The sequence below is a fragment of the Chionomys nivalis genome, chromosome 2 (assembly GCF_950005125.1).
Source record: "Chionomys nivalis chromosome 2, mChiNiv1.1, whole genome shotgun sequence".
Lineage (NCBI taxonomy): Eukaryota > Metazoa > Chordata > Mammalia > Rodentia > Cricetidae > Chionomys > Chionomys nivalis.
The window spans coordinates 137025683-137097771 of record NC_080087.1 but is presented as its reverse complement, the minus strand read 5'-3'; positions in this window follow the sequence as shown (position 1 = coordinate 137097771).

The following is a 72089-nucleotide window of genomic DNA, read 5'->3' as shown; positions in this document are numbered from 1 at the left end:
AACACGGATCTCACTTCTAACAAGCCTTTGACATGTCACAAAGAACTGCTTTGCTTTACAGAAAAAGACATGTGCGTTTCTTACTAAAGCATTTCAAGAAATGAATACACTTTCAAAAGAATGTGATTATCTTTCAAATAAAGCTTCTACAGAGAAAAGGAATACTGATCTCACTTCAAACAATACTTTGACATGTCGCAAACAATTGCTTCTCTTTAACAAGATACACGTGGGTTTCTTAGTAAAGCTTTTCAAGAAATGAATGAATACACTTTCAAAAGAACGTGATTATATTTCAAAGCATAGCTTCTACAGAGAAAAGGAACACTGATCTCACTTCTAACAGTAATTTGACATGTCGCAAACAACTTTTCTTTACACAGAAAGACGTGTGTTTCTTACTAAAGCTATTTATAAAATGAATACACTTTCCAAAGAATGTGACTTTCTTTCAAAGTAAAGCTTCTACGGAGAAAAGGAACATTGATATCACTTCTAACAATAATTTGACACGTCGCAAACAACGGCTTCTCTTTACAGGGAAACACATGTGTGTTTCTTCCTAAAGCTTTTCATGAAATGAATACACTTTGAAATAAATGTGATTATCTTTCAAAGTAAAGCTTCTACAGAGAAAGGAACACTTATCTCTCTTCCAAAAATACTTTGACATGTCGCAAAAAATGGCTTTTCTTTACAGAGAAACAGTTGTGCGTTTCTTACTAAAGCTATTTTTGAAATGAATACACTTTCAAAACAATGAGATTATCTTTCAAAGTAAAGCTTGTAGAGAGAAAAGAAAACTGTTCTCATGTTTAACAGTAATTTGACATGTCACAAACAACTGCTTTTCTTTAGAGAGAAATACATGTATGTTTCTTACTAAAGATTTTCAAGAAATGTATACACTTTCAAAAGAACGTGATTATCTTTCAAATTAAAGCTTGTACAGAGAAAAGGAATATTGATCTCACTTCAAACAATATTTTGACATGTCCCAAACAACTGCTTCTCCTAACCAAGTAACACATGTGCTTTGCTTACTAAAGTTTTAAAGAAATGAATACACTTTTAAAAGAACATGATTATATTTCAAAGCAGAGTTTCTACAGAGAATGGAACACTGATCTCACTTCTAACAATACTTTGACATGTCGCAAACAACTGCTTCTCTTTACAGAGAAACACTTGTGCGTTTCTTACTAAAGCTATTAATGAAATGAATACACTTTCAGAAGAATATGATTATCTTTCAAAGTAAAGTTGTACAGAGAAAGGTAAACTGATCTCACTTCTAACAATACTTTGACATGTCGCAAACAACTGCTTCTCTTTACCAAGAAACACATGTGTTTCTAACTAAAGCTGTTCAAGAAATGTATACACTTTCAAAAGAATGTGATTATCCTTCAAAGTAAAGCTTGTACAAAGAAAAGGAACACTGATATCACTTCTAACAAGACGTTGACATGTCGCAAGAAACTGCTTCTCTTTATCAAGAAACACATGTGTGTTAGTTACTAAAGCTTTTCAGGAAATGAATACACTTTCAAAAGAATGTGATTATCTTTCAAAGTAAATCTTGTACCTAGAAAAGGAATATTGACCTCACTTCAAACAACACTTTGACATGTCGCAAACAACTGCTTCTCCTTACCAAGTAACACAAGTGCGTTTTAACTAAAGCTTTTCAGGAAAGAATACAGTTTCAAAATAGCGTGATTATCTTTCAATGTAAAGCTTGTACAGAGAAAAGGAACACTGATCTCACTAATAACAATACTTTGACATGTCGCAAAAAATGGCCTCTCTTTACAGAGAAACACATGTGCCTTTCTTACTAAAGCTATTTATGAAATAAATACACTTTCAAAGAATGTGGTTATCTTTCAAATTAAAGCTTCTACAGAGAAAAGCAACACTGATCTCAGGTCTAATAGGACGTTGACATGTCGCAAACAACTGCTTCTCATTACCAAGAAACACATGTGCGTTTCTTACTAAAGTTTTTAAAGAAATGAATACACTTTTTAAAGAACCAATTGTATTGCAAAGCAAAGCTTCTACAGAGAATGGAACACTGATCTCCCTTCTAACAATACTTTGACATGTTGCAAACAACAGCTTCTCTCTACAGAGAAACACTTGTGCGTTTCTTACTAAAGCTATTAATGAAATGAATACACTTTCAAAGAATGTGATTATCTTTCAAAGTAAAGCTTCTACAGAGAAATGAATACTGATCACACTTCTAACAAGACTTTGACATGTCAGAAACAACTGCTTCTCTTTACCAAGACACACATGAGCATTATTACTAAAGCATTTCTAGAAATGAATACACTTTCAAAAGAACGTGAACATATTTCAAAATAAAGCTTCCACAGAGAAAATGAACACTGATCTCACTTCTAACAGTAATTTGACACGTCGAAAAGAAGTGCTTTTCTTTACAGAGAAACACATGTACGTTTCTTACTAAAGCTTATCATGAAATGAATACACTTTCAAAAGAATATGATTATACTTCAAAGCAAAGCTTCTACAGAGAAAAGGAACACTGATCTCACTTCTAAAAATACTTGACATGTCGGAAAAAACTGCTTCTCTTTACAGAGAAACACATATGCGTTTCTTCCTAATGCTTTTCATGAAATGAATACACTTTGAAAAGAATGTGATTATCTTTCAAAGTAAAGCTTTTACAGAGAAAGGAACACTGATCTCTCTTCTAAAAATACTTTGACATGATGCATAATACGGCCTTTCTTTACAGAGAAACAACTGTGCGTTTCTTACTAAAGTTATATATGAAACTAATACACTTTCAAAAAACGTGATTATCTTTCAAAATAAAGCTTTGACAGAGAAAAGGAAAACTGATCTCACTTCTAATAGATATTTGACAGTTGCAAACATCTGCTTCTTTACAGAGAAACTCATGTGTGTTTCATACTAAAACTTTTTAAGAAATGAATACACATTCAAAAGAACGTGATTATCATTCAAAGCAAAGCTTCTACAGAGGATGGAACACTGATCTCACTTCTAACAAGACTTTGACATTTAGGAAACAATTGAATCTCTTTACCAAGTAACACGTGTGTTTCTTACTAAAGCTAATCCTGAAATGAATACACTTTCAAAGGAATGTGATTATCTTTCAAAGTAAAGCTTCTACACAGAAAGGAACACTGATCTCTCTTCTAACAATACTTTGACATGTCGCAAAAAATGGCCTCTCTTTAGAGAAACACATGTGCGTTTCTTACTAAAGCTGTTTATGAAATGAACACCCTTTCAAAAGAATGTGATTTTCTTTCAAAGTAAACCTGCTACAGAGAAAAGGAATACTGATTTCACTTCAAACAATACTTTGAATGTCGTAAACAACTGCTTCTCCTTACCAAGATACACATGTGTGTTTCATGCTAAAGCTTTTCAAGAAATGAATACACTTTCAAAAGAATGTGAATATCTTTCAAAGTAAAGCTTGTACAGAGAAAAGGAATGCGGATCTCACTTCTACCAATACTTTAACATGTTCCAAAGAACTGCTTCTCTTTACAGAAAAACACATGTGCTTTTCTTACAAAAGCATTTCATGAAATAAATACACATTCAAAAGAACGTTATTATCTTTCAAAGTAAAACTTCTGCAGAGAAAAGGAAAACTAATCTCACTTCTAACAGTAATTTGACATGTCGCAAACATCTGCTTCTCTTTACAGAGAAACACATGTGCGTTTCTTACTAAAGCTTTTCAAGATATGAATACACTTTCAAAAGAACATGTTTATATTTCAAAACAAAGATTCTACAGAGAAAAGGAACACTGATCTCACTTCTACCAATACTTTGACATGTCGTAAACAATGGCTTCTCTTTACAAGGAACAGTTGTGCGTTTCTTACTTAAGTTATTTATGAAATGAATACACTTTCAAAGAATGTGATTATCTTTCAAAGTAAAGTTTCTAAAGAGAAATGAACACTGATCTCACTTCTAACAAGGCTTTGACATGTCAGAAACAACTGCCTTTCCTTACCAAGAAACACATGTGTGTTATTACTAAAGCATTTAAAGAAATAAATACACTTTCAAAAGAACGTGATTATATTTCAAATTAAAGCTTGCACACAGAAAATGACTAATGATCTCACTTCTAACAATACTTTGACATGTCGAAAACAACTGCTTCTCCTTACAGAGAAACACATGTGTGTTTCTTACAAAAGTATTTCATGAAATAAATGCACTTTCAAAAAAACGTGATTATCTTCCAAAGTAAAGCTTCTATAGAGAAAAGGGACACTGATCTCACTTCTCAAAAGACTTTGACATGTAGCAAAAACTGCTTCTCTTTACCAAGAAACACATGTGTTTCTTAATAAAGCTTTTCAAGAGATGAATACACTTTCAAAAGAACATGATTATATTTCAAAGCAAAGCTTCTACAGAGAAAAGTAACACTGATCTCACTTCTAACAGTAATTTGCCATGTTGCAAACAACTGCTTTTCTTTACAAAGAAACACTTTTGCGTTTCTTACTAAAGCTATTTTTGAAATGAACTCTTTCAAAACAATGTGATTATCTTCCAAAGTAAAGCTTCTACAGAGAAAAGGAAAACTGATCTCACTTCAAACAGTAATAGATATGTCGGAAAAATCTGCTTCTCTATAAGGAGAAGCACATGTGCATTTCTTAATAAAGCTTTTCCTAAAATGAATACACTTTAAAAAGAACGTGATTATATTTAAAAGCAAAGATTCTACAGAGAAAAGGAACACGGATCTCACTTCTAACAAGCCTTTGACATGTCACAAAGAACTGCTTTGCTTTACAGAAAAAGACATGTGCGTTTCTTACTAAAGCATTTCAAGAAATGAATACACTTTCAAAAGAATGTGATTATCTTTCAAATAAAGCTTCTACAGAGAAAAGGAATACTGATCTCACTTCAAACAATACTTTGACATGTCGCAAACAATTGCTTCTCTTTAACAAGATACACGTGGGTTTCTTAGTAAAGCTTTTCAAGAAATGAATGAATACACTTTCAAAAGAACGTGATTATATTTCAAAGCATAGCTTCTACAGAGAAAAGGAACACTGATCTCACTTCTAACAGTAATTTGACATGTCGCAAACAACTTTTCTTTACACAGAAAGACGTGTGTTTCTTACTAAAGCTATTTATAAAATGAATACACTTTCCAAAGAATGTGACTTTCTTTCAAAGTAAAGCTTCTACGGAGAAAAGGAACATTGATATCACTTCTAACAATAATTTGACACGTCGCAAACAACTGCTTCTCTTTACAGGGAAACACATGTGTGTTTCTTCCTAAAGCTTTTCATGAAATGAATACACTTTGAAATAAATGTGATTATCTTTCAAAGTAAAGCTTCTACAGAGAAAGGAACACTTATCTCTCTTCCAAAAATACTTTGACATGTCGCAAAAAATGGCTTTTCTTTACAGAGAAACAGTTGTGCGTTTCTTACTAAAGCTATTTTTGAAATGAATACACTTTCAAAACAATGAGATTATCTTTCAAAGTAAAGCTTGTAGAGAGAAAAGAAAACTGTTCTCATTTTTAACAGTAATTTGACATGTCACAAACAACTGCTTTTCTTTAGAGAGAAATACATGTATGTTTCTTACTAAAGATTTTCAAGAAATGTATACACTTTCAAAAGAACGTGATTATCTTTCAAATTAAAGCTTGTACAGAGAAAAGGAATATTGATCTCACTTCAAACAATATTTTGACATGTCCCAAACAACTGCTTCTCCTAACCAAGTAACACATGTGCTTTGCTTACTAAAGTTTTAAAGAAATGAATACACTTTTAAAAGAACATGATTATATTTCAAAGCAGAGTTTCTACAGAGAATGGAACACTGATCTCACTTCTAACAATACTTTGACATGTCGCAAACAACTGCTTCTCTTTACAGAGAAACACTTGTGCGTTTCTTACTAAAGCTATTAATGAAATGAATACACTTTCAGAAGAATATGATTATCTTTCAAAGTAAAGTTGTACAGAGAAAGGTAAACTGATCTCACTTCTAACAATACTTTGACATGTCGCAAACAACTGCTTCTCTTTACCAAGAAACACATGTGTTTCTAACTAAAGCTGTTCAAGAAATGTATACACTTTCAAAAGAATGTGATTATCCTTCAAAGTAAAGCTTGTACAAAGAAAAGGAACACTGATATCACTTCTAACAAGACGTTGACATGTCGCAAAAAACTGCTTCTCTTTATCAAGAAACACATGTGTGTTAGTTACTAAAGCTTTTCAGGAAATGAATACACTTTCAAAAGAATGTGATTATCTTTCAAAGTAAATCTTGTACCTAGAAAAGGAACATTGACCTCACTTCAAACAACACTTTGACATGTCGCAAACAACTGCTTCTCCTTACCAAGTAACACAAGTGCGTTTTAACTAAAGCTTTTCAGGAAAGAATACAGTTTCAAAATAGCGTGATTATCTTTCAATGTAAAGCTTGTACAGAGAAAAGGAACACTGATCTCACTAATAACAATACTTTGACATGTCGCAAAAAATGGCCTCTCTTTACAGAGAAACACATGTGCGTTTCTTACTAAAGCTATTTATGAAATAAATACACTTTCAAAGAATGTGGTTATCTTTCAAATTAAAGCTTCTACAGAGAAAAGCAACACTGATCTCAGGTCTAATAGGACGTTGACATGTCGCAAACAACTGCTTCTCATTACCAAGAAACACATGTGCGTTTCTTACTAAAGTTTTTAAAGAAATGAATACACTTTTTAAAGAACCAATTGTATTGCAAAGCAAAGCTTCTACAGAGAATGGAACACTGATCTCCCTTCTAACAATACTTTGACATGTCGCAAACAACGGCTTCTCTTTACAGAGAAACACTTGTGCGTTTCTTACTAAAGCTATTAATGAAATGAATACACTTTCAAAGAATGTGATTATCTTTCAAAGTAAAGCTTCTACAGAGAAATGAATACTGATCACACTTCTAACAAGACTTTGACATGTCAGAAACAACTGCTTCTCTTTACCAAGACACACATGAGCATTATTACTAAAGCATTTCTAGAAATGAATACACTTTCAAAAGAACGTGACTATATTTCAAAATAAAGCTTCCACAGAGAAAATGAACACTGATCTCACTTCTAACAGTAATTTGACATGTCGAAAAGAAGTGCTTTTCTTTACAGAGAAACACATGTACGTTTCTTACTAAAGCTTATCATGAAATGAATACACTTTCAAAAGAATATGATTATACTTCAAAGCAAAGCTTCTACAGAGAAAAGGAACACTGATCTCACTTCTAAAAATACTTGACATGTCGGAAAAAACTGCTTCTCTTTACAGAGAAACACATATGCGTTTCTTCCTAATGCTTTTCATGAAATGAATACACTTTGAAAAGAATGTGATTATCTTTCAAAGTAAAGCTTTTACAGAGAAAGGAACACTGATCTCTCTTCTAAAAATACTTTGACATGATGCATAATACGGCCTTTCTTTACAGAGAAACAACTGTGCGTTTCTTACTAAAGTTATATATGAAACTAATACACTTTCAAAAAACGTGATTATCTTTCAAAATAAAGCTTTGACAGAGAAAAGGAAAACTGATCTCACTTCTAATAGATATTTGACAGTTGCAAACATCTGCTTCTTTACAGAGAAACTCATGTGTGTTTCATACTAAAACTTTTTAAGAAATGAATACACATTCAAAAGAACGTGATTATCATTCAAAGCAAAGCTTCTACAGAGGATGGAACACTGATCTCACTTCTAACAAGACTTTGACATTTAGGAAACAATTGAATCTCTTTACCAAGTAACACGTGTGTTTCTTACTAAAGCTAATCCTGAAATGAATACACTTTCAAAGGAATGTGATTATCTTTCAAAGTAAAGCTTCTACACAGAAAGGAACACTGATCTCTCTTCTAACAATACTTTGACATGTCGCAAAAAATGGCCTCTCTTTAGAGAAACACATGTGCGTTTCTTACTAAAGCTATTTATGAAATGAACACCCTTTCAAAAGAATGTGATTTTCTTTCAAAGTAAACCTGCTACAGAGAAAAGGAATACTGATTTCACTTCAAACAATACTTTGAATGTCGTAAACAACTGCTTCTCCTTACCAAGATACACATGTGTGTTTCATGCTAAAGCTTTTCAAGAAATGAATACACTTTCAAAAGAATGTGAATATCTTTCAAAGTAAAGCTTGTACAGAGAAAAGGAATGCGGATCTCACTTCTACCAATACTTTAACATGTTCCAAAGAACTGCTTCTCTTTACAGAAAAACACATGTGCTTTTCTTACAAAAGCATTTCATGAAATAAATACACATTCAAAAGAAAGTTATTATCTTTCAAAGTAAAACTTCTGCAGAGAAAAGGAAAACTAATCTCACTTCTAACAGTAATTTGACATGTCGCAAACATCTGCTTCTCTTTACAGAGAAACACATGTGCGTTTCTTACTAAAGCTTTTCAAGATATGAATACACTTTCAAAAGAACATGTTTATATTTCAAAACAAAGATTCTACAGAGAAAAGGAACACTGATCTCACGTCTACCAATACTTTGACATGTCGTAAACAATGGCTTCTCTTTACAAGGAACAGTTGTGCGTTTCTTACTTAAGTTATTTATGAAATGAATACACTTTCAAAGAATGTGATTATCTTTCAAAGTAAAGTTTCTAAAGAGAAATGAACACTGATCTCACTTCTAACAAGGCTTTGACATGTCAGAAACAACTGCCTTTCCTTACCAAGAAACACATGTGTGTTATTACTAAAGCATTTAAAGAAATAAATACACTTTCAAAAGAACGTGATTATATTTCAAATTAAAGCTTGCACACAGAAAATGACTACTGATCTCACTTCTAACAATACTTTGACATGTCGAAAACAACTGCTTCTCCTTACAGAGAAACACATGTGTGTTTCTTACAAAAGTATTTCATGAAATAAATGCACTTTCAAAAAAACGTGATTATCTTCCAAAGTAAAGCTTCTATAGAGAAAAGGAACACTGATCTCACTTCTCAAAAGACTTTGACATGCAGCAAAAACTGCTTCTCTTTACCAAGAAACACATGTGTTTCTTAATAAAGCTTTTCAAGAGATGAATACACTTTCAAAAGAACATGATTATATTTCAAAGCAAAGCTTCTACAGAGAAAAGTAACACTGATCTCACTTCTAACAGTAATTTGCCATGTTGCAAACAACTGCTTTTCTTTACAAAGAAACACTTTTGCGTTTCTTACTAAAGCTATTTTTGAAATGAACTCTTTCAAAACAATGTGATTATCTTCCAAAGTAAAGCTTCTACAGAGAAAAGGAAAACTGATCTCACTTCAAACAGTAATAGATATGTCGGAAAAATCTGCTTCTCTATAAGGAGAAGCACATGTGCATTTCTTAATAAAGCTTTTCCTAAAATGAATACACTTTAAAAAGAACGTGATTATATTTAAAAGCAAAGATTCTACAGAGAAAAGGAACACGGATCTCACTTCTAACAAGCCTTTGACATGTCACAAAGAACTGCTTTGCTTTACAGAAAAAGACATGTGCGTTTCTTACTAAAGCATTTCAAGAAATGAATACACTTTCAAAAGAATGTGATTATCTTTCAAATAAAGCTTCTACAGAGAAAAGGAATACTGATCTCACTTCAAACAATACTTTGACATGTCGCAAACAATTGCTTCTCTTTAACAAGATACACGTGGGTTTCTTAGTAAAGCTTTTCAAGAAATGAATGAATACACTTTCAAAAGAACGTGATTATATTTCAAAGCATAGCTTCTACAGAGAAAAGGAACACTGATCTCACTTCTAACAGTAATTTGACATGTCGCAAACAACTTTTCTTTACACAGAAAGACGTGTGTTTCTTACTAAAGCTATTTATAAAATGAATACACTTTCCAAAGAATGTGACTTTCTTTCAAAGTAAAGCTTCTACGGAGAAAAGGAACATTGATATCACTTCTAACAATAATTTGACACGTCGCAAACAACTGCTTCTCTTTACAGGGAAACACATGTGTGTTTCTTCCTAAAGCTTTTCATGAAATGAATACACTTTGAAATAAATGTGATTATCTTTCAAAGTAAAGCTTCTACAGAGAAAGGAACACTTATCTCTCTTCCAAAAATACTTTGACATGTCGCAAAAAATGGCTTTTCTTTACAGAGAAACAGTTGTGCGTTTCTTACTAAAGCTATTTTTGAAATGAATACACTTTCAAAACAATGAGATTATCTTTCAAAGTAAAGCTTGTAGAGAGAAAAGAAAACTGTTCTCATTTTTAACAGTAATTTGACATGTCACAAACAACTGCTTTTCTTTAGAGAGAAATACATGTATGTTTCTTACTAAAGATTTTCAAGAAATGTATACACTTTCAAAAGAACGTGATTATCTTTCAAATTAAAGCTTGTACAGAGAAAAGGAATATTGATCTCACTTCAAACAATATTTTGACATGTCCCAAACAACTGCTTCTCCTAACCGAGTAACACATGTGCTTTGCTTACTAAAGTTTTAAAGAAATGAATACACTTTTAAAAGAACATGATTATATTTCAAAGCAGAGTTTCTACAGAGAATGGAACACTGATCTCACTTCTAACAATACTTTGACATGTCGCAAACAACTGCTTCTCTTTACAGAGAAACACTTGTGCGTTTCTTACTAAAGCTATTAATGAAATGAATACACTTTCAGAAGAATATGATTATCTTTCAAAGTAAAGTTGTACAGAGAAAGGTAAACTGATCTCACTTCTAACAATACTTTGACATGTCGCAAACAACTGCTTCTCTTTACCAAGAAACACATGTGTTTCTAACTAAAGCTGTTCAAGAAATGTATACACTTTCAAAAGAATGTGATTATCCTTCAAAGTAAAGCTTGTACAAAGAAAAGGAACACTGATATCACTTCTAACAAGACGTTGACATGTCGCAAAAAACTGCTTCTCTTTATCAAGAAACACATGTGTGTTAGTTACTAAAGCTTTTCAGGAAATGAATACACTTTCAAAAGAATGTGATTATCTTTCAAAGTAAATCTTGTACCTAGAAAAGGAACATTGACCTCACTTCGAACAACACTTTGACATGTCGCAAACAACTGCTTCTCCTTACCAAGTAACACAAGTGCGTTTTAACTAAAGCTTTTCAGGAAAGAATACAGTTTCAAAATAGCGTGATTATCTTTCAATGTAAAGCTTGTACAGAGAAAAGGAACACTGATCTCACTAATAACAATACTTTGACATGTCGCAAAAAATGGCCTCTCTTTACAGAGAAACACATGTGCGTTTCTTACTAAAGCTATTTATGAAATAAATACACTTTCAAAGAATGTGGTTATCTTTCAAATTAAAGCTTCTACAGAGAAAAGCAACACTGATCTCAGGTCTAATAGGACGTTGACATGTCGCAAACAACTGCTTCTCATTACCAAGAAACACATGTGCGTTTCTTACTAAAGTTTTTAAAGAAATGAATACACTTTTTAAAGAACCAATTGTATTGCAAAGCAAAGCTTCTACAGAGAATGGAACACTGATCTCCCTTCTAACAATACTTTGACATGTCGCAAACAACGGCTTCTCTTTACAGAGAAACACTTGTGCGTTTCTTACTAAAGCTATTAATGAAATGAATACACTTTCAAAGAATGTGATTATCTTTCAAAGTAAAGCTTCTACAGAGAAATGAATACTGATCACACTTCTAACAAGACTTTGACATGTCAGAAACAACTGCTTCTCTTTACCAAGACACACATGAGCATTATTACTAAAGCATTTCTAGAAATGAATACACTTTCAAAAGAACGTGACTATTTTTCAAAATAAAGCTTCCACAGAGAAAATGAACACTGATCTCACTTCTAACAGTAATTTGACATGTCGAAAAGAAGTGCTTTTCTTTACAGAGAAACACATGTACGTTTCTTACTAAAGCTTATCATGAAATGAATACACTTTCAAAAGAATATGATTATACTTCAAAGCAAAGCTTCTACAGAGAAAAGGAACACTGATCTCACTTCTAAAAATACTTGACATGTCGGAAAAAACTGCTTCTCTTTACAGAGAAACACATATGCGTTTCTTCCTAATGCTTTTCATGAAATGAATACACTTTGAAAAGAATGTGATTATCTTTCAAAGTAAAGCTTTTACAGAGAAAGGAACACTGATCTCTCTTCTAAAAATACTTTGACATGATGCATAATACGGCCTTTCTTTACAGAGAAACAACTGTGCGTTTCTTACTAAAGTTATATATGAAACTAATACACTTTCAAAAAACGTGATTATCTTTCAAAATAAAGCTTTGACAGAGAAAAGGAAAACTGATCTCACTTCTAATAGATATTTGACAGTTGCAAACATCTGCTTCTTTACAGAGAAACTCATGTGTGTTTCATACTAAAACTTTTTAAGAAATGAATACACATTCAAAAGAACGTGATTATCATTCAAAGCAAAGCTTCTACAGAGGATGGAACACTGATCTCACTTCTAACAAGACTTTGACATTTAGGAAACAATTGAATCTCTTTACCAAGTAACACGTGTGTTTCTTACTAAAGCTAATCCTGAAATGAATACACTTTCAAAGGAATGTGATTATCTTTCAAAGTAAAGCTTCTACACAGAAAGGAACACTGATCTCTCTTCTAACAATACTTTGACATGTCGCAAAAAATGGCCTCTCTTTAGAGAAACACATGTGCGTTTCTTACTAAAGCTATTTATGAAATGAACACCCTTTCAAAAGAATGTGATTTTCTTTCAAAGTAAACCTGCTACAGAGAAAAGGAATACTGATTTCACTTCAAACAATACTTTGAATGTCGTAAACAACTGCTTCTCCTTACCAAGATACACATGTGTGTTTCATGCTAAAGCTTTTCAAGAAATGAATACACTTTCAAAAGAATGTGAATATCTTTCAAAGTAAAGCTTGTACAGAGAAAAGGAATGCGGATCTCACTTCTACCAATACTTTAACATGTTCCAAAGAACTGCTTCTCTTTACAGAAAAACACATGTGCTTTTCTTACAAAAGCATTTCATGAAATAAATACACATTCAAAAGAACGTTATTATCTTTCAAAGTAAAACTTCTGCAGAGAAAAGGAAAACTAATCTCACTTCTAACAGTAATTTGACATGTCGCAAACATCTGCTTCTCTTTACAGAGAAACACATGTGCGTTTCTTACTAAAGCTTTTCAAGATATGAATACACTTTCAAAAGAACATGTTTATATTTCAAAACAAAGATTCTACAGAGAAAAGGAACACTGATCTCACTTCTACCAATACTTTGACATGTCGTAAACAATGGCTTCTCTTTACAAGGAACAGTTGTGCGTTTCTTACTTAAGTTATTTATGAAATGAATACACTTTCAAAGAATGTGATTATCTTTCAAAGTAAAGTTTCTAAAGAGAAATGAACACTGATCTCACTTCTAACAAGGCTTTGACATGTCAGAAACAACTGCCTTTCCTTACCAAGAAACACATGTGTGTTATTACTAAAGCATTTAAAGAAATAAATACACTTTCAAAAGAACGTGATTATATTTCAAATTAAAGCTTGCACACAGAAAATGACTACTGATCTCACTTCTAACAATACTTTGACATGTCGAAAACAACTGCTTCTCCTTACAGAGAAACACATGTGTGTTTCTTACAAAAGTATTTCATGAAATAAATGCACTTTCAAAAAAACGTGATTATCTTCCAAAGTAAAGCTTCTATAGAGAAAAGGGACACTGATCTCACTTCTCAAAAGACTTTGACATGTAGCAAAAACTGCTTCTCTTTACCAAGAAACACATGTGTTTCTTAATAAAGCTTTTCAAGAGATGAATACACTTTCAAAAGAACATGATTATATTTCAAAGCAAAGCTTCTACAGAGAAAAGTAACACTGATCTCACTTCTAACAGTAATTTGCCATGTTGCAAACAACTGCTTTTCTTTACAAAGAAACACTTTTGCGTTTCTTACTAAAGCTATTTTTGAAATGAACTCTTTCAAAACAATGTGATTATCTTCCAAAGTAAAGCTTCTACAGAGAAAAGGAAAACTGATCTCACTTCAAACAGTAATAGATATGTCGGAAAAATCTGCTTCTCTATAAGGAGAAGCACATGTGCATTTCTTAATAAAGCTTTTCCTAAAATGAATACACTTTAAAAAGAACGTGATTATATTTAAAAGCAAAGATTCTACAGAGAAAAGGAACACGGATCTCACTTCTAACAAGCCTTTGACATGTCACAAAGAACTGCTTTGCTTTACAGAAAAAGACATGTGCGTTTCTTACTAAAGCATTTCAAGAAATGAATACACTTTCAAAAGAATGTGATTATCTTTCAAATAAAGCTTCTACAGAGAAAAGGAATACTGATCTCACTTCAAACAATACTTTGACATGTCGCAAACAATTGCTTCTCTTTAACAAGATACACGTGGGTTTCTTAGTAAAGCTTTTCAAGAAATGAATGAATACACTTTCAAAAGAACGTGATTATATTTCAAAGCATAGCTTCTACAGAGAAAAGGAACACTGATCTCACTTCTAACAGTAATTTGACATGTCGCAAACAACTTTTCTTTACACAGAAAGACGTGTGTTTCTTACTAAAGCTATTTATAAAATGAATACACTTTCCAAAGAATGTGACTTTCTTTCAAAGTAAAGCTTCTACGGAGAAAAGGAACATTGATATCACTTCTAACAATAATTTGACACGTCGCAAACAACTGCTTCTCTTTACAGGGAAACACATGTGTGTTTCTTCCTAAAGCTTTTCATGAAATGAATACACTTTGAAATAAATGTGATTATCTTTCAAAGTAAAGCTTCTACAGAGAAAGGAACACTTATCTCTCTTCCAAAAATACTTTGACATGTCGCAAAAAATGGCTTTTCTTTACAGAGAAACAGTTGTGCGTTTCTTACTAAAGCTATTTTTGAAATGAATACACTTTCAAAACAATGAGATTATCTTTCAAAGTAAAGCTTGTAGAGAGAAAAGAAAACTGTTCTCATTTTTAACAGTAATTTGACATGTCACAAACAACTGCTTTTCTTTAGAGAGAAATACATGTATGTTTCTTACTAAAGATTTTCAAGAAATGTATACACTTTCAAAAGAACGTGATTATCTTTCAAATTAAAGCTTGTACAGAGAAAAGGAATATTGATCTCACTTCAAACAATATTTTGACATGTCCCAAACAACTGCTTCTCCTAACCAAGTAACACATGTGCTTTGCTTACTAAAGTTTTAAAGAAATGAATACACTTTTAAAAGAACATGATTATATTTCAAAGCAGAGTTTCTACAGAGAATGGAACACTGATCTCACTTCTAACAATACTTTGACATGTCGCAAACAACTGCTTCTCTTTACAGAGAAACACTTGTGCGTTTCTTACTAAAGCTATTAATGAAATGAATACACTTTCAGAAGAATATGATTATCTTTCAAAGTAAAGTTGTACAGAGAAAGGTAAACTGATCTCACTTCTAACAATACTTTGACATGTCGCAAACAACTGCTTCTCTTTACCAAGAAACACATGTGTTTCTAACTAAAGCTGTTCAAGAAATGTATACACTTTCAAAAGAATGTGATTATCCTTCAAAGTAAAGCTTGTACAAAGAAAAGGAACACTGATATCACTTCTAACAAGACGTTGACATGTCGCAAAAAACTGCTTCTCTTTATCAAGAAACACATGTGTGTTAGTTACTAAAGCTTTTCAGGAAATGAATACACTTTCAAAAGAATGTGATTATCTTTCAAAGTAAATCTTGTACCTAGAAAAGGAACATTGACCTCACTTCAAACAACACTTTGACATGTCGCAAACAACTGCTTCTCCTTACCAAGTAACACAAGTGCGTTTTAACTAAAGCTTTTCAGGAAAGAATACAGTTTCAAAATAGCGTGATTATCTTTCAATGTAAAGCTTGTACAGAGAAAAGGAACACTGATCTCACTAATAACAATACTTTGACATGTCGCAAAAAATGGCCTCTCTTTACAGAGAAACACATGTGCGTTTCTTACTAAAGCTATTTATGAAATAAATACACTTTCAAAGAATGTGGTTATCTTTCAAATTAAAGCTTCTACAGAGAAAAGCAACACTGATCTCAGGTCTAATAGGACGTTGACATGTCGCAAACAACTGCTTCTCATTACCAAGAAACACATGTGCGTTTCTTACTAAAGTTTTTAAAGAAATGAATACACTTTTTAAAGAACCAATTGTATTGCAAAGCAAAGCTTCTACAGAGAATGGAACACTGATCTCCCTTCTAACAATACTTTGACATGTCGCAAACAACGGCTTCTCTTTACAGAGAAACACTTGTGCGTTTCTTACTAAAGCTATTAATGAAATGAATACACTTTCAAAGAATGTGATTATCTTTCAAAGTAAAGCTTCTACAGAGAAATGAATACTGATCACACTTCTAACAAGACTTTGACATGTCAGAAACAACTGCTTCTCTTTACCAAGACACACATGAGCATTATTACTAAAGCATTTCTAGAAATGAATACACTTTCAAAAGAACGTGACTATATTTCAAAATAAAGCTTCCACAGAGAAAATGAACACTGATCTCACTTCTAACAGTAATTTGACACGTCGAAAAGAAGTGCTTTTCTTTACAGAGAAACACATGTACGTTTCTTACTAAAGCTTATCATGAAATGAATACACTTTCAAAAGAATATGATTATACTTCAAAGCAAAGCTTCTACAGAGAAAAGGAACACTGATCTCACTTCTAAAAATACTTGACATGTCGGAAAAAACTGCTTCTCTTTACAGAGAAACACATATGCGTTTCTTCCTAATGCTTTTCATGAAATGAATACACTTTGAAAAGAATGTGATTATCTTTCAAAGTAAAGCTTTTACAGAGAAAGGAACACTGATCTCTCTTCTAAAAATACTTTGACATGATGCATAATACGGCCTTTCTTTACAGAGAAACAACTGTGCGTTTCTTACTAAAGTTATATATGAAACTAATACACTTTCAAAAAACGTGATTATCTTTCAAAATAAAGCTTTGACAGAGAAAAGGAAAACTGATCTCACTTCTAATAGATATTTGACAGTTGCAAACATCTGCTTCTTTACAGAGAAACTCATGTGTGTTTCATACTAAAACTTTTTAAGAAATGAATACACATTCAAAAGAACGTGATTATCATTCAAAGCAAAGCTTCTACAGAGGATGGAACACTGATCTCACTTCTAACAAGACTTTGACATTTAGGAAACAATTGAATCTCTTTACCAAGTAACACGTGTGTTTCTTACTAAAGCTAATCCTGAAATGAATACACTTTCAAAGGAATGTGATTATCTTTCAAAGTAAAGCTTCTACACAGAAAGGAACACTGATCTCTCTTCTAACAATACTTTGACATGTCGCAAAAAATGGCCTCTCTTTAGAGAAACACATGTGCGTTTCTTACTAAAGCTATTTATGAAATGAACACCCTTTCAAAAGAATGTGATTTTCTTTCAAAGTAAACCTGCTACAGAGAAAAGGAATACTGATTTCACTTCAAACAATACTTTGAATGTCGTAAACAACTGCTTCTCCTTACCAAGATACACATGTGTGTTTCATGCTAAAGCTTTTCAAGAAATGAATACACTTTCAAAAGAATGTGAATATCTTTCAAAGTAAAGCTTGTACAGAGAAAAGGAATGCGGATCTCACTTCTACCAATACTTTAACATGTTCCAAAGAACTGCTTCTCTTTACAGAAAAACACATGTGCTTTTCTTACAAAAGCATTTCATGAAATAAATACACATTCAAAAGAAAGTTATTATCTTTCAAAGTAAAACTTCTGCAGAGAAAAGGAAAACTAATCTCACTTCTAACAGTAATTTGACATGTCGCAAACATCTGCTTCTCTTTACAGAGAAACACATGTGCGTTTCTTACTAAAGCTTTTCAAGATATGAATACACTTTCAAAAGAACATGTTTATATTTCAAAACAAAGATTCTACAGAGAAAAGGAACACTGATCTCACGTCTACCAATACTTTGACATGTCGTAAACAATGGCTTCTCTTTACAAGGAACAGTTGTGCGTTTCTTACTTAAGTTATTTATGAAATGAATACACTTTCAAAGAATGTGATTATCTTTCAAAGTAAAGTTTCTAAAGAGAAATGAACACTGATCTCACTTCTAACAAGGCTTTGACATGTCAGAAACAACTGCCTTTCCTTACCAAGAAACACATGTGTGTTATTACTAAAGCATTTAAAGAAATAAATACACTTTCAAAAGAACGTGATTATATTTCAAATTAAAGCTTGCACACAGAAAATGACTACTGATCTCACTTCTAACAATACTTTGACATGTCGAAAACAACTGCTTCTCCTTACAGAGAAACACATGTGTGTTTCTTACAAAAGTATTTCATGAAATAAATGCACTTTCAAAAAAACGTGATTATCTTCCAAAGTAAAGCTTCTATAGAGAAAAGGAACACTGATCTCACTTCTCAAAAGACTTTGACATGTAGCAAAAACTGCTTCTCTTTACCAAGAAACACATGTGTTTCTTAATAAAGCTTTTCAAGAGATGAATACACTTTCAAAAGAACATGATTATATTTCAAAGCAAAGCTTCTACAGAGAAAAGTAACACTGATCTCACTTCTAACAGTAATTTGCCATGTTGCAAACAACTGCTTTTCTTTACAAAGAAACACTTTTGCGTTTCTTACTAAAGCTATTTTTGAAATGAACTCTTTCAAAACAATGTGATTATCTTCCAAAGTAAAGCTTCTACAGAGAAAAGGAAAACTGATCTCACTTCAAACAGTAATAGATATGTCGGAAAAATCTGCTTCTCTATAAGGAGAAGCACATGTGCATTTCTTAATAAAGCTTTTCCTAAAATGAATACACTTTAAAAAGAACGTGATTATATTTAAAAGCAAAGATTCTACAGAGAAAAGGAACACGGATCTCACTTCTAACAAGCCTTTGACATGTCACAAAGAACTGCTTTGCTTTACAGAAAAAGACATGTGCGTTTCTTACTAAAGCATTTCAAGAAATGAATACACTTTCAAAAGAATGTGATTATCTTTCAAATAAAGCTTCTACAGAGAAAAGGAATACTGATCTCACTTCAAACAATACTTTGACATGTCGCAAACAATTGCTTCTCTTTAACAAGATACACGTGGGTTTCTTAGTAAAGCTTTTCAAGAAATGAATGAATACACTTTCAAAAGAACGTGATTATATTTCAAAGCATAGCTTCTACAGAGAAAAGGAACACTGATCTCACTTCTAACAGTAATTTGACATGTCGCAAACAACTTTTCTTTACACAGAAAGACGTGTGTTTCTTACTAAAGCTATTTATAAAATGAATACACTTTCCAAAGAATGTGACTTTCTTTCAAAGTAAAGCTTCTACGGAGAAAAGGAACATTGATATCACTTCTAACAATAATTTGACACGTCGCAAACAACTGCTTCTCTTTACAGGGAAACACATGTGTGTTTCTTCCTAAAGCTTTTCATGAAATGAATACACTTTGAAATAAATGTGATTATCTTTCAAAGTAAAGCTTCTACAGAGAAAGGAACACTTATCTCTCTTCCAAAAATACTTTGACATGTCGCAAAAAATGGCTTTTCTTTACAGAGAAACAGTTGTGCGTTTCTTACTAAAGCTATTTTTGAAATGAATACACTTTCAAAACAATGAGATTATCTTTCAAAGTAAAGCTTGTAGAGAGAAAAGAAAACTGTTCTCATTTTTAACAGTAATTTGACATGTCACAAACAACTGCTTTTCTTTAGAGAGAAATACATGTATGTTTCTTACTAAAGATTTTCAAGAAATGTATACACTTTCAAAAGAACGTGATTATCTTTCAAATTAAAGCTTGTACAGAGAAAAGGAATATTGATCTCACTTCAAACAATATTTTGACATGTCCCAAACAACTGCTTCTCCTAACCAAGTAACACATGTGCTTTGCTTACTAAAGTTTTAAAGAAATGAATACACTTTTAAAAGAACATGATTATATTTCAAAGCAGAGTTTCTACAGAGAATGGAACACTGATCTCACTTCTAACAATACTTTGACATGTCGCAAACAACTGCTTCTCTTTACAGAGAAACACTTGTGCGTTTCTTACTAAAGCTATTAATGAAATGAATACACTTTCAGAAGAATATGATTATCTTTCAAAGTAAAGTTGTACAGAGAAAGGTAAACTGATCTCACTTCTAACAATACTTTGACATGTCGCAAACAACTGCTTCTCTTTACCAAGAAACACATGTGTTTCTAACTAAAGCTGTTCAAGAAATGTATACACTTTCAAAAGAATGTGATTATCCTTCAAAGTAAAGCTTGTACAAAGAAAAGGAACACTGATATCACTTCTAACAAGACGTTGACATGTCGCAAAAAACTGCTTCTCTTTATCAAGAAACACATGTGTGTTAGTTACTAAAGCTTTTCAGGAAATGAATACACTTTCAAAAGAATGTGATTATCTTTCAAAGTAAATCTTGTACCTAGAAAAGGAACATTGACCTCACTTCAAACAACACTTTGACATGTCGCAAACAACTGCTTCTCCTTACCAAGTAACACAAGTGCGTTTTAACTAAAGCTTTTCAGGAAAGAATACAGTTTCAAAATAGCGTGATTATCTTTCAATGTAAAGCTTGTACAGAGAAAAGGAACACTGATCTCACTAATAACAATACTTTGACATGTCGCAAAAAATGGCCTCTCTTTACAGAGAAACACATGTGCGTTTCTTACTAAAGCTATTTATGAAATAAATACACTTTCAAAGAATGTGGTTATCTTTCAAATTAAAGCTTCTACAGAGAAAAGCAACACTGATCTCAGGTCTAATAGGACGTTGACATGTCGCAAACAACTGCTTCTCATTACCAAGAAACACATGTGCGTTTCTTACTAAAGTTTTTAAAGAAATGAATACACTTTTTAAAGAACCAATTGTATTGCAAAGCAAAGCTTCTACAGAGAATGGAACACTGATCTCCCTTCTAACAATACTTTGACATGTCGCAAACAACGGCTTCTCTTTACAGAGAAACACTTGTGCGTTTCTTACTAAAGCTATTAATGAAATGAATACACTTTCAAAGAATGTGATTATCTTTCAAAGTAAAGCTTCTACAGAGAAATGAATACTGATCACACTTCTAACAAGACTTTGACATGTCAGAAACAACTGCTTCTCTTTACCAAGACACACATGAGCATTATTACTAAAGCATTTCTAGAAATGAATACACTTTCAAAAGAACGTGACTATATTTCAAAATAAAGCTTCCACAGAGAAAATGAACACTGATCTCACTTCTAACAGTAATTTGACACGTCGAAAAGAAGTGCTTTTCTTTACAGAGAAACACATGTACGTTTCTTACTAAAGCTTATCATGAAATGAATACACTTTCAAAAGAATATGATTATACTTCAAAGCAAAGCTTCTACAGAGAAAAGGAACACTGATCTCACTTCTAAAAATACTTGACATGTCGGAAAAAACTGCTTCTCTTTACAGAGAAACACATATGCGTTTCTTCCTAATGCTTTTCATGAAATGAATACACTTTGAAAAGAATGTGATTATCTTTCAAAGTAAAGCTTTTACAGAGAAAGGAACACTGATCTCTCTTCTAAAAATACTTTGACATGATGCATAATACGGCCTTTCTTTACAGAGAAACAACTGTGCGTTTCTTACTAAAGTTATATATGAAACTAATACACTTTCAAAAAACGTGATTATCTTTCAAAATAAAGCTTTGACAGAGAAAAGGAAAACTGATCTCACTTCTAATAGATATTTGACAGTTGCAAACATCTGCTTCTTTACAGAGAAACTCATGTGTGTTTCATACTAAAACTTTTTAAGAAATGAATACACATTCAAAAGAACGTGATTATCATTCAAAGCAAAGCTTCTACAGAGGATGGAACACTGATCTCACTTCTAACAAGACTTTGACATTTAGGAAACAATTGAATCTCTTTACCAAGTAACACGTGTGTTTCTTACTAAAGCTAATCCTGAAATGAATACACTTTCAAAGGAATGTGATTATCTTTCAAAGTAAAGCTTCTACACAGAAAGGAACACTGATCTCTCTTCTAACAATACTTTGACATGTCGCAAAAAATGGCCTCTCTTTAGAGAAACACATGTGCGTTTCTTACTAAAGCTATTTATGAAATGAACACCCTTTCAAAAGAATGTGATTTTCTTTCAAAGTAAACCTGCTACAGAGAAAAGGAATACTGATTTCACTTCAAACAATACTTTGAATGTCGTAAACAACTGCTTCTCCTTACCAAGATACACATGTGTGTTTCATGCTAAAGCTTTTCAAGAAATGAATACACTTTCAAAAGAATGTGAATATCTTTCAAAGTAAAGCTTGTACAGAGAAAAGGAATGCGGATCTCACTTCTACCAATACTTTAACATGTTCCAAAGAACTGCTTCTCTTTACAGAAAAACACATGTGCTTTTCTTACAAAAGCATTTCATGAAATAAATACACATTCAAAAGAACGTTATTATCTTTCAAAGTAAAACTTCTGCAGAGAAAAGGAAAACTAATCTCACTTCTAACAGTAATTTGACATGTCGCAAACATCTGCTTCTCTTTACAGAGAAACACATGTGCGTTTCTTACTAAAGCTTTTCAAGATATGAATACACTTTCAAAAGAACATGTTTATATTTCAAAACAAAGATTCTACAGAGAAAAGGAACACTGATCTCACTTCTACCAATACTTTGACATGTCGTAAACAATGGCTTCTCTTTACAAGGAACAGTTGTGCGTTTCTTACTTAAGTTATTTATGAAATGAATACACTTTCAAAGAATGTGATTATCTTTCAAAGTAAAGTTTCTAAAGAGAAATGAACACTGATCTCACTTCTAACAAGGCTTTGACATGTCAGAAACAACTGCCTTTCCTTACCAAGAAACACATGTGTGTTATTACTAAAGCATTTAAAGAAATAAATACACTTTCAAAAGAACGTGATTATATTTCAAATTAAAGCTTGCACACAGAAAATGACTACTGATCTCACTTCTAACAATACTTTGACATGTCGAAAACAACTGCTTCTCCTTACAGAGAAACACATGTGTGTTTCTTACAAAAGTATTTCATGAAATAAATGCACTTTCAAAAAAACGTGATTATCTTCCAAAGTAAAGCTTCTATAGAGAAAAGGGACACTGATCTCACTTCTCAAAAGACTTTGACATGTAGCAAAAACTGCTTCTCTTTACCAAGAAACACATGTGTTTCTTAATAAAGCTTTTCAAGAGATGAATACACTTTCAAAAGAACATGATTATATTTCAAAGCAAAGCTTCTACAGAGAAAAGTAACACTGATCTCACTTCTAACAGTAATTTGCCATGTTGCAAACAACTGCTTTTCTTTACAAAGAAACACTTTTGCGTTTCTTACTAAAGCTATTTTTGAAATGAACTCTTTCAAAACAATGTGATTATCTTCCAAAGTAAAGCTTCTACAGAGAAAAGGAAAACTGATCTCACTTCAAACAGTAATAGATATGTCGGAAAAATCTGCTTCTCTATAAGGAGAAGCACATGTGCATTTCTTAATAAAGCTTTTCCTAAAATGAATACACTTTAAAAAGAACGTGATTATATTTAAAAGCAAAGATTCTACAGAGAAAAGGAACACGGATCTCACTTCTAACAAGCCTTTGACATGTCACAAAGAACTGCTTTGCTTTACAGAAAAAGACATGTGCGTTTCTTACTAAAGCATTTCAAGAAATGAATACACTTTCAAAAGAATGTGATTATCTTTCAAATAAAGCTTCTACAGAGAAAAGGAATACTGATCTCACTTCAAACAATACTTTGACATGTCGCAAACAATTGCTTCTCTTTAACAAGATACACGTGGGTTTCTTAGTAAAGCTTTTCAAGAAATGAATGAATACACTTTCAAAAGAACGTGATTATATTTCAAAGCATAGCTTCTACAGAGAAAAGGAACACTGATCTCACTTCTAACAGTAATTTGACATGTCGCAAACAACTTTTCTTTACACAGAAAGACGTGTGTTTCTTACTAAAGCTATTTATAAAATGAATACACTTTCCAAAGAATGTGACTTTCTTTCAAAGTAAAGCTTCTATGGAGAAAAGGAACATTGATATCACTTCTAACAATAATTTGACACGTCGCAAACAACTGCTTCTCTTTACAGGGAAACACATGTGTGTTTCTTCCTAAAGCTTTTCATGAAATGAATACACTTTGAAATAAATGTGATTATCTTTCAAAGTAAAGCTTCTACAGAGAAAGGAACACTTATCTCTCTTCCAAAAATACTTTGACATGTCGCAAAAAATGGCTTTTCTTTACAGAGAAACAGTTGTGCGTTTCTTACTAAAGCTATTTTTGAAATGAATACACTTTCAAAACAATGAGATTATCTTTCAAAGTAAAGCTTGTAGAGAGAAAAGAAAACTGTTCTCATTTTTAACAGTAATTTGACATGTCACAAACAACTGCTTTTCTTTAGAGAGAAATACATGTATGTTTCTTACTAAAGATTTTCAAGAAATGTATACACTTTCAAAAGAACGTGATTATCTTTCAAATTAAAGCTTGTACAGAGAAAAGGAATATTGATCTCACTTCAAACAATATTTTGACATGTCCCAAACAACTGCTTCTCCTAACCAAGTAACACATGTGCTTTGCTTACTAAAGTTTTAAAGAAATGAATACACTTTTAAAAGAACATGATTATATTTCAAAGCAGAGTTTCTACAGAGAATGGAACACTGATCTCACTTCTAACAATACTTTGACATGTCGCAAACAACTGCTTCTCTTTACAGAGAAACACTTGTGCGTTTCTTACTAAAGCTATTAATGAAATGAATACACTTTCAGAAGAATATGATTATCTTTCAAAGTAAAGTTGTACAGAGAAAGGTAAACTGATCTCACTTCTAACAATACTTTGACATGTCGCAAACAACTGCTTCTCTTTACCAAGAAACACATGTGTTTCTAACTAAAGCTGTTCAAGAAATGTATACACTTTCAAAAGAATGTGATTATCCTTCAAAGTAAAGCTTGTACAAAGAAAAGGAACACTGATATCACTTCTAACAAGACGTTGACATGTCGCAAAAAACTGCTTCTCTTTATCAAGAAACACATGTGTGTTAGTTACTAAAGCTTTTCAGGAAATGAATACACTTTCAAAAGAATGTGATTATCTTTCAAAGTAAATCTTGTACCTAGAAAAGGAATATTGACCTCACTTCAAACAACACTTTGACATGTCGCAAACAACTGCTTCTCCTTACCAAGTAACACAAGTGCGTTTTAACTAAAGCTTTTCAGGAAAGAATACAGTTTCAAAATAGCGTGATTATCTTTCAATGTAAAGCTTGTACAGAGAAAAGGAACACTGATCTCACTAATAACAATACTTTGACATGTCGCAAAAAATGGCCTCTCTTTACAGAGAAACACATGTGCGTTTCTTACTAAAGCTATTTATGAAATAAATACACTTTCAAAGAATGTGGTTATCTTTCAAATTAAAGCTTCTACAGAGAAAAGCAACACTGATCTCAGGTCTAATAGGACGTTGACATGTCGCAAACAACTGCTTCTCATTACCAAGAAACACATGTGCGTTTCTTACTAAAGTTTTTAAAGAAATGAATACACTTTTTAAAGAACCAATTGTATTGCAAAGCAAAGCTTCTACAGAGAATGGAACACTGATCTCCCTTCTAACAATACTTTGACATGTCGCAAACAACAGCTTCTCTTTACAGAGAAACACTTGTGCGTTTCTTACTAAAGCTATTAATGAAATGAATACACTTTCAAAGAATGTGATTATCTTTCAAAGTAAAGCTTCTACAGAGAAATGAATACTGATCACACTTCTAACAAGACTTTGACATGTCAGAAACAACTGCTTCTCTTTACCAAGACACACATGAGCATTATTACTAAAGCATTTCTAGAAATGAATACACTTTCAAAAGAACGTGACTATATTTCAAAATAAAGCTTCCACAGAGAAAATGAACACTGATCTCACTTCTAACAGTAATTTGACACGTCGAAAAGAAGTGCTTTTCTTTACAGAGAAACACATGTACGTTTCTTACTAAAGCTTATCATGAAATGAATACACTTTCAAAAGAATATGATTATACTTCAAAGCAAAGCTTCTACAGAGAAAAGGAACACTGATCTCACTTCTAAAAATACTTGACATGTCGGAAAAAACTGCTTCTCTTTACAGAGAAACACATATGCGTTTCTTCCTAATGCTTTTCATGAAATGAATACACTTTGAAAAGAATGTGATTATCTTTCAAAGTAAAGCTTTTACAGAGAAAGGAACAGTGATCTCTCTTCTAAAAATACTTTGACATGATGCATAATACGGCCTTTCTTTACAGAGAAACAACTGTGCGTTTCTTACTAAAGTTATATATGAAACTAATACACTTTCAAAAAACGTGATTATCTTTCAAAATAAAGCTTTGACAGAGAAAAGGAAAACTGATCTCACTTCTAATAGATATTTGACAGTTGCAAACATCTGCTTCTTTACAGAGAAACTCATGTGTGTTTCATACTAAAACTTTTTAAGAAATGAATACACATTCAAAAGAACGTGATTATCATTCAAAGCAAAGCTTCTACAGAGGATGGAACACTGATCTCACTTCTAACAAGACTTTGACATTTAGGAAACAATTGAATCTCTTTACCAAGTAACACGTGTGTTTCTTACTAAAGCTAATCCTGAAATGAATACACTTTCAAAGGAATGTGATTATCTTTCAAAGTAAAGCTTCTACACAGAAAGGAACACTGATCTCTCTTCTAACAATACTTTGACATGTCGCAAAAAATGGCCTCTCTTTAGAGAAACACATGTGCGTTTCTTACTAAAGCTATTTATGAAATGAACACCCTTTCAAAAGAATGTGATTTTCTTTCAAAGTAAACCTGCTACAGAGAAAAGGAATACTGATTTCACTTCAAACAATACTTTGAATGTCGTAAACAACTGCTTCTCCTTACCAAGATACACATGTGTGTTTCATGCTAAAGCTTTTCAAGAAATGAATACACTTTCAAAAGAATGTGAATATCTTTCAAAGTAAAGCTTGTACAGAGAAAAGGAATGCGGATCTCACTTCTACCAATACTTTAACATGTTCCAAAGAACTGCTTCTCTTTACAGAAAAACACATGTGCTTTTCTTACAAAAGCATTTCATGAAATAAATACACATTCAAAAGAACGTTATTATCTTTCAAAGTAAAACTTCTGCAGAGAAAAGGAAAACTAATCTCACTTCTAACAGTAATTTGACATGTCGCAAACATCTGCTTCTCTTTACAGAGAAACACATGTGCGTTTCTTACTAAAGCTTTTCAAGATATGAATACACTTTCAAAAGAACATGTTTATATTTCAAAACAAAGATTCTACAGAGAAAAGGAACACTGATCTCACTTCTACCAATACTTTGACATGTCGTAAACAATGGCTTCTCTTTACAAGGAACAGTTGTGCGTTTCTTACTTAAGTTATTTATGAAATGAATACACTTTCAAAGAATGTGATTATCTTTCAAAGTAAAGTTTCTAAAGAGAAATGAACACTGATCTCACTTCTAACAAGGCTTTGACATGTCAGAAACAACTGCCTTTCCTTACCAAGAAACACATGTGTGTTATTACTAAAGCATTTAAAGAAATAAATACACTTTCAAAAGAACGTGATTATATTTCAAATTAAAGCTTGCACACAGAAAATGACTACTGATCTCACTTCTAACAATACTTTGACATGTCGAAAACAACTGCTTCTCCTTACAGAGAAACACATGTGTGTTTCTTACAAAAGTATTTCATGAAATAAATGCACTTTCAAAAAAACGTGATTATCTTCCAAAGTAAAGCTTCTATAGAGAAAAGGGACACTGATCTCACTTCTCAAAAGACTTTGACATGTAGCAAAAACTGCTTCTCTTTACCAAGAAACACATGTGTTTCTTAATAAAGCTTTTCAAGAGATGAATACACTTTCAAAAGAACATGATTATATTTCAAAGCAAAGCTTCTACAGAGAAAAGTAACACTGATCTCACTTCTAACAGTAATTTGCCATGTTGCAAACAACTGCTTTTCTTTACAAAGAAACACTTTTGCGTTTCTTACTAAAGCTATTTTTGAAATGAACTCTTTCAAAACAATGTGATTATCTTCCAAAGTAAAGCTTCTACAGAGAAAAGGAAAACTGATCTCACTTCAAACAGTAATAGATATGTCGGAAAAATCTGCTTCTCTATAAGGAGAAGCACATGTGCATTTCTTAATAAAGCTTTTCCTAAAATGAATACACTTTAAAAAGAACGTGATTATATTTAAAAGCAAAGATTCTACAGAGAAAAGGAACACGGATCTCACTTCTAACAAGCCTTTGACATGTCACAAAGAACTGCTTTGCTTTACAGAAAAAGACATGTGCGTTTCTTACTAAAGCATTTCAAGAAATGAATACACTTTCAAAAGAATGTGATTATCTTTCAAATAAAGCTTCTACAGAGAAAAGGAATACTGATCTCACTTCAAACAATACTTTGACATGTCGCAAACAATTGCTTCTCTTTAACAAGATACACGTGGGTTTCTTAGTAAAGCTTTTCAAGAAATGAATGAATACACTTTCAAAAGAACGTGATTATATTTCAAAGCATAGCTTCTACAGAGAAAAGGAACACTGATCTCACTTCTAACAGTAATTTGACATGTCGCAAACAACTTTTCTTTACACAGAAAGACGTGTGTTTCTTACTAAAGCTATTTATAAAATGAATACACTTTCCAAAGAATGTGACTTTCTTTCAAAGTAAAGCTTCTACGGAGAAAAGGAACATTGATATCACTTCTAACAATAATTTGACACGTCGCAAACAACTGCTTCTCTTTACAGGGAAACACATGTGTGTTTCTTCCTAAAGCTTTTCATGAAATGAATACACTTTGAAATAAATGTGATTATCTTTCAAAGTAAAGCTTCTACAGAGAAAGGAACACTTATCTCTCTTCCAAAAATACTTTGACATGTCGCAAAAAATGGCTTTTCTTTACAGAGAAACAGTTGTGCGTTTCTTACTAAAGCTATTTTTGAAATGAATACACTTTCAAAACAATGAGATTATCTTTCAAAGTAAAGCTTGTAGAGAGAAAAGAAAACTGTTCTCATTTTTAACAGTAATTTGACATGTCACAAACAACTGCTTTTCTTTAGAGAGAAATACATGTATGTTTCTTACTAAAGATTTTCAAGAAATGTATACACTTTCAAAAGAACGTGATTATCTTTCAAATTAAAGCTTGTACAGAGAAAAGGAATATTGATCTCACTTCAAACAATATTTTGACATGTCCCAAACAACTGCTTCTCCTAACCAAGTAACACATGTGCTTTGCTTACTAAAGTTTTAAAGAAATGAATACACTTTTAAAAGAACATGATTATATTTCAAAGCAGAGTTTCTACAGAGAATGGAACACTGATCTCACTTCTAACAATACTTTGACATGTCGCAAACAACTGCTTCTCTTTACAGAGAAACACTTGTGCGTTTCTTACTAAAGCTATTAATGAAATGAATACACTTTCAGAAGAATATGATTATCTTTCAAAGTAAAGTTGTACAGAGAAAGGTAAACTGATCTCACTTCTAACAATACTTTGACATGTCGCAAACAACTGCTTCTCTTTACCAAGAAACACATGTGTTTCTAACTAAAGCTGTTCAAGAAATGTATACACTTTCAAAAGAATGTGATTATCCTTCAAAGTAAAGCTTGTACAAAGAAAAGGAACACTGATATCACTTCTAACAAGACGTTGACATGTCGCAAAAAACTGCTTCTCTTTATCAAGAAACACATGTGTGTTAGTTACTAAAGCTTTTCAGGAAATGAATACACTTTCAAAAGAATGTGATTATCTTTCAAAGTAAATCTTGTACCTAGAAAAGGAATATTGACCTCACTTCAAACAACACTTTGACATGTCGCAAACAACTGCTTCTCCTTACCAAGTAACACAAGTGCGTTTTAACTAAAGCTTTTCAGGAAAGAATACAGTTTCAAAATAGCGTGATTATCTTTCAATGTAAAGCTTGTACAGAGAAAAGGAACACTGATCTCACTAATAACAATACTTTGACATGTCGCAAAAAATGGCCTCTCTTTACAGAGAAACACATGTGCGTTTCTTACTAAAGCTATTTATGAAATAAATACACTTTCAAAGAATGTGGTTATCTTTCAAATTAAAGCTTCTACAGAGAAAAGCAACACTGATCTCAGGTCTAATAGGACGTTGACATGTCGCAAACAACTGCTTCTCATTACCAAGAAACACATGTGCGTTTCTTACTAAAGTTTTTAAAGAAATGAATACACTTTTTAAAGAACCAATTGTATTGCAAAGCAAAGCTTCTACAGAGAATGGAACACTGATCTCCCTTCTAACAATACTTTGACATGTCGCAAACAACAGCTTCTCTTTACAGAGAAACACTTGTGCGTTTCTTACTAAAGCTATTAATGAAATGAATACACTTTCAAAGAATGTGATTATCTTTCAAAGTAAAGCTTCTACAGAGAAATGAATACTGATCACACTTCTAACAAGACTTTGACATGTCAGAAACAACTGCTTCTCTTTACCAAGACACACATGAGCATTATTACTAAAGCATTTCTAGAAATGAATACACTTTCAAAAGAACGTGACTATATTTCAAAATAAAGCTTCCACAGAGAAAATGAACACTGATCTCACTTCTAACAGTAATTTGACACGTCGAAAAGAAGTGCTTTTCTTTACAGAGAAACACATGTACGTTTCTTACTAAAGCTTATCATGAAATGAATACACTTTCAAAAGAATATGATTATACTTCAAAGCAAAGCTTCTACAGAGAAAAGGAACACTGATCTCACTTCTAAAAATACTTGACATGTCGGAAAAAACTGCTTCTCTTTACAGAGAAACACATATGCGTTTCTTCCTAATGCTTTTCATGAAATGAATACACTTTGAAAAGAATGTGATTATCTTTCAAAGTAAAGCTTTTACAGAGAAAGGAACACTGATCTCTCTTCTAAAAATACTTTGACATGATGCATAATACGGCCTTTCTTTACAGAGAAACAACTGTGCGTTTCTTACTAAAGTTATATATGAAACTAATACACTTTCAAAAAACGTGATTATCTTTCAAAATAAAGCTTTGACAGAGAAAAGGAAAACTGATCTCACTTCTAATAGATATTTGACAGTTGCAAACATCTGCTTCTTTACAGAGAAACTCATGTGTGTTTCATACTAAAACTTTTTAAGAAATGAATACACATTCAAAAGAACGTGATTATCATTCAAAGCAAAGCTTCTACAGAGGATGGAACACTGATCTCACTTCTAACAAGACTTTGACATTTAGGAAACAATTGAATCTCTTTACCAAGTAACACGTGTGTTTCTTACTAAAGCTAATCCTGAAATGAATACACTTTCAAAGGAATGTGATTATCTTTCAAAGTAAAGCTTCTACACAGAAAGGAACACTGATCTCTCTTCTAACAATACTTTGACATGTCGCAAAAAATGGCCTCTCTTTAGAGAAACACATGTGCGTTTCTTACTAAAGCTATTTATGAAATGAACACCCTTTCAAAAGAATGTGATTTTCTTTCAAAGTAAACCTGCTACAGAGAAAAGGAATACTGATTTCACTTCAAACAATACTTTGAATGTCGTAAACAACTGCTTCTCCTTACCAAGATACACATGTGTGTTTCATGCTAAAGCTTTTCAAGAAATGAATACACTTTCAAAAGAATGTGAATATCTTTCAAAGTAAAGCTTGTACAGAGAAAAGGAATGCGGATCTCACTTCTACCAATACTTTAACATGTTCCAAAGAACTGCTTCTCTTTACAGAAAAACACATGTGCTTTTCTTACAAAAGCATTTCATGAAATAAATACACATTCAAAAGAACGTTATTATCTTTCAAAGTAAAACTTCTGCAGAGAAAAGGAAAACTAATCTCACTTCTAACAGTAATTTGACATGTCGCAAACATCTGCTTCTCTTTACAGAGAAACACATGTGCGTTTCTTACTAAAGCTTTTCAAGATATGAATACACTTTCAAAAGAACATGTTTATATTTCAAAACAAAGATTCTACAGAGAAAAGGAACACTGATCTCACTTCTACCAATACTTTGACATGTCGTAAACAATGGCTTCTCTTTACAAGGAACAGTTGTGCGTTTCTTACTTAAGTTATTTATGAAATGAATACACTTTCAAAGAATGTGATTATCTTTCAAAGTAAAGTTTCTAAAGAGAAATGAACACTGATCTCACTTCTAACAAGGCTTTGACATGTCAGAAACAACTGCCTTTCCTTACCAAGAAACACATGTGTGTTATTACTAAAGCATTTAAAGAAATAAATACACTTTCAAAAGAACGTGATTATATTTCAAATTAAAGCTTGCACACAGAAAATGACTACTGATCTCACTTCTAACAATACTTTGACATGTCGAAAACAACTGCTTCTCCTTACAGAGAAACACATGTGTGTTTCTTACAAAAGTATTTCATGAAATAAATGCACTTTCAAAAAAACGTGATTATCTTCCAAAGTAAAGCTTCTATAGAGAAAAGGGACACTGATCTCACTTCTCAAAAGACTTTGACATGTAGCAAAAACTGCTTCTCTTTACCAAGAAACACATGTGTTTCTTAATAAAGCTTTTCAAGAGATGAATACACTTTCAAAAGAACATGATTATATTTCAAAGCAAAGCTTCTACAGAGAAAAGTAACACTGATCTCACTTCTAACAGTAATTTGCCATGTTGCAAACAACTGCTTTTCTTTACAAAGAAACACTTTTGCGTTTCTTACTAAAGCTATTTTTGAAATGAACTCTTTCAAAACAATGTGATTATCTTCCAAAGTAAAGCTTCTACAGAGAAAAGGAAAACTGATCTCACTTCAAACAGTAATAGATATGTCGGAAAAATCTGCTTCTCTATAAGGAGAAGCACATGTGCATTTCTTAATAAAGCTTTTCCTAAAATGAATACACTTTAAAAAGAACGTGATTATATTTAAAAGCAAAGATTCTACAGAGAAAAGGAACACGGATCTCACTTCTAACAAGCCTTTGACATGTCACAAAGAACTGCTTTGCTTTACAGAAAAAGACATGTGCGTTTCTTACTAAAGCATTTCAAGAAATGAATACACTTTCAAAAGAATGTGATTATCTTTCAAATAAAGCTTCTACAGAGAAAAGGAATACTGATCTCACTTCAAACAATACTTTGACATGTCGCAAACAATTGCTTCTCTTTAACAAGATACACGTGGGTTTCTTAGTAAAGCTTTTCAAGAAATGAATGAATACACTTTCAAAAGAACGTGATTATATTTCAAAGCATAGCTTCTACAGAGAAAAGGAACACTGATCTCACTTCTAACAGTAATTTGACATGTCGCAAACAACTTTTCTTTACACAGAAAGACGTGTGTTTCTTACTAAAGCTATTTATAAAATGAATACACTTTCCAAAGAATGTGACTTTCTTTCAAAGTAAAGCTTCTACGGAGAAAAGGAACATTGATATCACTTCTAACAATAATTTGACACGTCGCAAACAACTGCTTCTCTTTACAGGGAAACACATGTGTGTTTCTTCCTAAAGCTTTTCATGAAATGAATACACTTTGAAATAAATGTGATTATCTTTCAAAGTAAAGCTTCTACAGAGAAAGGAACACTTATCTCTCTTCCAAAAATACTTTGACATGTCGCAAAAAATGGCCTCTCTTTAGAGAAACACATGTGCGTTTCTTACTAAAGCTATTTATGAAATGAACACCCTTTCAAAAGAATGTGATTTTCTTTCAAAGTAAACCTGCTACAGAGAAAAGGAATACTGATTTCACTTCAAACAATACTTTGAATGTCGTAAACAACTGCTTCTCCTTACCAAGATACACATGTGTGTTTCATGCTAAAGCTTTTCAAGAAATGAATACACTTTCAAAAGAATGTGAATATCTTTCAAAGTAAAGCTTGTACAGAGAAAAGGAATGCGGATCTCACTTCTACCAATACTTTAACATGTTCCAAAGAACTGCTTCTCTTTACAGAAAAACACATGTGCTTTTCTTACAAAAGCATTTCATGAAATAAATACACATTCAAAAGAACGTTATTATCTTTCAAAGTAAAACTTCTGCAGAGAAAAGGAAAACTAATCTCACTTCTAACAGTAATTTGACATGTCGCAAACATCTGCTTCTCTTTACAGAGAAACACATATGCGTTTCTTACTAAAGCTTTTCAAGATATGAATACACTTTCAAAAGAACATGTTTATATTTCAAAACAAAGATTCTACAGAGAAAAGGAACACTGATCTCACTTCTACCAATACTTTGACATGTCGTAAACAATGGCTTCTCTTTACAAGGAACAGTTGTGCGTTTCTTACTTAAGTTATTTATGAAATGAATACACTTTCAAAGAATGTGATTATCTTTCAAAGTAAAGTTTCTAAAGAGAAATGAACACTGATCTCACTTCTAACAAGGCTTTGACATGTCAGAAACAACTGCCTTTCCTTACCAAGAAACACATGTGTGTTATTACTAAAGCATTTAAAGAAATAAATACACTTTCAAAAGAACGTGATTATATTTCAAATTAAAGCTTGCACACAGAAAATGACTACTGATCTCACTTCTAACAATACTTTGACATGTCGAAAACAACTGCTTCTCCTTACAGAGAAACACATGTGTGTTTCTTACAAAAGTATTTCATGAAATAAATGCACTTTCAAAAAAACGTGATTATCTTCCAAAGTAAAGCTTCTATAGAGAAAAGGAACACTGATCTCACTTCTCAAAAGACTTTGACATGTAGCAAAAACTGCTTCTCTTTACCAAGAAACACATGTGTTTCTTAATAAAGCTTTTCAAGAGATGAATACACTTTCAAAAGAACATGATTATATTTCAAAGCAAAGCTTCTACAGAGAAAAGTAACACTGATCTCACTTCTAACAGTAATTTGCCATGTTGCAAACAACTGCTTTTCTTTACAAAGAAACACTTTTGCGTTTCTTACTAAAGCTATTTTTGAAATGAACTCTTTCAAAACAATGTGATTATCTTCCAAAGTAAAGCTTCTACAGAGAAAAGGAAAACTGATCTCACTTCAAACAGTAATAGATATGTCGGAAAAATCTGCTTCTCTATAAGGAGAAGCACATGTGCATTTCTTAATAAAGCTTTTCCTAAAATGAATACACTTTAAAAAGAACGTGATTATATTTAAAAGCAAAGATTCTACAGAGAAAAGGAACACGGATCTCACTTCTAACAAGCCTTTGACATGTCACAAAGAACTGCTTTGCTTTACAGAAAAAGACATGTGCGTTTCTTACTAAAGCATTTCAAGAAATGAATACACTTTCAAAAGAATGTGATTATCTTTCAAATAAAGCTTCTACAGAGAAAAGGAATACTGATCTCACTTCAAACAATACTTTGACATGTCGCAAACAATTGCTTCTCTTTAACAAGATACACGTGGGTTTCTTAGTAAAGCTTTTCAAGAAATGAATGAATACACTTTCAAAAGAACGTGATTATATTTCAAAGCATAGCTTCTACAGAGAAAAGGAACACTGATCTCACTTCTAACAGTAATTTGACATGTCGCAAACAACTTTTCTTTACACAGAAAGACGTGTGTTTCTTACTAAAGCTATTTATAAAATGAATACACTTTCCAAAGAATGTGACTTTCTTTCAAAGTAAAGCTTCTATGGAGAAAAGGAACATTGATATCACTTCTAACAATAATTTGACACGTCGCAAACAACTGCTTCTCTTTACAGGGAAACACATGTGTGTTTCTTCCTAAAGCTTTTCATGAAATGAATACACTTTGAAATAAATGTGATTATCTTTCAAAGTAAAGCTTCTACAGAGAAAGGAACACTTATCTCTCTTCCAAAAATACTTTGACATGTCGCAAAAAATGGCTTTTCTTTACAGAGAAACAGTTGTGCGTTTCTTACTAAAGCTATTTTTGAAATGAATACACTTTCAAAACAATGAGATTATCTTTCAAAGTAAAGCTTGTAGAGAGAAAAGAAAACTGTTCTCATTTTTAACAGTAATTTGACATGTCACAAACAACTGCTTTTCTTTAGAGAGAAATACATGTATGTTTCTTACTAAAGATTTTCAAGAAATGTATACACTTTCAAAAGAACGTGATTATCTTTCAAATTAAAGCTTGTACAGAGAAAAGGAATATTGATCTCACTTCAAACAATATTTTGACATGTCCCAAACAACTGCTTCTCCTAACCAAGTAACACATGTGCTTTGCTTACTAAAGTTTTAAAGAAATGAATACACTTTTAAAAGAACATGATTATATTTCAAAGCAGAGTTTCTACAGAGAATGGAACACTGATCTCACTTCTAACAATACTTTGACATGTCGCAAACAACTGCTTCTCTTTACAGAGAAACACTTGTGCGTTTCTTACTAAAGCTATTAATGAAATGAATACACTTTCAGAAGAATATGATTATCTTTCAAAGTAAAGTTGTACAGAGAAAGGTAAACTGATCTCACTTCTAACAATACTTTGACATGTCGCAAACAACTGCTTCTCTTTACCAAGAAACACATGTGTTTCTAACTAAAGCTGTTCAAGAAATGTATACACTTTCAAAAGAATGTGATTATCCTTCAAAGTAAAGCTTGTACAAAGAAAAGGAACACTGATATCACTTCTAACAAGACGTTGACATGTCGCAAAAAACTGCTTCTCTTTATCAAGAAACACATGTGTGTTAGTTACTAAAGCTTTTCAGGAAATGAATACACTTTCAAAAGAATGTGATTATCTTTCAAAGTAAATCTTGTACCTAGAAAAGGAATATTGACCTCACTTCAAACAACACTTTGACATGTTGCAAACAACTGCTTCTCCTTACCAAGTAACACAAGTGCGTTTTAACTAAAGCTTTTCAGGAAAGAATACAGTTTCAAAATAGCGTGATTATCTTTCAATGTAAAGCTTGTACAGAGAAAAGGAACACTGATCTCACTAATAACAATACTTTGACATGTCGCAAAAAATGGCCTCTCTTTACAGAGAAACACATGTGCGTTTCTTACTAAAGCTATTTATGAAATAAATACACTTTCAAAGAATGTGGTTATCTTTCAAATTAAAGCTTCTACAGAGAAAAGCAACACTGATCTCAGGTCTAATAGGACGTTGACATGTCGCAAACAACTGCTTCTCATTGCCAAGAAACACATGTGCGTTTCTTACTAAAGTTTTTAAAGAAATGAATACACTTCTTAAAGAACCAATTGTATTTCAAAGCAAAGCTTCTACAGAGAATGGAACACTGATCTCCCTTCTAACAATACTTTGACATGTCGCAAACAACAGCTTCTCTTTACAGAGAAACACTTGTGCGTTTCTTACTAAAGCTATTAATGAAATGAATACACTTTCAAAGAATGTGATTATCTTTCAAAGTAAAGCTTCTACAGAGAAATGAATACTGATCACACTTCTAACAAGACTTTGACATGTCAGAAACAACTGCTTCTCTTTACCAAGACACACATGAGCATTATTACTAAAGCATTTCTAGAAATGAATACACTTTCAAAAGAATGTGACTATATTTCAAAATAAAGCTTCCACAGAGAAAATGAACACTGATCTCACTTCTAACAGTAATTTGACACGTCGAAAAGAAGTGCTTTTCTTTACAGAGAAACACATGTACGTTTCTTACTAAAGCTTATCATGAAATGAATACACTTTCAAAAGAATATGATTATACTTCAAAGCAAAGCTTCTACAGAGAAAAGGAACACTGATCTCACTTCTAAAAATACTTGACATGTCGGAAAAAACTGCTTCTCTTTACAGAGAAACACATATGCGTTTCTTCCTAATGCTTTTCATGAAATGAATACACTTTGAAAAGAATGTGATTATCTTTCAAAGTAAAGCTTTTACAGAGAAAGGAACACTGATCTCTCTTCTAAAAATACTTTGACATGATGCATAATACGGCCTTTCTTTACAGAGAAACAACTGTGCGTTTCTTACTAAAGTTATATATGAAACTAATACACTTTCAAAAAACGTGATTATCTTTCAAAATAAAGCTTTGACAGAGAAAAGGAAAACTGATCTCACTTCTAATAGATATTTGACAGTTGCAAACATCTGCTTCTTTACAGAGAAACTCATGTGTGTTTCATACTAAAACTTTTTAAGAAATGAATACACATTCAAAAGAACGTGATTATCATTCAAAGCAAAGCTTCTACAGAGGATGGAACACTGTTCTCACTTCTAACAAGACTTTGACATTTAGGAAACAATTGAATCTCTTTACCAAGTAACACGTGTGTTTCTTACTAAAGCTAATCCTGAAATGAATACACTTTCAAAGGAATGTGATTATCTTTCAAAGTAAAGCTTCTACACAGAAAGGAACACTGATCTCTCTTCTAACAATACTTTGACATGTCGCAAAAAATGGCCTCTCTTTAGAGAAACACATGTGCGTTTCTTACTAAAGCTATTTATGAAATGAACACCCTTTCAAAAGAATGTGATTTTCTTTCAAAGTAAACCTGCTACAGAGAAAAGGAATACTGATTTCACTTCAAACAATACTTTGAATGTCGTAAACAACTGCTTCTCCTTACCAAGATACACATGTGTGTTTCATGCTAAAGCTTTTCAAGAAATGAATACACTTTCAAAAGAATGTGAATATCTTTCAAAGTAAAGCTTGTACAGAGAAAAGGAATGCGGATCTCACTTCTACCAATACTTTAACATGTTCCAAAGAACTGCTTCTCTTTACAGAAAAACACATGTGCTTTTCTTACAAAAGCATTTCATGAAATAAATACACATTCAAAAGAACGTTATTATCTTTCAAAGTAAAACTTCTGCAGAGAAAAGGAAAACTAATCTCACTTCTAACAGTAATTTGACATGTCGCAAACATCTGCTTCTCTTTACAGAGAAACACATGTGCGTTTCTTACTAAAGCTTTTCAAGATATGAATACACTTTCAAAAGAACATGTTTATATTTCAAAACAAAGATTCTACAGAGAAAAGGAACACTGATCTCACTTCTACCAATACTTTGACATGTTGTAAACAATGGCTTCTCTTTACAAGGAACAGTTGTGCGTTTCTTACTTAAGTTATTTATGAAATGAATACACTTTCAAAGAATGTGATTATCTTTCAAAGTAAAGTTTCTAAAGAGAAATGAACACTGATCTCACTTCTAACAAGGCTTTGACATGTCAGAAACAACTGCCTTTCCTTACCAAGAAACACATGTGTGTTATTACTAAAGCATTTAAAGAAATAAATACACTTTCAAAAGAACGTGATTATATTTCAAATTAAAGCTTGCACACAGAAAATGACTACTGATCTCACTTCTAACAATACTTTGACATGTCGAAAACAACTGCTTCTCCTTACAGAGAAACACATGTGTGTTTCTTACAAAAGTATTTCATGAAATAAATGCACTTTCAAAAAAACGTGATTATCTTCCAAAGTAAAGCTTCTATAGAGAAAAGGAACACTGATCTCACTTCTCAAAAGACTTTGACATGTAGCAAAAACTGCTTCTCTTTACCAAGAAACACATGTGTTTCTTAATAAAGCTTTTCAAGAGATGAATACACTTTCAAAAGAACATGATTATATTTCAAAGCAAAGCTTCTACAGAGAAAAGTAACACTGATCTCACTTCTAACAGTAATTTGCCATGTTGCAAACAACTGCTTTTCTTTACAAAGAAACACTTTTGCGTTTCTTACTAAAGCTATTTTTGAAATGAACTCTTTCAAAACAATGTGATTATCTTCCAAAGTAAAGCTTCTACAGAGAAAAGGAAAACTGATCTCACTTCAAACAGTAATAGATATGTCGGAAAAATCTGCTTCTCTATAAGGAGAAGCACATGTGCATTTCTTAATAAAGCTTTTCCTAAAATGAATACACTTTAAAAAGAACGTGATTATATTTAAAAGCAAAGATTCTACAGAGAAAAGGAACACGGATCTCACTTCTAACAAGCCTTTGACATGTCACAAAGAACTGCTTTGCTTTACAGAAAAAGACATGTGCGTTTCTTACTAAAGCATTTCAAGAAATGAATACACTTTCAAAAGAATGTGATTATCTTTCAAATAAAGCTTCTACAGAGAAAAGGAATACTGATCTCACTTCAAACAATACTTTGACATGTCGCAAACAATTGCTTCTCTTTAACAAGATACACGTGGGTTTCTTAGTAAAGCTTTTCAAGAAATGAATGAATACACTTTCAAAAGAACGTGATTATATTTCAAAGCATAGCTTCTACAGAGAAAAGGAACACTGATCTCACTTCTAACAGTAATTTGACATGTCGCAAACAACTTTTCTTTACACAGAAAGACGTGTGTTTCTTACTAAAGCTATTTATAAAATGAATACACTTTCCAAAGAATGTGACTTTCTTTCAAAGTAAAGCTTCTACGGAGAAAAGGAACATTGATATCACTTCTAACAATAATTTGACACGTCGCAAACAACTGCTTCTCTTTACAGGGAAACACATGTGTGTTTCTTCCTAAAGCTTTTCATGAAATGAATACACTTTGAAATAAATGTGATTATCTTTCAAAGTAAAGCTTCTACAGAGAAAGGAACACTTATCTCTCTTCCAAAAATACTTTGACATGTCGCAAAAAATGGCTTTTCTTTACAGAGAAACAGTTGTGCGTTTCTTACTAAAGCTATTTTTGAAATGAATACACTTTCAAAACAATGAGATTATCTTTCAAAGTAAAGCTTGTAGAGAGAAAAGAAAACTGTTCTCATTTTTAACAGTAATTTGACATGTCACAAACAACTGCTTTTCTTTAGAGAGAAATACATGTATGTTTCTTACTAAAGATTTTCAAGAAATGTATACACTTTCAAAAGAACGTGATTATCTTTCAAATTAAAGCTTGTACAGAGAAAAGGAATATTGATCTCACTTCAAACAATATTTTGACATGTCCCAAACAACTGCTTCTCCTAACCAAGTAACACATGTGCTTTGCTTACTAAAGTTTTAAAGAAATGAATACACTTTTAAAAGAACATGATTATATTTCAAAGCAGAGTTTCTACAGAGAATGGAACACTGATCTCACTTCTAACAATACTTTGACATGTCGCAAACAACTGCTTCTCTTTACAGAGAAACACTTGTGCGTTTCTTACTAAAGCTATTAATGAAATGAATACACTTTCAGAAGAATATGATTATCTTTCAAAGTAAAGTTGTACAGAGAAAGGTAAACTGATCTCACTTCTAACAATACTTTGACATGTCGCAAACAACTGCTTCTCTTTACCAAGAAACACATGTGTTTCTAACTAAAGCTGTTCAAGAAATGTATACACTTTCAAAAGAATGTGATTATCCTTCAAAGTAAAGCTTGTACAAAGAAAAGGAACACTGATATCACTTCTAACAAGACGTTGACATGTCGCAAAAAACTGCTTCTCTTTATCAAGAAACACATGTGTGTTAGTTACTAAAGCTTTTCAGGAAATGAATACACTTTCAAAAGAATGTGATTATCTTTCAAAGTAAATCTTGTACCTAGAAAAGGAATATTGACCTCACTTCAAACAACACTTTGACATGTCGCAAACAACTGCTTCTCCTTACCAAGTAACACAAGTGCGTTTTAACTAAAGCTTTTCAGGAAAGAATACAGTTTCAAAATAGCGTGATTATCTTTCAATGTAAAGCTTGTACAGAGAAAAGGAACACTGATCTCACTTCTAACAATACTTTGACATGTCGTAAACAATGGCTTCTCTTTACAAGTAACAGTTGTGCATTTCTTACTTAAGTTATTTATGAAATGAATACACTTTCAAAGAATGTGATTATCTTTCAAAGTAAAGTTTCTAAAGAGAAATGAACACTGATCTCACTTCTAACAAGGCTTTGACATTTCAGAAACAACTGCCTTTCCTTACCAAGAAACACATGTGTGTTATTACTAAAGCATTTAAAGAAATAAATACACTTTCAAAAGAACGTGATTATATTTCAAATTAAAGCTTGCACACAGAAAATGACTACTGATCTCACTTCTAACAAGACGTTGACATGTCGAAAACAACTGCTTCTCCTTACAGAGAAACACATGTGTGTTTCTTACAAAAGTATTTCATGAAATAAATGCACTTTCAAAAAAACGTGATTATCTTCCAAAGTAAAGCTTCTATAGAGAAAAGGAACACTGATCTCACTTCTCAAAAGACTTTGACATGTAGCAAAAACTGCTTCTCTTTACCAAGAAACACATGTGTTTCTTAATAAAGCTTTTCAAGAGATGAATACACTTTCAAAAGAACATGATTATATTTCAAAGCAAAGCTTCTACAGAGAAAAGTAACACTGATCTCACTTCTAACAGTAATTTGCCATGTTGCAAACAACTGCTTTTCTTTACAAAGAAACACTTTTGCGTTTCTTACTAAAGCTATTTTTGAAATGAACTCTTTCAAAACAATGTGATTATCTTCCAAAGTAAAGCTTCTACAGAGAAAAGGAAAACTGATCTCACTTCAAACAGTAATAGATATGTCGAAAAAATCTGCTTCTCTATAAGGAGAAGCACATGTGCATTTCTTAATAAAGCTTTTCCTAAAATGAATACACTTTAAAAAGAACGTGATTATATTTAAAAGCAAAGATTCTACAGAGAAAAGGAACACGGATCTCACTTCTAACAAGCCTTTGACATGTCACAAAGAACTGCTTTGCTTTACAGAAAAAGACATGTGCGTTTCTTACTAAAGCATTTCAAGAAATGAATACACTTTCAAAAGAATGTGATTATCTTTCAAATAAAGCTTCTACAGAGAAAAGGAATACTAAACTCACTTCAAACAATACTTTGACATGTCGCAAACAATTGCTTCTCTTTAACAAGATACACGTGGGTTTCTTAGTAAAGCTTTTCAAGAAATGAATACACTTTCAAAAGAACGTGATTATATTTCAAAGCATAGCTTCTACAGAGAAAAGGAACACTGATCTCACTTCTAACAGTAATTTGACATGTCGCAAACAACTTTTCTTTACACAGAAAGACGTGTGTTTCTTACTAAAGCTATTTATAAAATGAATACACTTTCCAAAGAATGTGACTTTCTTTCAAAGTAAAGCTTCTACGGAGAAAAGGAACATTGATATCACTTCTAACAATAATTTGACACGTCGCAAACAACTGCTTCTCTTTACAGGGAAACACATGTGTGTTTCTTCCTAAAGCTTTTCATGAAATGAATACACTTTGAAATAAATGTGATTATCTTTCAAAGTAAAGCTTCTACAGAGAAAGGAACACTTATCTCTCTTCCAAAAATACTTTGACATGTCGCAAAAAATGGCTTTTCTTTACAGAGAAACAGTTGTGCGTTTCTTACTAAAGCTATTTTTGAAATGAATACACTTTCAAAACAATGAGATTATCTTTCAAAGTAAAGCTTGTAGAGAGAAAAGAAAACTGTTCTCATTTTTAACAGTAATTTGACATGTCACAAACAACTGCTTTTCTTTAGAGAGAAATACATGTATGTTTCTTACTAAAGATTTTCAAGAAATGTATACACTTTCAAAAGAACGTGATTATCTTTCAAATTAAAGCTTGTACAGAGAAAAGGAATATTGATCTCACTTCAAACAATATTTTGACATGTCCCAAACAACTGCTTCTCCTAACCAAGTAACACATGTGCTTTGCTTACTAAAGTTTTAAAGAAATGAATACACTTTTAAAAGAACATGATTATATTTCAAAGCAGAGTTTCTACAGAGAATGGAACACTGATCTCACTTCTAACAATACTTTGACATGTCGCAAACAACTGCTTCTCTTTACAGAGAAACACTTGTGCGTTTCTTACTAAAGCTATTAATGAAATGAATACACTTTCAGAAGAATATGATTATCTTTCAAAGTAAAGTTGTACAGAGAAAGGTAAACTGATCTCACTTCTAACAATACTTTGACATGTCGCAAACAACTGCTTCTCTTTACCAAGAAACACATGTGTTTCTAACTAAAGCTGTTCAAGAAATGTATACACTTTCAAAAGAATGTGATTATCCTTCAAAGTAAAGCTTGTACAAAGAAAAGGAACACTGATATCACTTCTAACAAGACGTTGACATGTCGCAAAAAACTGCTTCTCTTTATCAAGAAACACATGTGTGTTAGTTACTAAAGCTTTTCAGGAAATGAATACACTTTCAAAAGAATGTGATTATCTTTCAAAGTAAATCTTGTACCTAGAAAAGGAATATTGACCTCACTTCAAACAACACTTTGACATGTCGCAAACAACTGCTTCTCCTTACCAAGTAACACAAGTGCGTTTTAACTAAAGCTTTTCAGGAAAGAATACAGTTTCAAAATAGCGTGATTATCTTTCAATGTAAAGCTTGTACAGAGAAAAGGAACACTGATCTCACTAATAACAATACTTTGACATGTCGCAAAAAATGGCCTCTCTTTACAGAGAAACACATGTGCGTTTCTTACTAAAGCTATTTATGAAATAAATACACTTTCAAAGAATGTGGTTATCTTTCAAATTAAAGCTTCTACAGAGAAAAGCAACACTGATCTCAGGTCTAATAGGACGTTGACATGTCGCAAACAACTGCTTCTCATTACCAAGAAACACATGTGCGTTTCTTACTAAAGTTTTTAAAGAAATGAATACACTTTTTAAAGAACCAATTGTATTGCAAAGCAAAGCTTCTACAGAGAATGGAACACTGATCTCCCTTCTAACAATACTTTGACATGTCGCAAACAACAGCTTCTCTTTACAGAGAAACACTTGTGCGTTTCTTACTAAAGCTATTAATGAAATGGATACACTTTCAAAGAATGTGATTATCTTTCAAAGTAAAGCTTCTACAGAGAAATGAATACTGATCACACTTCTAACAAGACTTTGACATGTCAGAAACAACTGCTTCTCTTTACCAAGACACACATGAGCATTATTACTAAAGCATTTCTAGAAATGAATACACTTTCAAAAGAACGTGACTATATTTCAAAATAAAGCTTCCACAGAGAAAATGAACACTGATCTCACTTCTAACAGTAATTTGACACGTCGAAAAGAAGTGCTTTTCTTTACAGAGAAACACATGTACGTTTCTTACTAAAGCTTATCATGAAATGAATACACTTTCAAAAGAATATGATTATACTTCAAAGCAAAGCTTCTACAGAGAAAAGGAACACTGATCTCACTTCTAAAAATACTTGACATGTCGGAAAAAACTGCTTCTCTTTACAGAGAAACACATATGCGTTTCTTCCTAATGCTTTTCATGAAATGAATACACTTTGAAAAGAATGTGATTATCTTTCAAAGTAAAGCTTTTACAGAGAAAGGAACAGTGATCTCTCTTCTAAAAATACTTTGACATGATGCATAATACGGCCTTTCTTTACAGAGAAACAACTGTGCGTTTCTTACTAAAGTTATATATGAAACTAATACACTTTCAAAAAACGTGATTATCTTTCAAAATAAAGCTTTGACAGAGAAAAGGAAAACTGATCTCACTTCTAATAGATATTTGACAGTTGCAAACATCTGCTTCTTTACAGAGAAACTCATGTGTGTTTCATACTAAAACTTTTTAAGAAATGAATACACATTCAAAAGAACGTGATTATCATTCAAAGCAAAGCTTCTACAGAGGATGGAACACTGATCTCACTTCTAACAAGACTTTGACATTTAGGAAACAATTGAATCTCTTTACCAAGTAACACGTGTGTTTCTTACTAAAGCTAATCCTGAAATGAATACACTTTCAAAGGAATGTGATTATCTTTCAAAGTAAAGCTTCTACACAGAAAGGAACACTGATCTCTCTTCTAACAATACTTTGACATGTCGCAAAAAATGGCCTCTCTTTAGAGAAACACATGTGCGTTTCTTACTAAAGCTATTTATGAAATGAACACCCTTTCAAAAGAATGTGATTTTCTTTCAAAGTAAACCTGCTACAGAGAAAAGGAATACTGATTTCACTTCAAACAATACTTTGAATGTCGTAAACAACTGCTTCTCCTTACCAAGATACACATGTGTGTTTCATGCTAAAGCTTTTCAAGAAATGAATACACTTTCAAAAGAATGTGAATATCTTTCAAAGTAAAGCTTGTACAGAGAAAAGGAATGCGGATCTCACTTCTACCAATACTTTAACATGTTCCAAAGAACTGCTTCTCTTTACAGAAAAACACATGTGCTTTTCTTACAAAAGCATTTCATGAAATAAATACACATTCAAAAGAACGTTATTATCTTTCAAAGTAAAACTTCTGCAGAGAAAAGGAAAACTAATCTCACTTCTAACAGTAATTTGACATGTCGCAAACATCTGCTTCTCTTTACAGAGAAACACATGTGCGTTTCTTACTAAAGCTTTTCAAGATATGAATACACTTTCAAAAGAACATGTTTATATTTCAAAACAAAGATTCTACAGAGAAAAGGAACACTGATCTCACTTCTAACAATACGTTGACATGTCGTAAACAATGGCTTCTCTTTACAAGGAACAGTTGTGCGTTTCTTACTTAAGTTATTTATGAAATGAATACACTTTCAAAGAATGTGATTATCTTTCAAAGTAAAGTTTCTAAAGAGAAATGAACACTGATCTCACTTCTAACAAGGCTTTGACATGTCAGAAACAACTGCCTTTCCTTACCAAGAAACACATGTGTGTTATTACTAAAGCATTTAAAGAAATAAATACACTTTCAAAAGAACGTGATTATATTTCAAATTAAAGCTTGCACACAGAAAATGACTACTGATCTCACTTCTAACAATACTTTGACATGTCGAAAACAACTGCTTCTCCTTACAGAGAAACACATGTGTGTTTCTTACAAAAGTATTTCATGAAATAAATGCACTTTCAAAAAAACGTGATTATCTTCCAAAGTAAAGCTTCTATAGAGAAAAGGAACACTGATCTCACTTCTCAAAAGACTTTGACATGTAGCAAAAACTGCTTCTCTTTACCAAGAAACACATGTGTTTCTTAATAAAGCTTTTCAAGAGATGAATACACTTTCAAAAGAACATGATTATATTTCAAAGCAAAGCTTCTACAGAGAAAAGTAACACTGATCTCACTTCTAACAGTAATTTGCCATGTTGCAAACAACTGCTTTTCTTTACAAAGAAACACTTTTGCGTTTCTTACTAAAGCTATTTTTGAAATGAACTCTTTCAAAACAATGTGATTATCTTCCAAAGTAAAGCTTCTACAGAGAAAAGGAAAACTGATCTCACTTCAAACAGTAATAGATATGTCGAAAAAATCTGCTTCTCTATAAGGAGAAGCACATGTGCATTTCTTAATAAAGCTTTTCCTAAAATGAATACACTTTAAAAAGAACGTGATTATATTTAAAAGCAAAGATTCTACAGAGAAAAGGAACACGGATCTCACTTCTAACAAGCCTTTGACATGTCACAAAGAACTGCTTTGCTTTACAGAAAAAGACATGTGCGTTTCTTACTAAAGCATTTCAAGAAATGAATACACTTTCAAAAGAATGTGATTATCTTTCAAATAAAGCTTCTACAGAGAAAAGGAATACTGATCTCACTTCAAACAATACTTTGACATGTCGCAAACAATTGCTTCTCTTTAACAAGATACACGTGGGTTTCTTAGTAAAGCTTTTCAAGAAATGAATACACTTTCAAAAGAACGTGATTATATTTCAAAGCATAGCTTCTACAGAGAAAAGGAACACTGATCTCACTTCTAACAGTAATTTGACATGTCGCAAACAACTTTTCTTTACACAGAAAGACGTGTGTTTCTTACTAAAGCTATTTATAAAATGAATACACTTTCCAAAGAATGTGACTTTCTTTCAAAGTAAAGCTTCTACGGAGAAAAGGAACATTGATATCACTTCTAACAATAATTTGACACGTCGCAAACAACTGCTTCTCTTTACAGGGAAACACATGTGTGTTTCTTCCTAAAGCTTTTCATGAAATGAATACACTTTGAAATAAATGTGATTATCTTTCAAAGTAAAGCTTCTACAGAGAAAGGAACACTTATCTCTCTTCCAAAAATACTTTGACATGTCGCAAAAAATGGCTTTTCTTTACAGAGAAACAGTTGTGCGTTTCTTACTAAAGCTATTTTTGAAATGAATACACTTTCAAAACAATGAGATTATCTTTCAAAGTAAAGCTTGTAGAGAGAAAAGAAAACTGTTCTCATTTTTAACAGTAATTTGACATGTCACAAACAACTGCTTTTCTTTAGAGAGAAATACATGTATGTTTCTTACTAAAGATTTTCAAGAAATGTATACACTTTCAAAAGAACGTGATTATCTTTCAAATTAAAGCTTGTACAGAGAAAAGGAATATTGATCTCACTTCAAACAATATTTTGACATGTCCCAAACAACTGCTTCTCCTAACCAAGTAACACATGTGCTTTGCTTACTAAAGTTTTAAAGAAATGAATACACTTTTAAAAGAACATGATTATATTTCAAAGCAGAGTTTCTACAGAGAATGGAACACTGATCTCACTTCTAACAATACTTTGACATGTCGCAAACAACTGCTTCTCTTTACAGAGAAACACTTGTGCGTTTCTTACTTAAGTTATTAATGAAATGAATACACTTTCAGAAGAATATGATTATCTTTCAAAGTAAAGTTGTACAGAGAAAGGTAAACTGATCTCACTTCTAACAATACTTTGACATGTCGCAAACAACTGCTTCTCTTTACCAAGAAACACATGTGTTTCTAACTAAAGCTGTTCAAGAAATGTATACACTTTCAAAAGAATGTGATTATCCTTCAAAGTAAAGCTTGTACAAAGAAAAGGAACACTGATATCACTTCTAACAAGACGTTGACATGTCGCAAAAAACTGCTTCTCTTTATCAAGAAACACATGTGTGTTAGTTACTAAAGCTTTTCAGGAAATGAATACACTTTCAAAAGAATGTGATTATCTTTCAAAGTAAATCTTGTACCTAGAAAAGGAACATTGACCTCACTTCAAACAACACTTTGACATGTCGCAAACAACTGCTTCTCCTTACCAAGTAACACAAGTGCGTTTTAACTAAAGCTTTTCAGGAAAGAATACAGTTTCAAAATAGCGTGATTATCTTTCAATGTAAAGCTTGTACAGAGAAAAGGAACACTGATCTCACTAATAACAATACTTTGACATGTCGCAAAAAATGGCCTCTCTTTACAGAGAAACACATGTGCGTTTCTTACTAAAGCTATTTATGAAATAAATACACTTTCAAAGAATGTGGTTATCTTTCAAATTAAAGCTTCTACAGAGAAAAGCAACACTGATCTCAGGTCTAATAGGACGTTGACATGTCGCAAACAACTGCTTCTCATTACCAAGAAACACATGTGCGTTTCTTACTAAAGTTTTTAAAGAAATGAATACACTTTTTAAAGAAGCAATTGTATTGCAAAGCAAAGCTTCTACAGAGAATGGAACACTGATCTCCCTTCTAACAATACTTTGACATGTCGCAAACAACAGCTTCTCTTTACAGAGAAACACTTGTGCGTTTCTTACTAAAGCTATTAATGAAATGGATACACTTTCAAAGAATGTGATTATCTTTCAAAGTAAAGCTTCTACAGAGAAATGAATACTGATCACACTTCTAACAAGACTTTGACATGTCAGAAACAACTGCTTCTCTTTACCAAGACACACATGAGCATTATTACTAAAGCATTTCTAGAAATGAATACACTTTCAAAAGAACGTGACTATATTTCAAAATAAAGCTTCCACAGAGAAAATGAACACTGATCTCACTTCTAACAGTAATTTGACACGTCGAAAAGAAGTGCTTTTCTTTACAGAGAAACACATGTACGTTTCTTACTAAAGCTTATCATGAAATGAATACACTTTCAAAAGAATATGATTATACTTCAAAGCAAAGCTTCTACAGAGAAAAGGAACACTGATCTCACTTCTAAAAATACTTGACATGTCGGAAAAAACTGCTTCTCTTTACAGAGAAACACATATGCGTTTCTTCCTAATGCTTTTCATGAAATGAATACACTTTGAAAAGAATGTGATTATCTTTCAAAGTAAAGCTTTTACAGAGAAAGGAACAGTGATCTCTCTTCTAAAAATACTTTGACATGATGCATAATACGGCCTTTCTTTACAGAGAAACAACTGTGCGTTTCTTACTAAAGTTATATATGAAACTAATACACTTTCAAAAAACGTGATTATCTTTCAAAATAAAGCTTTGACAGAGAAAAGGAAAACTGATCTCACTTCTAATAGATATTTGACAGTTGCAAACATCTGCTTCTTTACAGAGAAACTCATGTGTGTTTCATACTAAAACTTTTTAAGAAATGAATACACATTCAAAAGAACGTGATTATCATTCAAAGCAAAGCTTCTACAGAGGATGGAACACTGATCTCACTTCTAACAAGACTTTGACATTTAGGAAACAATTGAATCTCTTTACCAAGTAACACGTGTGTTTCTTACTAAAGCTAATCCTGAAATGAATACACTTTCAAAGGAATGTGATTATCTTTCAAAGTAAAGCTTCTACACAGAAAGGAACACTGATCTCTCTTCTAACAATACTTTGACATGTCGCAAAAAATGGCCTCTCTTTAGAGAAACACATGTGCGTTTCTTACTAAAGCTATTTATGAAATGAACACCCTTTCAAAAGAATGTGATTTTCTTTCAAAGTAAACCTGCTACAGAGAAAAGGAATACTGATTTCACTTCAAACAATACTTTGAATGTCGTAAACAACTGCTTCTCCTTACCAAGATACACATGTGTGTTTCATGCTAAAGCTTTTCAAGAAATGAATACACTTTCAAAAGAATGTGAATATCTTTCAAAGTAAAGCTTGTACAGAGAAAAGGAATGCGGATCTCACTTCTACCAATACTTTAACATGTTCCAAAGAACTGCTTCTCTTTACAGAAAAACACATGTGCTTTTCTTACAAAAGCATTTCATGAAATAAATACACATTCAAAAGAACGTTATTATCTTTCAAAGTAAAACTTCTGCAGAGAAAAGGAAAACTAATCTCACTTCTAACAGTAATTTGACATGTCGCAAACATCTGCTTCTCTTTACAGAGAAACACATGTGCGTTTCTTACTAAAGCTTTTCAAGATATGAATACACTTTCAAAAGAACATGTTTATATTTCAAAACAAAGATTCTACAGAGAAAAGGAACACTGATCTCACTTCTAACAATACTTTGACATGTCGTAAACAATGGCTTCTCTTTACAAGGAACAGTTGTGCGTTTCTTACTTAAGTTATTTATGAAATGAATACACTTTCAAAGAATGTGATTATCTTTCAAAGTAAAGTTTCTAAAGAGAAATGAACACTGATCTCACTTCTAACAAGGCTTTGACATGTCAGAAACAACTGCCTTTCCTTACCAAGAAACACATGTGTGTTATTACTAAAGCATTTAAAGAAATAAATACACTTTCAAAAGAACGTGATTATATTTCAAATTAAAGCTTGCACACAGAAAATGACTACTGATCTCACTTCTAACAATACTTTGACATGTCGAAAACAACTGCTTCTCCTTACAGAGAAACACATGTGTGTTTCTTACAAAAGTATTTCATGAAATAAATGCACTTTCAAAAAAACGTGATTATCTTCCAAAGTAAAGCTTCTATAGAGAAAAGGAACACTGATCTCACTTCTAAAAAGACTTTGACATGTAGCAAAAACTGCTTCTCTTTACCAAGAAACACATGTGTTTCTTAATAAAGCTTTTCAAGAGATGAATACACTTTCAAAAGAACATGATTATATTTCAAAGCAAAGCTTCTACAGAGAAAAGTAACACTGATCTCACTTCTAACAGTAATTTGCCATGTTGCAAACAACTGCTTTTCTTTACAAAGAAACACTTTTGCGTTTCTTACTAAAGCTATTTTTGAAATGAACTCTTTCAAAACAATGTGATTATCTTCCAAAGTAAAGCTTCTACAGAGAAAAGGAAAACTGATCTTACTTCAAACAGTAATAGATATGTCGAAAAAATCTGCTTCTCTATAAGGAGAAGCACATGTGCATTTCTTAATAAAGCTTTTCCTAAAATGAATACACTTTAAAAAGAACGTGATTATATTTAAAAGCAAAGATTCTACAGAGAAAAGGAACACGGATCTCACTTCTAACAAGCCTTTGACATGTCACAAAGAACTGCTTTGCTTTACAGAAAAAGACATGTGCGTTTCTTACTAAAGCATTTCAAGAAATGAATACACTTTCAAAAGAATGTGATTATCTTTCAAATAAAGCTTCTACAGAGAAAAGGAATACTGATCTCACTTCAAACAATACTTTGACATGTCGCAAACAATTGCTTCTCTTTAACAAGATACACGTGGGTTTCTTAGTAAAGCTTTTCAAGAAATGAATACACTTTCAAAAGAACGTGATTATATTTCAAAGCATAGCTTCTACAGAGAAAAGGAACACTGATCTCACTTCTAACAGTAATTTGACATGTCGCAAACAACTTTTCTTTACACAGAAAGACGTGTGTTTCTTACTAAAGCTATTTATAAAATGAATACACTTTCCAAAGAATGTGACTTTCTTTCAAAGTAAAGCTTCTACGGAGAAAAGGAACATTGATATCACTTCTAACAATAATTTGACACGTCGCAAACAACTGCTTCTCTTTACAGGGAAACACATGTGTGTTTCTTCCTAAAGCTTTTCATGAAATGAATACACTTTGAAATAAATGTGATTATCTTTCAAAGTAAAGCTTCTACAGAGAAAGGAACACTTATCTCTCTTCCAAAAATACTTTGACATGTCGCAAAAAATGGCTTTTCTTTACAGAGAAACAGTTGTGCGTTTCTTACTAAAGCTATTTTTGAAATGAATACACTTTCAAAACAATGAGATTATCTTTCAAAGTAAAGCTTGTAGAGAGAAAAGAAAACTGTTCTCATTTTTAACAGTAATTTGACATGTCACAAACAACTGCTTTTCTTTAGAGAGAAATACATGTATGTTTCTTACTAAAGATTTTCAAGAAATGTATACACTTTCAAAAGAACGTGATTATCTTTCAAATTAAAGCTTGTACAGAGAAAAGGAATATTGATCTCACTTCAAACAATATTTTGACATGTCCCAAACAACTGCTTCTCCTAACCAAGTAACACATGTGCTTTGCTTACTAAAGTTTTAAAGAAATGAATACACTTTTAAAAGAACATGATTATATTTCAAAGCAGAGTTTCTACAGAGAATGGAACACTGATCTCACTTCTAACAATACTTTGACATGTCGCAAACAACTGCTTCTCTTTACAGAGAAACACTTGTGCGTTTCTTACTTAAGTTATTTATGAAATGAATACACTTTCAAAGAATGTGATTATCTTTCAAAGTAAAGTTTCTAAAGAGAAATGAACACTGATCTCACTTCTAACAAGGCTTTGACATGTCAGAAACAACTGCCTTTCCTTACCAAGAAACACATGTGTGTTATTACTAAAGCATTTAAAGAAATAAATACACTTTCAAAAGAACGTGATTATATTTCAAATTAAAGCTTGCACACAGAAAATGACTACTGATCTCACTTCTAACAATACTTTGACATGTCGAAAACAACTGCTTCTCCTTACAGAGAAACACATGTGTGTTTCTTACAATAGTATTTCATGAAATAAATGCACTTTCAAAAAAACGTGATTATCTTCCAAAGTAAAGCTTCTATAGAGAAAAGGAACACTGATCTCACTTCTCAAAAGACTTTGACATGTAGCAAAAACTGCTTCTCTTTACCAAGAAACACATGTGTTTCTTAATAAAGCTTTTCAAGAGATGAATACACTTTCAAAAGAACATGATTATATTTCAAAGCAAAGCTTCTACAGAGAAAAGTAACACTGATCTCACTTCTAACAGTAATTTGCCATGTTGCAAACAACTGCTTTTCTTTACAAAGAAACACTTTTGCGTTTCTTACTAAAGCTATTTTTGAAATGAACTCTTTCAAAACAATGTGATTATCTTCCAAAGTAAAGCTTCTACAGAGAAAAGGAAAACTGATCTCACTTCAAACAGTAATAGATATGTCGAAAAAATCTGCTTCTCTATAAGGAGAAGCACATGTGCATTTCTTAATAAAGCTTTTCCTAAAATGAATACACTTTAAAAAGAACGTGATTATATTTAAAAGCAAAGATTCTACAGAGAAAAGGAACACGGATCTCACTTCTAACAAGCCTTTGACATGTCACAAAGAACTGCTTTGCTTTACAGAAAAAGACATGTGCGTTTCTTACTAAAGCATTTCAAGAAATGAATACACTTTCAAAAGAATGTGATTATCTTTCAAATAAAGCTTCTACAGAGAAAAGGAATACTGATCTCACTTCAAACAATACTTTGACATGTCGCAAACAATTGCTTCTCTTTAACAAGATACACGTGGGTTTCTTAGTAAAGCTTTTCAAGAAATGAATACACTTTCAAAAGAACGTGATTATATTTCAAAGCATAGCTTCTACAGAGAAAAGGAACACTGATCTCACTTCTAACAGTAATTTGACATGTCGCAAACAACTTTTCTTTACACAGAAAGACGTGTGTTTCTTACTAAAGCTATTTATAAAATGAATACACTTTCCAAAGAATGTGACTTTCTTTCAAAGTAAAGCTTCTACGGAGAAAAGGAACATTGATATCACTTCTAACAATAATTTGACACGTCGCAAACAACTGCTTCTCTTTACAGGGAAACACATGTGTGTTTCTTCCTAAAGCTTTTCATGAAATGAATACACTTTGAAATAAATGTGATTATCTTTCAAAGTAAAGCTTCTACAGAGAAAGGAACACTTATCTCTCTTCCAAAAATACTTTGACATGTCGCAAAAAATGGCTTTTCTTTACAGAGAAACAGTTGTGCGTTTCTTACTAAAGCTATTTTTGAAATGAATACACTTTCAAAACAATGAGATTATCTTTCAAAGTAAAGCTTGTAGAGAGAAAAGAAAACTGTTCTCATTTTTAACAGTAATTTGACATGTCACAAACAACTGCTTTTCTTTAGAGAGAAATACATGTATGTTTCTTACTAAAGATTTTCAAGAAATGTATACACTTTCAAAAGAACGTGATTATCTTTCAAATTAAAGCTTGTACAGAGAAAAGGAATATTGATCTCACTTCAAACAATATTTTGACATGTCCCAAACAACTGCTTCTCCTAACCAAGTAACACATGTGCTTTGCTTACTAAAGTTTTAAAGAAATGAATACACTTTTAAAAGAACATGATTATATTTCAAAGCAGAGTTTCTACAGAGAATGGAACACTGATCTCACTTCTAACAATACTTTGACATGTCGTAAACAATGGCTTCTCTTTACAAGGAACAGTTGTGCGTTTCTTACTTAAGTTATTTATGAAATGAATACACTTTCAAAGAATGTGATTATCTTTCAAAGTAAAGTTTCTAAAGAGAAATGAACACTGATCTCACTTCTAACAAGGCTTTGACATGTCAGAAACAACTGCCTTTCCTTACCAAGAAACACATGTGTGTTATTACTAAAGCATTTAAAGAAATAAATACACTTTCAAAAGAACGTGATTATATTTCAAATTAAAGCTTGCACACAGAAAATGACTACTGATCTCACTTCTAACAAGACGTTGACATGTCGAAAACAACTGCTTCTCCTTACAGAGAAACACATGTGTGTTTCTTACAAAAGTATTTCATGAAATAAATGCACTTTCAAAAAAACGTGATTATCTTCCAAAGTAAAGCTTCTATAGAGAAAAGGAACACTGATCTCACTTCTCAAAAGACTTTGACATGTCGCAAAAAATGGCTTTTCTTTACAGAGAAACACTTGTGCGTTTCTTACTAAAGCTATTAATGAAATGAATACACTTTCAGAAGAATATGATTATCTTTCAAAGTAAAGTTGTACAGAGAAAGGTAAACTGATCTCACTTCTAACAATACTTTGACATGTCGCAAACAACTGCTTCTCTTTACCAAGAAACACATGTGTTTCTAACTAAAGCTGTTCAAGAAATGTATACACCTTCAAAAGAATGTGATTATCCTTCAAAGTAAAGCTTGTACAAAGAAAAGGAACACTGATATCACTTCTAACAAGACGTTGACATGTCGCAAAAAACTGCTTCTCTTTATCAAGAAACACATGTGTGTTAGTTACTAAAGCTTTTCAGGAAATGAATACACTTTCAAAAGAATGTGATTATCTTTCAAAGTAAATCTTGTACCTAGAAAAGGAACATTGACCTCACTTCAAACAACACTTTGACATGTCGCAAACAACTGCTTCTCCTTACCAAGTAACACAAGTGCGTTTTAACTAAAGCTTTTCAGGAAAGAATACAGTTTCAAAATAGCGTGATTATCTTTCAATGTAAAGCTTGTACAGAGAAAAGGAACACTGATCTCACTAATAACAATACTTTGACATGTCGCAAAAAATGGCCTCTCTTTACAGAGAAACACATGTGCGTTTCTTACTAAAGCTATTTATGAAATAAATACACTTTCAAAGAATGTGGTTATCTTTCAAATTAAAGCTTCTACAGAGAAAAGCAACACTGATCTCAGGTCTAATAGGACGTTGACATGTCGCAAACAACTGCTTCTCATTACCAAGAAACACATGTGCGTTTCTTACTAAAGTTTTTAAAGAAATGAATACACTTTTTAAAGAACCAATTGTATTGCAAAGCAAAGCTTCTACAGAGAATGGAACACTGATCTCCCTTCTAACAATACTTTGACATGTCGCAAACAACAGCTTCTCTTTACAGAGAAACACTTGTGCGTTTCTTACTAAAGCTATTAATGAAATGGATACACTTTCAAAGAATGTGATTATCTTTCAAAGTAAAGCTTCTACAGAGAAATGAATACTGATCACACTTCTAACAAGACTTTGACATGTCAGAAACAACTGCTTCTCTTTACCAAGACACACATGAGCATTATTACTAAAGCATTTCTAGAAATGAATACACTTTCAAAAGAACGTGACTATATTTCAAAATAAAGCTTCCACAGAGAAAATGAACACTGATCTCACTTCTAACAGTAATTTGACACGTCGAAAAGAAGTGCTTTTCTTTACAGAGAAACACATGTACGTTTCTTACTAAAGCTTATCATGAAATGAATACACTTTCAAAAGAATATGATTATACTTCAAAGCAAAGCTTCTACAGAGAAAAGGAACACTGATCTCACTTCTAAAAATACTTGACATGTCGGAAAAAACTGTTTCTCTTTACAGAGAAACACATATGCGTTTCTTCCTAATGCTTTTCATGAAATGAATACACTTTGAAAAGAATGTGATTATCTTTCAAAGTAAAGCTTTTACAGAGAAAGGAACACTGATCTCTCTTCTAAAAATACTTTGACATGATGCATAATACGGCCTTTCTTTACAGAGAAACAACTGTGCGTTTCTTACTAAAGTTATATATGAAACTAATACACTTTCAAAAAACGTGATTATCTTTCAAAATAAAGCTTTGACAGAGAAAAGGAAAACTGATCTCACTTCTAATAGATATTTGACAGTTGCAAACATCTGCTTCTTTACAGAGAAACTCATGTGTGTTTCATACTAAAACTTTTTAAGAAATGAATACACATTCAAAAGAACGTGATTATCATTCAAAGCAAAGCTTCTACAGAGGATGGAACACTGATCTCACTTCTAACAAGACTTTGACATTAAGGAAACAATTGAATCTCTTTACCAAGTAACATGTGTGTTTCTTACTAAAGCTAATCCTGAAATGAATACACTTTCAAAGGAATGTGATTATCTTTCAAAGTAAAGCTTCTACACAGAAAGGAACACTGATCTCTCTTCTAACAATACTTTGACATGTCGCAAAAAATGGCCTCTCTTTAGAGAAACACATGTGCGTTTCTTACTAAAGCTATTTATGAAATGAACACCCTTTCAAAAGAATGTGATTTTCTTTCAAAGTAAACCTGCTACAGAGAAAAGGAATACTGATTTCACTTCAAACAATACTTTGAATGTCGTAAACAACTGCTTCTCCTTACCAAGATACACATGTGTGTTTCATGCTAAAGCTTTTCAAGAAATGAATACACTTTCAAAAGAATGTGAATATCTTTCAAAGTAAAGCTTGTACAGAGAAAAGGAATGCGGATCTCACTTCTACCAATACTTTAACATGTTCCAAAGAACTGCTTCTCTTTACAGAAAAACACATGTGCTTTTCTTACAAAAGCATTTCATGAAATAAATACACATTCAAAAGAACGTTATTATCTTTCAAGTAAAACTTGTGCAGAGAAAAGGAAAACTAATCTCACTTCTAACAGTAATTTGACATGTCGCAAACATCTGCTTCTCTTTACAGAGAAACACATGTGCGTTTCTTACTAAAGCTTTTCAAGATATGAATACACTTTCAAAAGAACATGTTTATATTTCAAAACAAAGATTCTACAGAGAAAAGGAACACTGATCTCACTTCTACCAATACGTTGACATGTCGTAAACAATGGCTTCTCTTTACAAGGAACAGTTGTGCGTTTCTTACTTAAGTTATTTATGAAATGAATACACTTTCAAAGAATGTGATTATCTTTCAAAGTAAAGTTTCTAAAGAGAAATGAACACTGATCTCACTTCTAACAAGGCTTTGACATGTCAGAAACAACTGCCTTTCCTTACCAAGAAACACATGTGTGTTATTACTAAAGCATTTAAAGAAATAAATACACTTTCAAAAGAACGTGATTATATTTCAAATTAAAGCTTGCACACAGAAAATGACTACTGATCTCACTTCTAACAATACTTTGACATGTCGAAAACAACTGCTTCTCCTTACAGAGAAACACATGTGTGTTTCTTACAATAGTATTTCATGAAATAAATGCACTTTCAAAAAAACGTGATTATCTTCCAAAGTAAAGCTTCTATAGAGAAAAGGAACACTGATCTCACTTCTCAAAAGACTTTGACATGTAGCAAAAACTGCTTCTCTTTACCAAGAAACACATGTGTTTCTTAATAAAGCTTTTCAAGAGATGAATACACTTTCAAAAGAACGTGATTATATTTCAAAGCAAAGCTTCTACAGAGAAAAGTAACACTGATCTCACTTCTAACAGTAATTTGCCATGTTGCAAACAACTGCTTTTCTTTACAAAGAAACACTTTTGCGTTTCTTACTAAAGCTATTTTTGAAATGAACTCTTTCAAAACAATGTGATTATCTTCCAAAGTAAAGCTTCTACAGAGAAAAGGAAAACTGATCTCACTTCAAACAGTAATAGATATGTCGAAAAAATCTGCTTCTCTATAAGGAGAAGCACATGTGCATTTCTTAATAAAGCTTTTCCTAAAATGAATACACTTTAAAAAGAACGTGATTATATTTAAAAGCAAAGATTCTACAGAGAAAAGGAACACGGATCTCACTTCTAACAAGCCTTTGACATGTCACAAAGAACTGCTTTGCTTTACAGAAAAAGACATGTGCGTTTCTTACTAAAGCATTTCAAGAAATGAATACACTTTCAAAAGAATGTGATTATCTTTCAAATAAAGCTTCTACAGAGAAAAGGAATACTGATCTCACTTCAAACAATACTTTGACATGTCGCAAACAATTGCTTCTCTTTAACAAGATACACGTGGGTTTCTTAGTAAAGCTTTTCAAGAAATGAATACACTTTCAAAAGAACGTGATTATATTTCAAAGCATAGCTTCTACAGAGAAAAGGAACACTGATCTCACTTCTAACAGTAATTTGACATGTCGCAAACAACTTTTCTTTACACAGAAAGACGTGTGTTTCTTACTAAAGCTATTTATAAAATGAATACACTTTCCAAAGAATGTGACTTTCTTTCAAAGTAAAGCTTCTACGGAGAAAAGGAACATTGATATCACTTCTAACAATAATTTGACACGTCGCAAACAACTGCTTCTCTTTACAGGGAAACACATGTGTGTTTCTTCCTAAAGCTTTTCATGAAATGAATACACTTTGAAATAAATGTGATTATCTTTCAAAGTAAAGCTTCTACAGAGAAAGGAACACTTATCTCTCTTCCAAAAATACTTTGACATGTCGCAAAAAATGGCTTTTCTTTACAGAGAAACAGTTGTGCGTTTCTTACTAAAGCTATTTTTGAAATGAATACACTTTCAAAACAATGAGATTATCTTTCAAAGTAAAGCTTGTAGAGAGAAAAGAAAACTGTTCTCATTTTTAACAGTAATTTGACATGTCACAAACAACTGCTTTTCTTTAGAGAGAAATACATGTATGTTTCTTACTAAAGATTTTCAAGAAATGTATACACTTTCAAAAGAACGTGATTATCTTTCAAATTAAAGCTTGTACAGAGAAAAGGAATATTGATCTCACTTCAAACAATATTTTGACATGTCCCAAACAACTGCTTCTCCTAACCAAGTAACACATGTGCTTTGCTTACTAAAGTTTTAAAGAAATGAATACACTTTTAAAAGAACATGATTATATTTCAAAGCAGAGTTTCTACAGAGAATGGAACACTGATCTCACTTCTAACAATACTTTGACATGTCGCAAACAACTGCTTCTCTTTACAGAGAAACACTTGTGCGTTTCTTACTTAAGTTATTTATGAAATGAATACACTTTCAAAGAATGTGATTATCTTTCAAAGTAAAGTTTCTAAAGAGAAATGAAAACTGATCTCACTTCTAACATGGCTTTGACATGTCAGAAACAACTGCCTTTCCTTACCAAGAAACACATGTGTGTTATTACTAAAGCTTTTCAGGAAATAAATACACTTTCAAAAGAACGTGATTATATTTCAAATTAAAGCTTGCACACAGAAAATGACTATTGATCTCACTTCTAACAATACTTTGACATGTCGAAAACAACTGCTTCTCCTTACAGAGAAACACATGTGTGTTTCTTACAATAGTATTTCATGAAATAAATGCACTTTCAAAAAAACGTGATTATCTTCCAAAGTAAAGCTTCTATAGAGAAAAGGAACACTGATCTCACTTCTCAAAAGACTTTGACATGTAGCAAAAACTGCTTCTCTTTACCAAGAAACACATGTGTTTCTTAATAAAGCTTTTCAAGAAATGAATACACTTTCAAAAGAACGTGATTATATTTCAAAGCATAGCTTCTACAGAGAAAAGGAACACTGATCTCACTTCTAACAGTAATTTGACATGTCGCAAACAACTTTTCTTTACACAGAAAGACGTGTGTTTCTTACTAAAGCTATTTATAAAATGAATACACTTTCCAAAGAATGTGACTTTCTTTCAAAGTAAAGCTTCTACGGAGAAAAGGAACATTGATATCACTTCTAACAATAATTTGACACGTCGCAAACAACTGCTTCTCTTTACAGGGAAACACATGTGTGTTTCTTCCTAAAGCTTTTCATGAAATGAATACACTTTGAAATAAATGTGATTATCTTTCAAAGTAAAGCTTCTACAGAGAAAGGAACACTTATCTCTCTTCCAAAAATACTTTGACATGTCGCAAAAAATGGCTTTTCTTTACAGAGAAACAGTTGTGCGTTTCTTACTAAAGCTATTTTTGAAATGAATACACTTTCAAAACAATGAGATTATCTTTCAAAGTAAAGCTTGTAGAGAGAAAAGAAAACTGTTCTCATTTTTAACAGTAATTTGACATGTCACAAACAACTGCTTTTCTTTAGAGAGAAATACATGTATGTTTCTTACTAAAGATTTTCAAGAAATGTATACACTTTCAAAAGAACGTGATTATCTTTCAAATTAAAGCTTGTACAGAGAAAAGGAATATTGATCTCACTTCAAACAATATTTTGACATGTCCCAAACAACTGCTTCTCCTAACCAAGTAACACATGTGCTTTGCTTACTAAAGTTTTAAAGAAATGAATACACTTTTAAAAGAACATGATTATATTTCAAAGCAGAGTTTCTACAGAGAATGGAACACTGATCTCACTTCTAACAATACTTTGACATGTCGTAAACAATGGCTTCTCTTTACAAGGAACAGTTGTGCGTTTCTTACTTAAGTTATTTATGAAATGAATACACTTTCAAAGAATGTGATTATCTTTCAAAGTAAAGTTTCTAAAGAGAAATGAACACTGATCTCACTTCTAACAAGGCTTTGACATGTCAGAAACAACTGCCTTTCCTTACCAAGAAACACATGTGTGTTATTACTAAAGCATTTAAAGAAATAAATACACTTTCAAAAGAACGTGATTATATTTCAAATTAAAGCTTGCACACAGAAAATGACTACTGATCTCACTTCTAACAAGACGTTGACATGTCGAAAACAACTGCTTCTCCTTACAGAGAAACACATGTGTGTTTCTTACAAAAGTATTTCATGAAATAAATGCACTTTCAAAAAAACGTGATTATCTTCCAAAGTAAAGCTTCTATAGAGAAAAGGAACACTGATCTCACTTCTCAAAAGACTTTGACATGTCGCAAAAAATGGCTTTTCTTTACAGAGAAACACTTGTGCGTTTCTTACTAAAGCTATTAATGAAATGAATACACTTTCAGAAGAATATGATTATCTTTCAAAGTAAAGTTGTACAGGGAAAGGTAAACTGATCTCACTTCTAACAATACTTTGACATGTCGCAAACAACTGCTTCTCTTTACCAAGAAACACATGTGTTTCTAACTAAAGCTGTTCAAGAAATGTATACACCTTCAAAAGAATGTGATTATCCTTCAAAGTAAAGCTTGTACAAAGAAAAGGAACACTGATATCACTTCTAACAAGACGTTGACATGTCGCAAAAAACTGCTTCTCTTTATCAAGAAACACATGTGTGTTAGTTACTAAAGCTTTTCAGGAAATGAATACACTTTCAAAAGAATGTGATTATCTTTCAAAGTAAATCTTGTACCTAGAAAAGGAACATTGACCTCACTTCAAACAACACTTTGACATGTCGCAAACAACTGCTTCTCCTTACCAAGTAACACAAGTGCGTTTTAACTAAAGCTTTTCAGGAAAGAATACAGTTTCAAAATAGCGTGATTATCTTTCAATGTAAAGCTTGTACAGAGAAAAGGAACACTGATCTCACTAATAACAATACTTTGACATGTCGCAAAAAATGGCCTCTCTTTACAGAGAAACACATGTGCGTTTCTTACTAAAGCTATTTATGAAATAAATACACTTTCAAAGAATGTGGTTATCTTTCAAATTAAAGCTTCTACAGAGAAAAGCAACACTGATCTCAGGTCTAATAGGACGTTGACATGTCGCAAACAACTGCTTCTCATTACCAAGAAACACATGTGCGTTTCTTACTAAAGTTTTTAAAGAAATGAATACACTTTTTAAAGAACCAATTGTATTGCAAAGCAAAGCTTCTACAGAGAATGGAACACTGATCTCCCTTCTAACAATACTTTGACATGTCGCAAACAACAGCTTCTCTTTACAGAGAAACACTTGTGCGTTTCTTACTAAAGCTATTAATGAAATGGATACACTTTCAAAGAATGTGATTATCTTTCAAAGTAAAGCTTCTACAGAGAAATGAATACTGATCACACTTCTAACAAGACTTTGACATGTCAGAAACAACTGCTTCTCTTTACCAAGACACACATGAGCATTATTACTAAAGCATTTCTAGAAATGAATACACTTTCAAAAGAACGTGACTATATTTCAAAATAAAGCTTCCACAGAGAAAATGAACACTGATCTCACTTCTAACAGTAATTTGACACGTCGAAAAGAAGTGCTTTTCTTTACAGAGAAACACATGTACGTTTCTTACTAAAGCTTATCATGAAATGAATACACTTTCAAAAGAATATGATTATACTTCAAAGCAAAGCTTCTACAGAGAAAAGGAACACTGATCTCACTTCTAAAAATACTTGACATGTCGGAAAAAACTGTTTCTCTTTACAGAGAAACACATATGCGTTTCTTCCTAATGCTTTTCATGAAATGAATACACTTTGAAAAGAATGTGATTATCTTTCAAAGTAAAGCTTTTACAGAGAAAGGAACACTGATCTCTCTTCTAAAAATACTTTGACATGATGCATAATACGGCCTTTCTTTACAGAGAAACAACTGTGCGTTTCTTACTAAAGTTATATATGAAACTAATACACTTTCAAAAAACGTGATTATCTTTCAAAATAAAGCTTTGACAGAGAAAAGGAAAACTGATCTCACTTCTAATAGATATTTGACAGTTGCAAACATCTGCTTCTTTACAGAGAAACTCATGTGTGTTTCATACTAAAACTTTTTAAGAAATGAATACACATTCAAAAGAACGTGATTATCATTCAAAGCAAAGCTTCTACAGAGGATGGAACACTGATCTCACTTCTAACAAGACTTTGACATTAAGGAAACAATTGAATCTCTTTACCAAGTAACATGTGTGTTTCTTACTAAAGCTAATCCTGAAATGAATACACTTTCAAAGGAATGTGATTATCTTTCAAAGTAAAGCTTCTACACAGAAAGGAACACTGATCTCTCTTCTAACAATACTTTGACATGTCGCAAAAAATGGCCTCTCTTTAGAGAAACACATGTGCGTTTCTTACTAAAGCTATTTATGAAATGAACACCCTTTCAAAAGAATGTGATTTTCTTTCAAAGTAAACCTGCTACAGAGAAAAGGAATACTGATTTCACTTCAAACAATACTTTGAATGTCGTAAACAACTGCTTCTCCTTACCAAGATACACATGTGTGTTTCATGCTAAAGCTTTTCAAGAAATGAATACACTTTCAAAAGAATGTGAATATCTTTCAAAGTAAAGCTTGTACAGAGAAAAGGAATGCGGATCTCACTTCTACCAATACTTTAACATGTTCCAAAGAACTGCTTCTCTTTACAGAAAAACACATGTGCTTTTCTTACAAAAGCATTTCATGAAATAAATACACATTCAAAAGAACGTTATTATCTTTCAAGTAAAACTTGTGCAGAGAAAAGGAAAACTAATCTCACTTCTAACAGTAATTTGACATGTCGCAAACATCTGCTTCTCTTTACAGAGAAACACATGTGCGTTTCTTACTAAAGCTTTTCAAGATATGAATACACTTTCAAAAGAACATGTTTATATTTCAAAACAAAGATTCTACAGAGAAAAGGAACACTGATCTCACTTCTACCAATACGTTGACATGTCGTAAACAATGGCTTCTCTTTACAAGGAACAGTTGTGCGTTTCTTACTTAAGTTATTTATGAAATGAATACACTTTCAAAGAATGTGATTATCTTTCAAAGTAAAGTTTCTAAAGAGAAATGAACACTGATCTCACTTCTAACAAGGCTTTGACATGTCAGAAACAACTGCCTTTCCTTACCAAGAAACACATGTGTGTTATTACTAAAGCATTTAAAGAAATAAATACACTTTCAAAAGAACGTGATTATATTTCAAATTAAAACTTGCACACAGAAAATGACTACTGATCTCACTTCTAACAATACTTTGACATGTCGAAAACAACTGCTTCTCCTTACAGAGAAACACATGTGTGTTTCTTACAAAAGTATTTCATGAAATAAATGCACTTTCAAAAAAACGTGATTATCTTCCAAAGTAAAGCTTCTATAGAGAAAAGGAACACTGATCTCACTTCTCAAAAGACTTTGACATGTAGCAAAAACTGCTTCTCTTTACCAAGAAACACATGTGTTTCTTAATAAAGCTTTTCAAGAGATGAATACACTTTCAAAAGAACATGATTATATTTCAAAGCAAAGCTTCTACAGAGAAAAGTAACACTGATCTCACTTCTAACAGTAATTTGCCATGTTGCAAACAACTGCTTTTCTTTACAAAGAAACACTTTTGCGTTTCTTACTAAAGCTATTTTTGAAATGAACTCTTTCAAAACAATGTGATTATCTTCCAAAGTAAAGCTTCTACAGAGAAAAGGAAAACTGATCTCACTTCAAACAGTAATAGATATGTCGAAAAAATCTGCTTCTCTATAAGGAGAAGCACATGTGCATTTCTTAATAAAGCTTTTCCTAAAATGAATACACTTTAAAAAGAACGTGATTATATTTAAAAGCAAAGATTCTACAGAGAAAAGGAACACGGATCTCACTTCTAACAAGCCTTTGACATGTCACAAAGAACTGCTTTGCTTTACAGAAAAAGACATGTGCGTTTCTTACTAAAGCATTTCAAGAAATGAATACACTTTCAAAAGAATGTGATTATCTTTCAAATAAAGCTTCTACAGAGAAAAGGAATACTGATCTCACTTCAAACAATACTTTGACATGTCGCAAACAATTGCTTCTCTTTAACAAGATACACGTGGGTTTCTTAGTAAAGCTTTTCAAGAAATGAATGAATACACTTTCAAAAGAACGTGATTATATTTCAAAGCATAGCTTCTACAGAGAAAAGGAACACTGATCTCACTTCTAACAGTAATTTGACATGTCGCAAACAACTTTTCTTTACACAGAAAGACGTGTGTTTCTTACTAAAGCTATTTATAAAATGAATACACTTTCCAAAGAATGTGACTTTCTTTCAAAGTAAAGCTTCTACGGAGAAAAGGAACATTGATATCACTTCTAACAATAATTTGACACGTCGCAAACAACTGCTTCTCTTTACAGGGAAACACATGTGTGTTTCTTCCTAAAGCTTTTCATGAAATGAATACACTTTGAAATAAATGTGATTATCTTTCAAAGTAAAGCTTCTACAGAGAAAGGAACACTTATCTCTCTTCCAAAAATACTTTGACATGTCGCAAAAAATGGCTTTTCTTTACAGAGAAACAGTTGTGCGTTTCTTACTAAAGCTATTTTTGAAATGAATACACTTTCAAAACAATGAGATTATCTTTCAAAGTAAAGCTTGTAGAGAGAAAAGAAAACTGTTCTCATTTTTAACAGTAATTTGACATGTCACAAACAACTGCTTTTCTTTAGAGAGAAATACATGTATGTTTCTTACTAAAGATTTTCAAGAAATGTATACACTTTCAAAAGAACGTGATTATCTTTCAAATTAAAGCTTGTACAGAGAAAAGGAATATTGATCTCACTTCAAACAATATTTTGACATGTCCCAAACAACTGCTTCTCCTAACCAAGTAACACATGTGCTTTGCTTACTAAAGTTTTAAAGAAATGAATACACTTTTAAAAGAACATGATTATATTTCAAAGCAGAGTTTCTACAGAGAATGGAACACTGATCTCACTTCTAACAATACTTTGACATGTCGCAAACAACTGCTTCTCTTTACAGAGAAACACTTGTGCGTTTCTTACTTAAGTTATTTATGAAATGAATACACTTTCAAAGAATGTGATTATCTTTCAAAGTAAAGTTTCAAAAGAGAAATGAACACTGATCTCACTTCTAACAAGGCTTTGACATGTCAGAAACAACTGCCTTTCCTTACCAAGAAACACATGTGTGTTATTACTAAAGCATTTAAAGAAATAAATACACTTTCAAAAGAACGTGATTATATTTCAAATTAAAGCTTGCACACAGAAAATGACTACTGATCTCACTTCTAACAATACTTTGACATGTCGAAAACAACTGCTTCTCCTTACAGAGAAACACATGTGTGTTTCTTATAAAAGTATTTCATGAAATAAATGCACTTTCAAAAAAACGTGATTATCTTCCAAAGTAAAGCTTCTATAGAGAAAAGGAACACTGATCTCACTTCTCAAAAGACTTTGACATGTAGCAAAAACTGCTTCTCTTTACCAAGAAACACATGTGTTTCTTAATAAAGCTTTTCAAGAGATGAATACACTTTCAAAAGAACATGATTATATTTCAAAGCAAAGCTTCTACAGAGAAAAGTAACACTGATCTCACTTCTAACAGTAATTTGCCATGTTGCAAACAACTGCTTTTCTTTACAAAGAAACACTTTTGCGTTTCTTACTAAAGCTATTTTTGAAATGAACTCTTTCAAAACAATGTGATTATCTTCCAAAGTAAAGCTTCTACAGAGAAAAGGAAAACTGATCTCACTTCAAACAGTAATAGATATGTCGAAAAAATCTGCTTCTCTATAAGGAGAAGCACATGTGCATTTCTTAATAAAGCTTTTCCTAAAATGAATACACTTTAAAAAGAACGTGATTATATTTAAAAGCAAAGATTCTACAGAGAAAAGGAACACGGATCTCACTTCTAACAAGCCTTTGACATGTCACAAAGAACTGCTTTGCTTTACAGAAAAAGACATGTGCGTTTCTTACTAAAGCATTTCAAGAAATGAATACACTTTCAAAAGAATGTGATTATCTTTCAAATAAAGCTTCTACAGAGAAAAGGAATACTGAACTCACTTCAAACAATACTTTGACATGTCGCAAACAATTGCTTCTCTTTAACAAGATACACGTGGGTTTCTTAGTAAAGCTTTTCAAGAAATGAATACACTTTCAAAAGAACGTGATTATATTTCAAAGCATAGCTTCTACAGAGAAAAGGAACACTGATCTCACTTCTAACAGTAATTTGACATGTCGCAAACAACTTTTCCTTTACACAGAAAGACGTGTGTTTCTTACTAAAGCTATTTATAAAATGAATACACTTTCCAAAGAATGTGACTTTCTTTCAAAGTAAAGCTTCTACGGAGAAAAGGAACATTGATATCACTTCTAACAATAATTTGACACGTCGCAAACAACTGCTTCTCTTTACAGGGAAACACATGTGTGTTTCTTCCTAAAGCTTTTCATGAAATGAATACACTTTGAAATAAATGTGATTATCTTTCAAAGTAAAGCTTCTACAGAGAAAGGAACACTTATCTCTCTTCCAAAAATACTTTGACATGTCGCAAAAAATGGCTTTTCTTTACAGAGAAACAGTTGTGCGTTTCTTACTAAAGCTATTTTTGAAATGAATACACTTTCAAAACAATGAGATTATCTTTCAAAGTAAAGCTTGTAGAGAGAAAAGAAAACTGTTCTCATTTTTAACAGTAATTTGACATGTCACAAACAACTGCTTTTCTTTAGAGAGAAATACATGTATGTTTCTTACTAAAGATTTTCAAGAAATGTATACACTTTCAAAAGAACGTGATTATCTTTCAAATTAAAGCTTGTACAGAGAAAAGGAATATTGATCTCACTTCAAACAATATTTTGACATGTCCCAAACAACTGCTTCTCCTAACCAAGTAACACATGTGCTTTGCTTACTAAAGTTTTAAAGAAATGAATACACTTTTAAAAGAACATGATTATATTTCAAAGCAGAGTTTCTACAGAGAATGGAACACTGATCTCACTTCTAACAATACTTTGACATGTCGCAAACAACTGCTTCTCTTTACAGAGAAACACTTGTGCGTTTCTTACTAAAGCTATTAATGAAATGAATACACTTTCAGAAGAATATGATTATCTTTCAAAGTAAAGTTGTACAGAGAAAGGTAAACTGATCTCACTTCTAACAATACTTTGACATGTCGCAAACAACTGCTTCTCTTTACCAAGAAACACATGTGTTTCTAACTAAAGCTGTTCAAGAAATGTATACACTTTCAAAAGAATGTGATTATCCTTCAAAGTAAAGCTTGTACAAAGAAAAGGAACACTGATATCACTTCTGACAAGACGTTGACATGTCGCAAAAAACTGCTTCTCTTTATCAAGAAACACATGTGTGTTAGTTACTAAAGCTTTTCAGGAAATAAATACACTTTCAAAAGAATGTGATTATCTTTCAAAGTAAATCTTGTACCTAGAAAAGGAATATTGACCTCACTTCAAACAACACTTTGACATGTCGCAAACAACTGCTTCTCCTTACCAAGTAACACAAGTGCGTTTTAACTAAAGCTTTTCAGGAAAGAATACAGTTTCAAAATAGCGTGATTATCTTTCAATGTAAAGCTTGTACAGAGAAAAGGAACACTGATCTCACTTCTAACAATACTTTGACATGTCGTAAACAATGGCTTCTCTTTACAAGGAACAGTTGTGCATTTCTTACTTAAGTTATTTATGAAATGAATACACTTTCAAAGAATGTGATTATCTTTCAAAGTAAAGTTTCTAAAGAGAAATGAATACTGATCTCACTTCTAACAAGGCTTTGACATGTCAGAAACAACTGCCTTTCCTTACCAAGAAACACATGTGTGTTATTACTAAAGCATTTAAAGAAATAAATACACTTTCAAAAGAACGTGATTATATTTCAAATTAAAGGTTGCACACAGAAAATGACTACTGATCTCACTTCTAACAATACTTTGACATGTCGAAAACAACTGCTTCTCCTTACAGAGAAACACATGTGTGTTTCTTATAAAAGTATTTCATGAAATAAATGCACTTTCAAAAAAACGTGATTATCTTCCAAAGTAAAGCTTCTATAGAGAAAAGGAACACTGATCTCACTTCTAAAAAGACTTTGACATGTAGCAAAAACTGCTTCTCTTTACCAAGAAACACATGTGTTTCTTAATAAAGCTTTTTCAAGAGAGGAATTCACTTTCAAAAGAACATGATTATATTTCAAAGCAAAGCTTCTACAGAGAAAAGTAACACTGATCTCACTTCTAACAGTAATTTGCCATGTTGCAAACAACTGCTTTTCTTTACAAAGAAACACTTTTGCGTTTCTTACTAAAGCTATTTTTGAAATGAACTCTTTCAAAACAATGTGATTATCTTCCAAAGTAAAGCTTCTACAGAGAAAAGGAAAACTGATCTCACTTCAAACAGTAATAGATATGTCGAAAAAATCTGCTTCTCTATAAGGAGAAGCACATGTGCATTTCTTAATAAAGCTTTTCCTAAAATGAATACACTTTAAAAAGAACGTGATTATATTTAAAAGCAAAGATTCTACAGAGAAAAGGAACACGGATCTCACTTCTAACAAGCCTTTGACATGTCACAAAGAACTGCTTTGCTTTACAGAAAAAGACATGTGCGTTTCTTACTAAAGCATTTCAAGAAATGAATACACTTTCAAAAGAATGTGATTATCTTTCAAATAAAGCTTCTACAGAGAAAAGGAATACTGATCTCACTTCAAACAATACTTTGACATGTCGCAAACAATTGCTTCTCTTTAACAAGATACACGTGGGTTTCTTAGTAAAGCTTTTCAAGAAATGAATGAATACACTTTCAAAAGAACGTGATTATATTTCAAAGCATAGCTTCTACAGAGAAAAGGAACACTGATCTCACTTCTAACAGTAATTTGACATGTCGCAAACAACTTTTCTTTACACAGAAAGACGTGTGTTTCTTACTAAAGCTATTTATAAAATGAATACACTTTCCAAAGAATGTGACTTTCTTTCAAAGTAAAGC